The following is a 72,089-nucleotide window of genomic DNA, read 5'->3' on the forward strand; positions in this document are numbered from 1 at the left end:
AAGTCTCATTTGACATTTCAAATGCTCACATTGAAGGATTTGAGGTCATACCAAAAGTTTCCAAAAGGAAAAATGACCTATGGTTTCAAGTTTCCAGAAAATGGCAAGTTTTTGGAACGACTTCAACTCAACTTTCCATTGTCAAAAAATCTTCGAATGGAATTTTGTTCAACATGAAAGTTGTAGATCTTTCTCTCCCATTTTCAAAAAGTCCAAGATTGTGAGAATCGGATGAACGGTTGAGGAGATATGGTCAAATTACCACCGGGCGTGCATGGCAAAATTTTCCATGTATCGATGCATACGAATTTCGTATCGATGCGTGCAAGGCAAAAAAGGGCCATGTATCGATGCACACGAGTTATGTGTCGATGCACACTGTTAAAAAGTGCCTTGTATCGATGCAAACAAGTTATGTATCGATGCATACTGTTAAAAAGTGCCTTGTATTGATACAAACAAGTTATGTATCGATGCATACTGTAAAAAAGGGTGTTATGTATCGATGCACACGAGTTTGGCATCGATGCATACTGTTAAATATATGCTATGCATTGATGCAGAAGCTTTGGTATCAACACACAACTCTGTTTTGATCTTGCATTTGCCTCTAAACATCAAATGTGACTTGCTTGGGCTGTCATGAGCTGTCATATGGCAATAGTTGGCAAGGGCGTTTTGGAGCTTTCACAATTAAATCACATTATGCTAATTACATTTGGTTTGGTTAATTAAGGTGATTAAGTGTGGATTAAGCTGAAGTATATATTCCTAATCCTAACAAACTCATGGGAGAATTTTCATTTTCACAAAAAATCAGATCAAAAACCATCCAATTCTCCAAGAATCTTCAAGAACACCAAAGAACCAAAACTCATCAAACTTCACGAATCCTTGATCATTCTGCAGAATTATTGTTGCCTTGATCTTCAATTGGCATATACTCCATCTGTTTTCACCTTCCATCATCGGATTCGCACCAAAACGTGACTGTACATCCAAGTTTCTTTAAGGGTGAATCGCAAATTCGAGCAGGAGAAGCATCTTCCATCGAATCTAAGTTGCGCATCATACCTCCTCATGTTCGTGCTGTAGCTGTTTCACCAAATCGCACGCGAATTCGTCCTGTTTCACTACTGCATACCAGGTATCATCGAAATTCGACCTCTAGCTTTCATTCAATCATTGTGTGCGTGAGAAAGGCCTTGTTGCGTAGATTACGGTGCTGGTTTCAGAATTGTAAATGGTTGATTGTAGACTTAGAAATCGTAACTCGAAGTTTGGATATAAAACCTTAGATCGATCGATCCGCTCGATTCAGGAATTGTTAGGTTAATTGGAACTCATATTCGTACTCTACGTGTTCTTGCGGTTCTAACGGATATGAGATTGTCCATTTTGGTGCTGGTTTGTGGATTTCGCGTTCTTGAGCGTTTTTGAAAATTCTGGGGAAAGAGACGATGAGCTTTGCGCAAAACACTGCCAGATCCAAATTCTGATTTGAAAATTTGAAATCCATGTTTACCGCCCCCGCCTCTTTAAGTACCAAACTGCCATTATAATTTAATTAATTAATTCCAATTAATTCTTAAAAAATCATAAAAAAATACATGTGACCTTAGAAAAATCATAGAAAATTATGGAAAAATCACAAAAATATAAAAATAATTTTGTTGACTTGGTGTTTGGCTGTAGATGATTTTTGACCTATTGGTCAAAGTTGTGCATGGAATAGTTTTCATTTGACCTAGGGTTTCTTCCACATGTACATAATTTGATGCCTTTGAATGATTTGATCATGAAATTCTCATATTGTAAAATAAATGTCTGGAAATTTTTATGTTGAATCTTGACTGGATGAGGTTTTTTTCCATATAAATTTCATGAATTTATGATACCTGGCCTTTGAGTTACAATTTTTCAAACTTAGGTGTGACAATTGGTGTCACACCTCTTGATGCCAATTTGTTGGATTTTTTAGCATGACCTATCCTTGTTAGAATTGATTGAAATTTGGTATGGAGGCTCATTAACATGTTAGGATCCTTTGGTAATTTTTGTGGAATTGTTCATTGTATTTTCTAATTGATCATGATTTTTCATTTCTGGTGGTTGAATTGGCAAATCCATGTGACATAGGTTGGTAGAATCATTGTAAAATGCTCATAGTGTATTGGAAATTCATGAAATTTGATATGCTTGTAGTAGACACATGTTAGGACCTCCCTGTTTTGGTCTCATCCATTTCTTTTTTTGTTTTCATTGAGTTATGAATTTTTGAAGTGGATGTATACATTGATGTTGTGATTTGGAGCCTATTATTGTGTCTGTTTTTGTTGATTTTCATTAACATGGTTCCATTTGCCCAAATGAGCTCAAATTTGACATGGTAGACCTTGATTATCCCCTGTTTAGGTGTAAATTGTTTGAGAATTTTTGGGAGTGTGTTGATGTGGATTTGAATGCAATAATTCTGTTTGTAGGCTTAGTGCTTCCTTTGAACTAGTCTGCCTTATTTTGTGCATAGAATGAGCATGATGAATGATATGACCATGAAATTTGGTAGAATAGTACCTGACATGCGTAGCTTTCATTTAGCTTTGGTCCCATCCATTTCCCATTTAATCTCACTGTTTACCATTTAATTGAAGTTGGTACATATTTTTCGATCTCATTTGATTGTGTTTTTGCATGCTTTGTCATGTTGAATTAATTCCCGTAGTTCCATTAGTCCAAATTGCTTGAAAATTGACATGTAGCTTGTTGAATATCCCCTGTTTAGGATATAATTTTTGTGGAATTTACTGTGTTGTTTTGATATTTTTTTTGATGTGATCTTGCTGGTTGTTCATATGTGGTTTAACATTGCTCACTTTGCCTCACATGTTGCATATAATAAAATGTGTACATAGTTTGAATATGGGACCAATTGGGATCCCTTTGTATTTGAAATAGCTTGACTTTGATCATGAATTGGTTGCTGTTTTAGGATTTTTCCTTCTTTTGGACCCTAGGCTAGTCCTAGTGGTCATGTTACTTACATTTGAATGTGATTGTGGCTTTTCAGGTTAAGGAGTTAAGGCTTAAGGATATTGTTTCACATTTGGGATGTTTTGCTTGATACTTGTAAACTAATGTGTTTGTTTTGTAGGATGTTTGAGCCTTGAGCTTTGTGCTATGCACATCATTGGGATTGTTAATTGATCATTATATTGTTGTCTGATTATGAATGGGATGCTGATTCTGTTTGACTTTTGTACAGGTACACTTAGTTGCTCAGTTCTCTTAAGAACTTGCATTGCTTTGCTTATAAGCAATTGGCATTGAGGTATGACGTTTCTGACTTCATGTAGTCTGGAGACCCGGCTGTTACCGGGCCGGGCAAATTGTCTGAAGTCCTCCTTAAGAGGCAATGCTTGTGTATGTTTATATTTGTCCCAAGCAGGAAAAGTCCTCAGTTGAGGCAATTGGTGGAAGGTAGGGATAAGCAATCTATCCCCCACTATTCTGTGAGTCTTCTCCTTGCTCCCATTACATGGTTGTAGCATTGAGATCCAAGCCCAAGATCTTGTACATTGTACAGTCGAGTCTATGTCCTGAGCGTAGAAGGGTCCCCCCATTCTGGACCCACGCTCCCTTGTCTGATGCTCTCTCTGACTTGAGATAGAAGCAATGAGGCACACCCCTCATCACCTTTCATCTAGCTTCACCTTAGCCCCTCAATGGCAAGGTTAAGAGCTAACCTGACCCCGATACAGAGGCTTGTTTGTTGAGGTTGATATGACCCCTCGACTAAAGCCTAGCCCTGATGTTTGAGCCCCTTGTTGGTGTGTTTATTTCATGCTGTATATGTTTGTGTGGTGTGATTGTATCCCCTAGGTTTGCTAGACTCCGCGTAGTCTCGTTTGCATGACAATTAAGGTAGCACGGTTCCTTCGTATAGGACTTTCTTTCTTGCTTGAGCTTTCCTAAAACACAAACAAACATTATTCCCTCTTAAGGATACGTCAACTCCTTCTGCTACAGGTGAGTAAGTCTCCAAAGGTCGAGCATCAGGTAGATTGCGTAGTGACGTTGTCCACTTAAAAAACACAAACCAACAGGAATAGTTTAGCCGAACTACGGCAACTCTGATTCTCATGTTCAGATGAGATACGTAGGCACGAGACGCGATGTCTTGCCGAGTTTGACTAACAACTGACACTAATGCTTTTCTCTCGCCCTCGTTGCGATTGAGACCTTCCCTTTCTCTTGCCCTAGTTGCAATCGAGACCCTTCTTCTTGTTGCATGCTGTTGTATGTTTTGGGTTCGGATGCTGACATAATTCCATCAATTGGTTGTCGGGCTCCATGTTTGCCCTTTTGAGTGTGTTTTGAGTTCGGATGCTGACATAATTCCATCAATTGGTTGTCGGGCTCCATGTTTGCCCTTTTGAGTGTGTTTTGGGTTCGGATGCTGATGTAAGCCCGGTGATTGGCATTCAGGCTCCACGTTTGCCTTTGCCTGTGTTTGTTTGTGTGCGTGTTAGCCGAGCTACGAATGCTCTGATTCTCCTTCGTCCAAAGGAGATACGTATGCATAGGATGCGACATCCTAGCGAGCATGTGTCGTTTCCCCAGTCCGAACTACTTAGACTCTGATGTCTATGCTTGATAGACTAAGTAGGCCCAGGATGCGATATCCTGCCGAGTCAGTCTTGTCTGTTTTCTTGTGTCTCTTTCAGCCTGTGTAGATGTGTGTGTGAGCAGTGTTTTAGCAACCATTTTCCTTCCTATTGTGCGTGGATCCCGTCGAGTACGACGGATGCGTAGGGGTGCTAATACCTTCCCTTCGCATAACCGACTCCCGATCCCATTCTCTTTGGTCGCGAGACCACGTCTTTTCCAGGTTTACTTCGAGCGTTTCCTTTCCCTCTTTTGGGATAAATAACGCACGGTGGCGGCTCTGTTGTTCTTCTTTTCCCGCCGGTTTTTCGCGTAATGCGACAGCTGGCGACTCTGCTGGGGATAACCAGGAAAAGATACAAGAGAAGTTGACCTGTGCTGGTCCTTCTTCCCTAAGCGAGTCTCTCCTAGCGCTCTCTAGGTTAGGGCTTTGGTTGCTATTTGCTGTTATTTATTGCATTCATTTCATTTATTGTTTGCATTCAATGTGTGCATTAATGTTTGCATTCATTCATTTCATCTGCTGTGCTGGCTGTGTTTCTCTGCTTGGGGGTGGGAAGTACTTGAGGTAAAAGGCCCAATACCCAGGCTATGAGTGCAATCTAGGAAACCTAGGAATAGAGTGATTCATGGGAAGCGGGTGGTATGGCGCCACTTAGCGGAACATTGATATCACGAGCAGTTCAGACCCTGGTGGGGTATCATCGTTACATACTTCGGGTGTGTATATGATGGTATTCTGCGAAAGGTTATTTATGCTGCGTTTCTCTTGACCTTACCCTGGCCTAGATGACACCCGTGAGTGGGGAGGGAATGATCATTCTAACAGGTACAGATGGTGACTGTTGGTGACTGGTTGATGACTGTTGGTGACTCAGTGTATTCCGGTTGGTGACTCAGTTTCTCAGATTGGGTTCAGACAACAGTTGACCAGTTGGCTTTGGGTTCAGATGATTTGTGATCAGAATTCAGGCCGAAGTTTTGATCCTGTGTTCAGAGATGCACAGCTTGCCAGTCGTGTCTGCATCACGTGCATCATAGCATGTTTATTTCTCGAAAGAAATGCAAAAAAAATGAAAATGAAAAAAAATGAAAAAAAAGAAAAAGAGAAAAAACTAATCCTTGCATGCATATCATTTCTCAGGTACATTCCGGAGCTTGGTTCATTGATAGAGATGGCAACAGTTCCCGAGCCAAAGCGGAAGACTTGTTCCTATAGCTTTCACCGCGAGCCTTTGACATCTCTGATTGAGTTGAGTAGTCTTGTGACCAGTGATCATCTGAAAGGGTTCATTGACCAGTATGGGGATATTCTGGCTCTGTTGAAGATGGTAGTTGACCCAGTGCCGTTACAGACGCTTCTTCAGTTTTACGACCCAGAGCTTCGGTGTTTCACTTTCCAGGACTATCAGTTGGCGCCTACTCTCGAGGAGTACTCCATTCTGTTGGGTGTCCCTATTCACCATCAGGTTCCTTTCCTGGACGTCCCGAAGGAAGTTGACTTCAGGGTTGTTGCTAGGGCTTTACATCTGAGTATCCGAGAGATCAGTGATAGTTGGAAGACCAGTGGGGATGCTGTTGGATTGCCTTTGAAGTTTCTACTGAGAGTTGCTAAAGGAGAAGCAGAGAAGGGGAATTGGGGAGCTTTTCATGCCCAGCTTGCTGTTATGATCTATGGGATTGTCCTGTTTCCTAGTATGCCCAACTTTGTTGACTACGCTGCAGTCGGTATCTTCATCCGAAGGAATCCAGTCCCAACCCTCTTAGCAGATACTTACTATGCCATCCACAGTAGGCATGGTAAGGGTGGAGCCATTAGGTGTTGTCTACCTCTCCTGTTCAAATGGTACATGTCTCTTCTGCCAGCCAGTGGACCATTTGTGGATACCCAGAGCACTCTTAAGTGGACTCAGAGGGTCATGTCGCTTACTTCCTACGACATCAGGTGGCAGTCGTACCGGATGGATGTGAAGGACGTCATCATAAGTTGTGGTAAATTCCGGAGCGTGCCACTCATAGGGACCAGAGGTTGCATCAACTACAACCCAGTTCTTTCTCTTCGCCAGCTAGGGTTTGTTGTGAGTGAAAGACCGCTCGAAGCTGAGATAGCTGAGAGTTTTTGTTTTGAGAAGAAGGATGACCCTGTTAGGTTGGAGCAGATAGGGAGAGCCTGGAGAGACATTGGATTAAAGGATGGATCCGTTCTAGGGAAGAAGTTTGCCATTGCAATGCCCGATTATACCGATTGGGTGAAGAAGAGAGTGGAAACTTTATTGCTGCCCTATGACAGGATGAGTCCGTTGCAAGTGCAACCACCCTTGATTCTTGCTGACACTGTGCCTGCTGAGCAGTACAAGCAAGCTTTGATGGAGAGCCGTCGCCTGAAGGAGAAAGAGCAAGATGCCCAGATGGAGTTGTACCAAGCCAAAGCTGAAAAGCTGAACCTGTCTCATCAACTCAGAGACATCCAGAGTGCAGATGTTGGGGGAGTAAGGAGTAAGAAGAGATCTTATTCAGAGATGGAGACCTTGCTAGATGCAGAGCACAGAGAGTGTTTGAGATTGCAGAGAGCTGAAGCCAGTTCTCTGAAGAAGATCAGAGACTTGGAGAAGCAACTCAAAGCCAAAGATATCCAGATGAAGAAAGAAGTCGACCAGAGACTTGCATCAGAGACCCAGCTTGGGGCAGAAGTTGTCGAGCTTAGAAGACAGTTGAAGGAGAAAACCACTCCCTTGCCAGAATGTTCAGAGTGTGAACTGTTGATAGACCAGTGTCACTACTTGAAGACGCTCATTCCTGGAAGTAGCTTGTCTTAGCTTGTATTTTCCTGATGTTACGTTGTGAATCACCCCCAGGCTTGTTGGGTGGGATTCATTTGTTGTACTTTGTTGGATATTTGGATCTTTGTTGTATGATCCAGTTGCTCATTTATAGATGAGATTTTGGTTTCACTCTGTATTCATTACTCAGTTGTATGATGTCTCTATATCTCCCTGTTGCTTTTGCGTTGTTGCAGGTTGTCATTTCTTGAGATGAATCAGGTTCTTTGAATGCCTGAGAGATGATCATTTCATGTGCATCATATGCATTAGCATCATACACATAACATTTGCATAACAGGTGTTCTGGTTCGGACTTCTCACTCTGGTTCCTGTGTCAGGCAGGATAGCTGATCAGCGACCTCACCGGTATTCTACAAGACTCAATCAGCGAAGAAGCATGGATCAGGTTCAGGCTGAGATGGCTGAGATGAGGGCGAACATGGCCCAATTTTTGACGATGATGCAAGGGGTTGCTCAGGGTCAGGAGGAGCTCCGTGCTTTGGTTCAGAGACAGGAAACGGTTATTCAGGCGTCTAACCACGGTTCACCCGTTGCTCCACCCGGTTATGAGAATGTCAACGTTGCTGCTGCTCCTGTTTATGGTTACGCCACTGGAGAAGAACTCAGGGGTATAAGGGTTGATGGTCAGCCTCTTGCTGCAGAGGTTAATGCCAGAGCTACCAGGGCTCCGGCGCGTCATCCAGCTCCTTTTGTTGATAGACAAGAGGACATGTTCACAATGATGGGAGAAGACGATGGCGATGTTGCTAGAAATGAAGATAGAGATCGTAAGGTCGATGCCCTGGCTGAAAAGATTCGGGCGATGGAATGCCAGAACTCTCTTGGGTTCGATGTCACGAATATGGGGTTGGTCGAAGGTCTGAGGATTCCCCACAAATTCAAAGCGCCCACCTTTGACAAGTACAACGGTACTTCTTGCCCTCGCACTCACGTGCAGGCCTATTATCGGAAGATCTCGGCATATACAGATGACGAGAAAATGTGGATGTACTTCTTTTAAGATAGCCTATCTGGGGCATCTTTAGATTGGTACATGGAACTCAAACGAGACTCTATCCGATGCTGGAGGGATCTGGGAGAAGCTTTTCTCAGACAATACAAACACAACATGGACATGGCACCGAGCAGGACTCAGCTGCAGAGTCTGTGTCAGAAGAATAATGAAAGCTTCAAAGAATATGCCCAGAGGTGGCGTGAGCTTGCTGCCAGAGTTCAACCCCCTATGCTGGAGAGGGAGTTGACTGATATGTTCATTGGCACACTGCAGGGAGTGTTCATGGACCGAATGGAGAGTTGCCCATTCGGAAGCTTTTCTGATGTTGTTATTTGTGGTGAAAGGACCGAGAGCTTGATCAAAGCTGGAAAGATCAACGATGTGGGTTCCTCTTCATCAAAGAAACCTTTCTCTGGGGCACCTCGCCGTAGAGAAGGTGAAACCAGTGCTGTTCAGCATCGCCGGGGGCCGAACAGAAATCAGCATCAATATAGACAGGTTGCTGCAGTGACCATCCCTGCACCGCAACAACGTCCACCTCCTCAACAACCAAGACAACAACAACAACAGCAACAACGTCCTTATCAGCCGAGGCAGAGGCTGCAACCGGATAGAAGGTTTGACCCGCTACCTATGTCATATGCTGAGCTTCTACCTGAGTTGCTCAGATTGGGTTTCGTGGAGTTGAGAACTATGGCTCCACCGACTGTCTTGCCACCTGGGTATGACGCAAATGTCCGGTGCGATTTCCATTCTGGAGCACCCGGGCATAACATAGAGAAGTGTCGGGCTTTCCAGCACAAAGTCCAAGATTTGATCGATTCCAAGACGATCAATTTCTCCCCTGTGCCTAATGTTGTTAATAATCCTATGCCTGCGCATAGTGCTCATAGGGTAAACTGTGTTGAAGGGGTTGAATCTGAAGAGCTGGTTGCCAATGTTGAAGAGATTCAGACTCCTTTGCTGGTAGTTAAAGACCGTCTGCTGAATAGTGGAGTTCATCCGGGCTGTGATAGAGACTGTTTGGGCTGTGAAGAGTCAGAGGATGGGTGTGAATTACTGAGGGCTGGTATCCAGGGTCTGATGGATCAGGGCCGTGTTCAGTTTGGTAGGGCTGATAACAGAGATCAAGGGGCAGTGTCTACTGTCACTATCTTCTTCAAGCCAGCTGAAGGGCGTGCGCCTACAACCAGTGGTAATCCGGTTACCATATCCGCACCAGTTGCTGCCAACACTCCAACAGCAATCGTCGCTCCGGTTAGAAGGGCCGTAGACAATAATGTTGTGCCTTGGAGGTACGATAATGCCTACCGAAGCAACAGGAGGGCTGAGAACAGGGTCAAGCCTTCGAATCAAGCGCCCGTGACGATTTTTGCACCTACTAGTAAAGCTCCGGTCGTTGTGAGTCCTGCTGTGGACAATGTGGGTGGACCCGGAGGCTTTACCCGTAGTGGTCGGCTGTTTGCGCCTCAACAGTTGAGGGATGCCAATGCTGAGGCATCTGTTAAAGCTAAGGGCAAACAGGCCGTTGTTGATGAAGTTCCTGCTCAAACAAATGTGCCTGGTGGCTCGTTTGAGAAGGACGTGGAGGAATTCATGAGGATAATAAAGAAGAGCGACTACAAGATTGTAGATCAGCTCAATCAAACTCCCTCCAAAATCTCTATCCTTTCTCTGCTGTTGTGCTCTGAGGCACATAGAGACGCCTTGCTGAAGATGTTAAATATGGCGTATGTACCTCAGGAGATTTCGGTCAATCAGCTTGAAGGTGTAATTGCTAACGTGACTACCCGACACGGCGTGGGATTCACAGATCTTGATTTAACACCTGAGGGGCGGAATCACAACAAGGCCTTGCACATCACCATGGAGTGTAAGGGGGCTGTGCTGTCTCATGTCCTGGTGGACACCGGTTCTTCGTTGAACGTGCTGCCGAAGCAGATCTTGAAGAAGATACCGATTGAAGGGGTTGTGCTGACGCCGAGTGACCTAGTTGTTCGTGCATTTGATGGATCCAAGCGTTCTGTCTTTGGTGAAATCACTTTGCCTATAAGGATAGGTCCGGAGGAGTTTGACATTGTCTTCTATGTCATGGACATCCAGCCTGCTTACAGTTGCCTTCTGGGACGTCCATGGATCCATGCAGCAGGAGCAGTCTCATCGACTCTCCACCAGAAGCTCAAATACGTCTGGAACGGTCAGATTGTGACCGTGTGTGGCGAAGAGGACATTCTGGTGAGTCATCTGTCCTCATTCAAATATGTTGAGGTGGATGGCGAGATCCACGAAACTCTGTGCCAGGCGTTCGAGACGGTGGCTATTGAGAAGGTGGCCTACGCTGAGCAGAGGAAGCCGGGTGCTTCAATCACTTCTTACAAGCAAGCTAAGGAAGTGGTTAATTCTGGTAGAGCTGGGGGCTGGGGCAAGATGGTGGACTTGCATGTCAAAGAAGATAAATTTGGCATCGGTTTTGAGCCTCTCCGAGCAGAGCAGGGGGCAGCAGGTCCAAGTACCTTCACCAGCGCTGGGCTGATGAATCATGGTGATGTCTTTGCTACTGAGGGTGAAGATGTCGACAGCGACTGTGATCTCGACTGCTGGGTCCGCCCGAGTGCACCAGGGGAAGTGATCAACAACTGGACTGCAGAGGATATAGTCCAAGTTACTCTTCAGACAGAGTAATTTTCTTTTGTTTTTTTCATTCTGCACAAAACCCTACGTTCTGCCCAAGACGTAGTGGTTCATTGTAAGGCCACATGTTTTCATTGTTTATCATTAATAAAGGACGTTTTGCAAACAATTTTGTGATCCCTGTCTTTCTATTTCGTTTTTCATTTTTCAAAAAAAAAAAAAAAAAATGGCAATGTTTTTGTTTTTGTGACTTTCTTGAACTCTTTTTCTGAAATAAAGCATTAAACATGCAGAAATGATCTTATGGCATCCACTATGAACAAATCTGTTATGGCTCAGTATGATTTCGACAATCCCATCTATCAAGCTGAAGAGGAGAGTGATGAAGACCGTGAACTCCCGAAAGAATTGGCTAGATTGTTGAAGCAGGAGGAAAGGGTCATCCAACCTCATCAGGAGGAATTGGAGATTGTGAATCTTGGTACTGAGGATGCCAGAAGGGAGATCAAAATTGGGGCTGCTTTGAAACCTGAGGTCAAGAGCAGGTTGATTGAGATGCTGAGAGAGTATGTGGAGATATTCGCCTGGTCTTATCAAGATATGCCGGGGCTGAATACTGATATTGTGGTTCATAGACTACCTATCAAAGATGATTGTCCTTCGGTCAAACAGAAGCTTCGTAGAACGAGTCCTGATATGGCAGTGAAAATCAAGGAAGAGGTTCAGAAGCAGTTCGACGCTGGGTTCTTGTCGGTGACAACTTACCCTCCGTGGGTAGCCAACATCGTTCCGGTGCCGAAGAAGGATGGCAAAGTCAGGATGTGTGTCGATTACCGGGATTTGAATAGGGCGAGTCCGAAAGATGATTTCCCATTACCTCACATCGATGTATTGGTTGATAATACGGCTCAATCCGCGGTATTCTCTTTCATGGACGGTTTCTCGGGCTATAATCAGATTAAGATGGCGCCAGAGGACATGGAAAAGACGACATTCATTACACCTTGGGGCACGTTCTGCTATAAGGTGATGCCATTTGGGCTGAAGAATGCCGGTGCTACCTATCAGAGGGCCATGACGACTCTCTTTCATGACATGATGCACAAAGAGATTGAAGTGTACGTGGATGATATAATTGCGAAGTCGCAGACAGAAGAGGAGCACCTGGTAAATCTGCAGAAGTTGTTTGACAGGTTGGTCAAGTTCAAACTGAGGCTGAATCCAAACAAGTGTACGTTTGGTGTGAGATCAGGGAAGCTGTTAGGCTTCATTGTCAGTGAGAAAGGGATTGAGGTTGACCCAACAAAAGTCAAAGCTATTCAGGAGATGCCTGAACCGAGAACAGAAAAGCAGGTTCGTGGGTTTTTAGGGAGATTGAACTACATTGCAAGGTTCGTATCTCACCTAACTGCCACGTGTGAACCGATATTCAAATTGCTTAGAAAGAATCAGGCGATCAAGTGGAATGATGATTGCCAGAAAGCTTTTGACAAGATTAAAGAGTATCTACAGAAACCCCCAATCCTGATCCCTCCAGTTCCAGGGAGACCACTGATAATGTACCTGTCAGTTACCGAGAATTCAATGGGGTGTGTATTGGGACAGCATGACGAGTCTGGTCGAAAAGAGCATGCCATATACTACCTTAGCAAAAAGTTTACCGACTGTGAAACAAGATATTCACTGCTCGAGAAAACTTGCTGTGCTTTGGCCTGGGCTGCTCGCCGACTGAGGCAGTATATGTTGAACCATACTACCTTATTGATTTCTAAGATGGACCCAGTCAAATACATCTTTGAGAAGCCGGCTCTCACCGGACGTGTTGCCCGTTGGCAGATGATCTTAACTGAGTATGATATCCAGTACACATCTCAGAAGGCTATCAAAGGTAGTGTTTTGTCAGACTATCTCGCCGAACAACCGATCGACGACTATCAGCCTATGATGTTTGAATTCCCTGATGAAGACATCATGTATCTAAAGATGAAAGATTGTGAAGAGCCTCTTGTCGAGGAAGGACCGGATCCTGATGACAAGTGGACACTGATGTTTGATGGGGCTGTGAATGTGAATGGTAATGGTGTTGGTGCAGTATTGATCAATCCTAAAGGTGCTCATATACCTTTTTCTGCCAGATTGACGTTTGATGTCACCAACAACGAAGCTGAGTATGAGGCTTGTATCATGGGAATAGAGGAAGCCATTGATCTGAGGATCAAAACACTTGACATATTTGGAGATTCAGCTCTAGTGATCAATCAGGTCAATGGAGATTGGAATACGAACCAGCCGCATCTGATTCCGTATAGAGATTATACCAGAAGAATACTGACGTTCTTCAAGAAGGTGAAATTGTACCATGTCCCCCGGGACGAGAATCAGATGGCGGATGCTTTGGCTACTTTATCGTCCATGATAAAAGTTCATTGGTGGAATCATGTGCCACATATTGAGGTGAGTCGACTCGAGAGGCCTGCGTATGTGTTTGCAGCCGAGTCTGTGAATGCTATTGATGATAAGCCGTGGTATTATGACATCAAGAACTTCCTCAAGACTCAGGAGTATCCTGAAGGTGCATCAAAGAATGACAAGAAAACCCTGAGAAGGCTAGCTGGAAGCTTTTATTTGAATCAGGATGATGTGCTGTACAAGCGGAACTTTGACATGGTCTTGCTCAGATGCGTGGATAGACACGAAGCAGACATGTTGATACAAGAAGTGCACGAGGGTTCGTTTGGTACCCACGCTGGTGGTCATGCAATGTCCAAGAAATTGCTGAGAGCCGGATATTACTGGATGACTATGGAATCCGATTGCTTCAAATATGCTCGGAAATGCCATAAGTGTCAAATATATGCTGATAAGGTGCATGTACCACCAAGCCCGTTGAATGTCATGAACTCGCCTTGGCCGTTTGCCATGTGGGGCATTGACATGATTGGGAAGATTGAACCAACTGCTTCAAATGGACATCGCTTCATTTTGGTTGCGATTGATTACTTCACCAAATGGGTGGAAGCAGCTTCCTATGCTAATGTTACCAAACAAGTGGTTGCCCGGTTCATCAAGAAGGAAATCATCTGTCGTTATGGGGTTCCCGAGAGAATCATTACTGACAATGGTTCGAATCTCAATAACAAGATGATGAAAGAGCTTTGCAGAGATTTCAAGATCGAACATCACAATTCTTCTCCTTACAGACCAAAGATGAACGGTGCTGTAGAGGCAGCTAACAAGAATATCAAGAAGATTGTGCAGAAGATGGTCGTCACGTACAAGGATTGGCACGAGATGCTGCCTTTCGCTTTGCATGGGTACCGTACCTCAGTGCGTACGTCGACCGGGGCAACCCCGTACTCCCTTGTGTATGGTATGGAAGCAGTCCTACCAGTTGAAATGGAGATCCCTTCTCTGAGGGTGTTATTGGACGTCAAGCTGGACGAAGCCGAGTGGATTCGTACAAGGTTTAATGAGTTAAGCCTTATCGAAGAAAGACGGCTAGCAGCTGTGTGCCATGGGCAGTTATATCAGAGAAGGATGAAGCGAGCCTTTGATCAGAAAGTGCGTCCTCGGACATTTCAAACTGGTGATCTGGTTTTGAAGAGGATCCTTCCTCCCGGTACAGATAACAGGGGCAAGTGGACTCCTAATTATGAAGGTCCATATGTTGTGAAAAAGGTCTTCTCCGGTGGAGCCTTGATGCTTGCAACGATGGATGGTGAAGATTTTCCGTCCCCTGTTAACTCAGATGTAGTCAAAAAATACTTCGCGTAAATTGACCCGCTGGACAAAAAGAACAAAAGAGTCCAGGCAAAAAAGGGCGTCCCGGCGAACCAAAAACAGAAAGAAAAGGTTCGGGCAAAAATTAGGGATATAAATGAAAAGAATTTGTACACCCGGTAAGTCGAAAACCCGCAAGGGCGGCTTATGCAAAAATGGGTATCCCGGTGGATTGAAAACCCGAAAGGGCGATCCAACCCAAAAGAGGGACTAAAGCGAAGACTACAGTCTGAGTTACTTGTACTTCATTGCGCTTCGTCAGCTGCCATCTCAAAAGATGTGATCGGTCCAGTCATTCTTCTCAGAAAGCAAGGAGTTGGGAGGAAAACTGATAATCTATGGGTTATAACAGAATTGGGGAAGTGGATGCCGTATTCACATTGCCATTAGGATAGTTTGTTTTCCTTTTGTGCGCAATTACCTCTTTCTAGGAATTGCTTCCCAATGTATTTGCCTTTTCAGGCACATTTTTAATCAATAAAAGTCGTTATTCAGATAAATAGCTCTCTTGTTTTTATTTTACTGTTTTGTTTGCGAAAACGTCCGAATTTTTGATAAACATTGCATATAATAAAACATGAAGGCTTAACAATAACTTGCAGAAGGATAAAACATTTGAAAATCATTTTGAATGTTGAGGACACTTGAGCATATCTTGCCCATGTACCCCTGGGGCATTGTGTTGAATGGTCTTGCAGGTCGTCATCTGTGAGCATTTTCCCAGCAGGTATTTCTTCCCCAAGCAAGTTGAGAGCTGTCAGAGCTTTATTCCCATGCAGAGGTGTCTGTGGATGGTATCTTCTTTCCCCAGCAGATCTAAGGATTGCCTACCTCCAGCAGGCTTGTGTTGGCAGGTTCCCCAGCTAAGATCCCCGCTGAGCGCCTGGCGGACTTTTCCCCAGGAGTTCCTCCAGCGGAGTTTGTCACGAGAATGTTGTCCCCCAGCAGTTGGGTTTGTGATATTGTTATCCCCAGCACGGCCGTGAGTGCTTCTCCCCAGCAGGGTTGTGGAGGTCTATCCCCAGTATGATATGATGTGTTATCATCCCCACCAGAGTTGTTCTCCTCAGCAGAGTGGTGTGGGTTTTCCTCAGCAAGTTCCCCGAGTGGAGCGGGTTTCATGAAATATTTCTCCAGCAGAGTTCATCCTACTTGTGGATTGGACGGGTTCCCGTGGCAGATCAGTATTGGCATCCCCAACTGAGTTTAGTCTACCTGTGGCTTGGTGTTATCTTTCCCAGTGGAGTAGAAGTTATTCCCCGAAGCAGAGTTGTCCTACCTGAGGTTTGGTTAAGTCTTCCCCAGTGAAGTGCTATATCATTCTCCAGTAAGGTGATCTTGTTACTCCAGGGAGTACTTATCCCCGAAGAGTTGTTTGGTGTTGTCTTCCCCAGCGGAGTATTGTTTGCTTCCCAAGCGGAGTCCCCTAGTGGATTGAGTCCTGTGAAGGACGTCCCCAGCAAAGTTTATCCTGTTCCCGGCAGCAGTTTTGTTTCTCCAACGTGAGTGAGAAGTCGGTGCTTTCTCCGCAAAGCATTCCTAGATGAAGGCTCTCCCCGCAGAGTATTCCTCAGTCAAAGTCTCCCCGCAGAGTTGAAGTACCTGATCCTTTGGCTCCGTAGCCAGGGTTCATTTGCATTTTGCATGTAGTAATCATTGCATCCTCAAAAGCGTAGCATTTCCATTCAAGGTGGAGCATTACGCCATAGAAAAATTCAAACATATGCATTCATGTGTTCCAAAACCTGTCAGACCGTATCCCCGGCAGAGGCGGATGTTCGTTTAACTTGTACAGCACGTTTGCTACAGTTGCTCCTGACAGCATTCAGGATTAATAATCCCCACAGAGGTTTATTTCCTCATCCGTTGGTGAAAAGAAAGCATGTTTCTCCCCAGTGAGACCCCCTGCCAGTATGTGGCCTTGCCCTGCCATCTTGTAGATGCCAGTATCCTGTCAGCACCCGCGTGTGTTGTCTCTTTGGTGTCAGTAAACACCATCTTTCGGTGATTTCCAGTCATACGTAGTGTCTGGTCTTCTTTGGTGTCGGTAAACACCATCTTTCGGTGCTTTCCCAGTCATGCGTAGTGTCTGGTATTCTTTGGTGTCTGTAAACATCATCTTTCGATGTTCATAACGTCGTCCCTTCCCTAGTGAAGTTTCTCCTCTCCGTTGGTGTCGATAAACGTCGAGTTTTTCCCTATCATCCGTTGATGATTTGGTTGTGTCCTCCTCTTCCCTAGTGAAGTTTCCTCCTCTCCGTTGGTGTCGATAAACGTCGAGTTTTTCCTAGTCGTCCTATGACGTCTAGTTGTACCTATCCCCAAGTGGATTTACCTCCCCGTTGGTTTCGATAAACGTTGTGTTTTTCTCATTCGTCCATGAACGTCTGATTGTATACCCCATTCCCAGTCATTCCTTAATGTATGGTTGATTCCCAGCCAGAATTCCCAGTAGACGTCCTATTCGGTTTCAGGTTGTGGTGCCTTTCCCTCGTGAAGTGGCTTTCTCCTTCTCCCTTTCGTCCTGTGACGTCTGGTCGAGTCTCCCTTTCGTCCGATGACGTCTGGTTGAGTTTCCTCCTTCTCCGTTGGTGTCGATAAACGTTGAGTCTCCCTTTCGTCCTATGACGTCTGGCTGAGTTTCCTCCTTCTCCGTTGGTGTCGATAAACGTTGAGTCTCCCTTTCGTCCTATGACGTCTGGCTGAGTTTTCTCCTTCTCCGTTGGTGTCGATAAACGTTGAGTTCCCCATTACGTCCGCTGACGTATGGTTGTATCTCTCTTCCCATTCATCCTATGATGTTTGGCTACCTCTCCGTTGGTCTTGGTAAACGTTGAGTTTTTCCCATTTCGTCCGCTGACGTATGGTTGTATCACTATCCTTCCAGTCATTCATTAATGATTGGTTACCTCTCCGTTGGTCTTGGTAAACGCTGAGTTTTTCCCTATTCGTCCTATGACGTCTAGTTGTACCTATCCCCACGTGGATTTACCTCTCCGTTGGTTTTGGTAAACGTTGAGTGTTTCCTAGTTGTCCGTTGGCATCTAGTTGAGATGATTTCTGTTCCCATTCATCGTGTGTCGATGTCTGGATGTGCTTTACCCTGAAAAGAAAAAAAACAACAAAAACAAGAAAGACATTTCCCAGCAGTGTGCAAATTTCTACGGTTCTTGGTATTCAATCCCTGTTTACCCTGAAAGTCTGACAGTCGTTGCTCTCATCCATTCGGGTTCCCAGTTGATTGAATAGGGGCAGCTGTAGCACCTCAAATTTGCACCCTACCTTTGTACATTCATTTCATATTAGGTCGTTAACATAACTCACTGCATAACATTGCATTGTCCATATGCCCAAGTGCAAGTTCCCCAGACAAATTGGGTCAAACTGATCAGGAGAATCAGTCAATCAAGCAAGCAAGTGCCATTTTCATTGAGACAAAGCACTAGGGTGGATTTATCAAGCTCATATGGTCTAATGATCATTTTGAAGTAATTTGGCCAAAGATTGGATGCTCAGAAGTCATCAGTCAAGCTGAATTTCAACTGAAGCCCTAGCCAGTCAACTGCAAAGTCAATTGTGGATTTGGAGGGTGGGAGTGATTAGAAATACTCCATTCATGTTCAAACAAGTCTCATTTGACATTTCAAATGCTCACATTGAAGGATTTGAGGTCATACCAAAAGTTTCCAAAAGGAAAAATGACCTATGGTTTCAAGTTTCCAGAAAATGGCAAGTTTTTGGAACGACTTCAACTCAACTTTCCATTGTCAAAAAATCTTCGAATGGAATTTTGTTCAACATGAAAGTTGTAGATCTTTCTCTCCCATTTTCAAAAAGTCCAAGATTGTGAGAATCGGATGAACGGTTGAGGAGATATGGTCAAATTACCACCGGGCGTGCATGGCAAAATTTTCCATGTATCGATGCATACGAATTTCGTATCGATGCGTGCAAGGCAAAAAAGGGCCATGTATCGATGCACACGAGTTATGTGTCGATGCACACTGTTAAAAAGTGCCTTGTATCGATGCAAACAAGTTATGTATCGATGCATACTGTTAAAAAGTGCCTTGTATTGATACAAACAAGTTATGTATCGATGCATACTGTAAAAAAGGGTGTTATGTATCGATGCACACGAGTTTGGCATCGATGCATACTGTTAAATATATGCTATGCATTGATGCAGAAGCTTTGGTATCAACACACAACTCTGTTTTGATCTTGCATTTGCCTCTAAACATCAAATGTGACTTGCTTGGGCTGTCATGAGCTGTCATATGGCAATAGTTGGCAAGGGCGTTTTGGAGCTTTCACAATTAAATCACATTATGCTAATTACATTTGGTTTGGTTAATTAAGGTGATTAAGTGTGGATTAAGCTGAAGTATATATTCCTAATCCTAACAAACTCATGGGAGAATTTTCATTTTCACAAAAAATCAGATCAAAAACCATCCAATTCTCCAAGAATCTTCAAGAACACCAAAGAACCAAAACTCATCAAACTTCACGAATCCTTGATCATTCTGCAGAATTATTGTTGCCTTGATCTTCAATTGGCATATACTCCATCTGTTTTCACCTTCCATCATCGGATTCGCACCAAAACGTGACTGTACATCCAAGTTTCTTTAAGGGTGAATCGCAAATTCGAGCAGGAGAAGCATCTTCCATCGAATCTAAGTTGCGCATCATACCTCCTCATGTTCGTGCTGTAGCTGTTTCACCAAATCGCACGCGAATTCGTCCTGTTTCACTACTGCATACCAGGTATCATCGAAATTCGACCTCTAGCTTTCATTCAATCATTGTGTGCGTGAGAAAGGCCTTGTTGCGTAGATTACGGTGCTGGTTTCAGAATTGTAAATGGTTGATTGTAGACTTAGAAATCGTAACTCGAAGTTTGGATATAAAACCTTAGATCGATCGATCCGCTCGATTCAGGAATTGTTAGGTTAATTGGAACTCATATTCGTACTCTACGTGTTCTTGCGGTTCTAACGGATATGAGATTGTCCATTTTGGTGCTGGTTTGTGGATTTCGCGTTCTTGAGCGTTTTTGAAAATTCTGGGGAAAGAGACGATGAGCTTTGCGCAAAACACTGCCAGATCCAAATTCTGATTTGAAAATTTGAAATCCATGTTTACCGCCCCCGCCTCTTTAAGTACCAAACTGCCATTATAATTTAATTAATTAATTCCAATTAATTCTTAAAAAATCATAAAAAAATACATGTGACCTTAGAAAAATCATAGAAAATTATGGAAAAATCACAAAAATATAAAAATAATTTTGTTGACTTGGTGTTTGGCTGTAGATGATTTTTGACCTATTGGTCAAAGTTGTGCATGGAATAGTTTTCATTTGACCTAGGGTTTCTTCCACATGTACATAATTTGATGCCTTTGAATGATTTGATCATGAAATTCTCATATTGTAAAATAAATGTCTGGAAATTTTTATGTTGAATCTTGACTGGATGAGGTTTTTTTCCATATAAATTTCATGAATTTATGATACCTGGCCTTTGAGTTACAATTTTTCAAACTTAGGTGTGACAATTGGTGTCACACCTCTTGATGCCAATTTGTTGGATTTTTTAGCATGACCTATCCTTGTTAGAATTGATTGAAATTTGGTATGGAGGCTCATTAACATGTTAGGATCCTTTGGTAATTTTTGTGGAATTGTTCATTGTATTTTCTAATTGATCATGATTTTTCATTTCTGGTGGTTGAATTGGCAAATCCATGTGACATAGGTTGGTAGAATCATTGTAAAATGCTCATAGTGTATTGGAAATTCATGAAATTTGATATGCTTGTAGTAGACACATGTTAGGACCTCCCTGTTTTGGTCTCATCCATTTCTTTTTTTGTTTTCATTGAGTTATGAATTTTTGAAGTGGATGTATACATTGATGTTGTGATTTGGAGCCTATTATTGTGTCTGTTTTTGTTGATTTTCATTAACATGGTTCCATTTGCCCAAATGAGCTCAAATTTGACATGGTAGACCTTGATTATCCCCTGTTTAGGTGTAAATTGTTTGAGAATTTTTGGGAGTGTGTTGATGTGGATTTGAATGCAATAATTCTGTTTGTAGGCTTAGTGCTTCCTTTGAACTAGTCTGCCTTATTTTGTGCATAGAATGAGCATGATGAATGATATGACCATGAAATTTGGTAGAATAGTACCTGACATGCGTAGCTTTCATTTAGCTTTGGTCCCATCCATTTCCCATTTAATCTCACTGTTTACCATTTAATTGAAGTTGGTACATATTTTTCGATCTCATTTGATTGTGTTTTTGCATGCTTTGTCATGTTGAATTAATTCCCGTAGTTCCATTAGTCCAAATTGCTTGAAAATTGACATGTAGCTTGTTGAATATCCCCTGTTTAGGATATAATTTTTGTGGAATTTACTGTGTTGTTTTGATATTTTTTTTGATGTGATCTTGCTGGTTGTTCATATGTGGTTTAACATTGCTCACTTTGCCTCACATGTTGCATATAATAAAATGTGTACATAGTTTGAATATGGGACCAATTGGGATCCCTTTGTATTTGAAATAGCTTGACTTTGATCATGAATTGGTTGCTGTTTTAGGATTTTTCCTTCTTTTGGACCCTAGGCTAGTCCTAGTGGTCATGTTACTTACATTTGAATGTGATTGTGGCTTTTCAGGTTAAGGAGTTAAGGCTTAAGGATATTGTTTCACATTTGGGATGTTTTGCTTGATACTTGTAAACTAATGTGTTTGTTTTGTAGGATGTTTGAGCCTTGAGCTTTGTGCTATGCACATCATTGGGATTGTTAATTGATCATTATATTGTTGTCTGATAATGAATGGGATGCTGATTCTGTTTGACTTTTGTACAGGTACACTTAGTTGCTCAGTTCTCTTAAGAACTTGCATTGCTTTGCTTATAAGCAATTGGCATTGAGGTATGACGTTTCTGACTTCATGTAGTCTGGAGACCCGGCTGTTACCGGGCCGGGCAAATTGTCTGAAGTCCTCCTTAAGAGGCAATGCTTGTGTATGTTTATATTTGTCCCAAGCAGGAAAAGTCCTCAGTTGAGGCAATTGGTGGAAGGTAGGGATAAGCAATCTATCCCCCACTATTCTGTGAGTCTTCTCCTTGCTCCCATTACATGGTTGTAGCATTGAGATCCAAGCCCAAGATCTTGTACATTGTACAGTCGAGTCTATGTCCTGAGCGTAGAAGGGTCCCCCCATTCTGGACCCACGCTCCCTTGTCTGATGCTCTCTCTGACTTGAGATAGAAGCAATGAGGCACACCCCTCATCACCTTTCATCTAGCTTCACCTTAGCCCCTCAATGGCAAGGTTAAGAGCTAACCTGACCCCGATACAGAGGCTTGTTTGTTGAGGTTGATATGACCCCTCGACTAAAGCCTAGCCCTGATGTTTGAGCCCCTTGTTGGTGTGTTTATTTCATGCTGTATATGTTTGTGTGGTGTGATTGTATCCCCTAGGTTTGCTAGACTCCGCGTAGTCTCGTTTGCATGACAATTAAGGTAGCACGGTTCCTTCGTATAGGACTTTCTTTCTTGCTTGAGCTTTCCTAAAACACAAACAAACATTATTCCCTCTTAAGGATACGTCAACTCCTTCTGCTACAGGTGAGTAAGTCTCCAAAGGTCGAGCATCAGGTAGATTGCGTAGTGACGTTGTCCACTTAAAAAACACAAACCAACAGGAATAGTTTAGCCGAACTACGGCAACTCTGATTCTCATGTTCAGATGAGATACGTAGGCACGAGACGCGATGTCTTGCCGAGTTTGACTAACAACTGACACTAATGCTTTTCTCTCGCCCTCGTTGCGATTGAGACCTTCCCTTTCTCTTGCCCTAGTTGCAATCGAGACCCTTCTTCTTGTTGCATGCTGTTGTATGTTTTGGGTTCGGATGCTGACATAATTCCATCAATTGGTTGTCGGGCTCCATGTTTGCCCTTTTGAGTGTGTTTTGAGTTCGGATGCTGACATAATTCCATCAATTGGTTGTCGGGCTCCATGTTTGCCCTTTTGAGTGTGTTTTGGGTTCGGATGCTGATGTAAGCCCGGTGATTGGCATTCAGGCTCCACGTTTGCCTTTGCCTGTGTTTGTTTGTGTGCGTGTTAGCCGAGCTACGAATGCTCTGATTCTCCTTCGTCCAAAGGAGATACGTATGCATAGGATGCGACATCCTAGCGAGCATGTGTCGTTTCCCCAGTCCGAACTACTTAGACTCTGATGTCTATGCTTGATAGACTAAGTAGGCCCAGGATGCGATATCCTGCCGAGTCAGTCTTGTCTGTTTTCTTGTGTCTCTTTCAGCCTGTGTAGATGTGTGTGTGAGCAGTGTTTTAGCAACCATTTTCCTTCCTATTGTGCGTGGATCCCGTCGAGTACGACGGATGCGTAGGGGTGCTAATACCTTCCCTTCGCATAACCGACTCCCGATCCCATTCTCTTTGGTCGCGAGACCACGTCTTTTCCAGGTTTACTTCGAGCGTTTCCTTTCCCTCTTTTGGGATAAATAACGCACGGTGGCGGCTCTGTTGTTCTTCTTTTCCCGCCGGTTTTTCGCGTAATGCGACAACGGGTATCCTCCTTGACAATCCCAGGCAAGTCTATCCTTGATATGTTCATCTTAACTAATGACGGATTTTCTTCCTTGTTGAGTTTATCCTTGATATGTTCATCCTAACCGATGACCGATACTCTCACCTTTGGTCTTCTATCCAGTAACTGGTAGTTGTAAATCCTATTTTTTTGCAGTTTTCTCCAACAAGGCTATTCTTACCCAGCAACCGGTAATGAATATTCCTTTTTGTGGGTTCCCAGTGAGTCATCCTTGATATGTTCATCCTAACCGATGACGGATGTTCTCTCTGTCAGATCTTTATTATCTCCTCACCCAGTAACAGGTAGTAGATAATAGATTTATGCTCCTCCTATGTTGAAGTTTATTTCTCCCCAGTTGAGTTGAGTGAGCATTTCCTTAGTGAAATCACTTTTTCCATGCATGATTCAAGTACTTCAGTTTTATCCTGACTTACTCGTATCCCCTGCAGATGTTGTTAGTTCCCCAGCTGAGTCTTTTCCATGTTTGTATGGAATTCCTCGAGTCCCCCAGTAGTTTTGAGTCGTAGCCTGGCCTACGCATAACTCCTTTTTCCCCCAGAGTCTCTGTTTCCCCAGTGAGTTTTCCTTACGGAATGCATTATACTCCTGCGGACTTTCGGTCACTCTGATTTCTTTTCCTTTGTGGCAATATTTCCCCATAAAGAATTCACTTTTACATTCATGTCATATGCATCATGAGGTCTCTTAGGGACCAAAATTTGTTTTTGTATCTTTTTATTTAACCCCATTCTACTGAGTCGACATGAATATTTTAACCTTCGCCTCCTCAGTTAGAATGTCCTTAAATAGGGGCAGCTGTAAGACCCCAATTTTGACCCTAAGATCCCTCATGCAATTTCATCATAAGCATTAACATTGGGATCATACCTTGGCATCCTCCCTACCCCTCCTTCATTGGGTTTGTTTTGGGAGAGATCACCAAGCACTTTGTGATTGTATCATGCTTGTATTTTATCATTTTTACAAACTAAAATACCAAAAATATGTCTTTGCATTTGCCTAACTCTTTTGTAGGTAGGGCATGATCTCCATTTATCTATCAAGTTCATATCTAGGGTTTAAGACCCTCATGAAAAAGAGCACAACCTGGATTGATTCAAGAATGGTTACGAGCATCATATATGGGTTCCATTGGTTTCTACATGTTATATTGATCAAGTTTTCTTCAATATTTTGAGGGTGATTTGCCTTGGAAACCCTAATTTGATTGGGTATCTTGAGTAACTTCTTCAACAAGCTATCTCACCAATTGATCAAATTTATTAAGGGGAACTTCAAAATTCATCATCTTATGCATATATGATCTACCATGAGCCTAGAAAGTCAAGAGAATTGAAGATTAACAAGTTGGTTGATGGTGGTTGGCCAGATAAATTCATCTGATCAAAACTGGGTCTCCCTAGACCCTATCTCCTACAATTTTCACCAAATGAAAATGATTCCAAGAGAAAACTTACTCTAAATGAAATTCCAAACAACTTTCATGTTGATACCTAGATCTAGTTTTACTTGTAAAATCATTTTCTATGTTGAAACATTATAGGTCATTTTGTCTAAACCCTAATTTGAAAGTCAACTTCCCAAGGCCATAACTTGCTCAATTTTTATGAGATGACATATTTCCAAGTTGCAAAATCCAATTTAAGATGTCTACTTCAACTTTGATGTTGGGAGTGTGAGCTAATTCAACTTTTATAAGCATGTGATATGAGGCTACATTATAGGTCACTTTTGACCTATACCATTGAACAAGTGATTTTTCCAAACTTCAAAAATGCATAACTATATCATTTAAAATCCAAATGACATGAAATTGGTGATAATTTTGAAGGTCTTTGAAAGAGATATAACTTTTATGAAGACACTTTTCTCATTTGAAGCTCACATAAAAAGTTAAGCAAGGTGGAATATTGAGATATGTGGCTTGACACTTAGAAAAAATTTCAACATGTTGAAATTTCCAAACTTCCACCTCAAAATTCATCATGATACAAGCTCCAAATGGAAAAGTGTTGAACATTGAAGTTATTCCTCTTGATCTAGCCTTTCTAAAAAGTCCAAGTTCATCCATTTTGGACAAGAATTGCTAGGGTTGCGCATGGCATAAACATGGTATCGTCATTTGGCAAAGATCAAACTTCAAATATTCACACACACTTGCCTTGCAATCCAAGTTGATTTCAGACCCTCTCACATTCATTTGTGGACCTTTAGCATTGATCTCATGGGCCTGTACACGCCCATGCACCCATGCATCATCAATTGCCAATTTTGGAAAGTGAATTAGAAGGTGCAATTATCACTTGATTCAGCTATAAGTAGAGCCCCTTATGCTAGGAATTCGACACACATTCGCGCCAGCTTTGATCCCAAACCTCTAACCCTTCCATTTGAAAGGATAATCCTGAGAATTTCATTTGAAATTGAGTTTGAATTCTCACTGTTTTGAGATTCAAAACTCCATGGATCCAAGACCTGTTATGCATTCCATTCAACTCCTACAAGCATTCGGAGTGAGATCAAGCATAAGTCAAAGCAAGAACAATTAAATCCAGACCTACATTGAAGGTATTTTCCAGAAATTTTCATCTCTTCGATTCTCTCTCAATCTTGCTCAATTCTCTTGATTCTTTGGTTGTCTGAAGTCCTACCAATGTAGGCAAGAAGATTGAGTTGCTTAGAGGTCAAATCGAAGCAACTCAGTTGACACACCTCAAAATTCAACTACTCATATCTTTCAATATATATGGAGTTAGTTAAAATTGAGGTCAGATTCGTGCTCTACGCCATTTTTTCTTTCAGATTATGTCCTCCTTTTTTATTTTAGTGATGGTTAAGGGTGGATCAGTCCGGTGAGGTCCACCGGAGAAGAAGACCGGAGTTGTAGCTTCGGTCATGCGCTGGCATGTCTCCCAGCCACATGATCTTGTTATTTTGTTCTAATCTCACGTGTCCATTGTGATTACCAAGTGTGTGGCGCGCTGACTCGCGTGTATCATGGAACACGTGTTCTAGGCCACTTGATCTGCCACCTCAATTAATGAGGGAGATCAAGTGGCTCACATTTTTTGGTAATTTTCTGATTTTCTTTTATTCCTTTTATTTTCATTAATTCATATTAATTTTAATATTGATCCAAAAAATATGAGAGTTTCACCAAAAAAATTTAAATATTTTCCTCTTTCATATTCTAAATTAAAATTATTTTTGGATCATTATTAATATTTTCATGATTTAATTGATTTTTCATTTGTTTTTAATTGTTTAAAAATACTTTGAAGTCTTTTAAATATCTGAAAAAATTTCTCCAAGGTCCTTTGACCTTGTTTGACCTATGATAAATCTCATGGCCATTTATTTGGTGTTTTGATGAGGTTTTAGGAATTTGACAAACCATATTTAATTTAAATGAATTATTTTAGTATTTTTAATTGGAATAAATTCCAAATAATTTTGTTGACCAATTGTGATGACTTGTTGATGTTTGACTGTTGTTGTTGGGCCTTGATCAAGATTGATTTGACTTTTTAAAATTAATATCATTGGATTTAGGGGATTGATGGAATGTACATTCCATCTCCCAAAATGAATGAATGATATTAATTTGGTAAAAGTCCTCCTTTGATCAATTTGAGTTTTCATCTATTCCCCTCCCTCTTCATCTTATTACCCCTTCTTTATGCATTCATCTCATTTGGCCTATGATATCTCAAAGTCCTAAATCTAGTTGATTGAAAAATTAACATGAGTATGGATGAGATTAGGCCACACCTTTTGCATATTCTTTTTGTGTGTGGTATGTTTCATGAGCATAGTTCATATTACTATGTCTCTAACATGCATTAACACCAAAATTCTATTGCCCGACCTCAAATAGTTGTGACTTCTACATAAGTCCAATTACAATTCACTACAACAAACAAGACCTTAGACAGCGCTTTTTTTAGCCTTAGACAGCGCTTTAAAGCGCTGTCTAAACCTCCGCTGCTAAAGGTTTAGACAGCGCTTTTTTAAATCTTAAAAGCGTTGTCTAAGCCCCCCCCCCCCCCCCCTTAGACAGCGCTTTGGCCAAAAGCGCTTTATAAGACCCTCTTATTTTAAATTTTTTAGGTATACCTTAGACAGCGCTTTTGAAAAGCGCTGTCTAAGCCCCACCCCCTTAGACAGCGCTTTGGCCAAAAGCGCTTTCTAAGACCCTCCTATTTTAATTTTTTTAGGTATACCTTAGACAGCGCTTTTCAAAAAGCGCTGTCTAAGCCCCCCCCCCCCCCCCCCCCCCCCCCCCCTTAGACAGCCCTTTGCCTAAAGCGCTTTCTAATCCCCCCCTTAGACAGCGCTTTTTACAAAAGCGCTGTCTAAGGTATACGAAAATTTTTGAAGCTTTTGTTTTAAACCACATTTTTTCCAGGTTTATAAACCAGAATTTCTACCTGTTTTCAACCAGATTTTGACAGACAATTATCACATTTTATATATGCCATTTTGGCCTTTTTTCTACCAATTTTTGGCTAACAAATATATATATAACCAATTCAAACCAATTTTGCCTTAAATGTATCAAAATATATACAAATTTATGTACACATTTACAAGTCATAACATATACTACAAATGTACACATTAATTACACAAATTTATGAACAAACATTGAGCTTTATCATGAATTGACACCACTCCTCTTTGATTTCGTCCACTTGATCCTTTGTATAAAATGCATAATTTAAGACAATTAGTTCAATTTAAGACAATTATATGTAATTACCTCTGGAATGTTCGGCTGAAAGGTACAGTTGATACTGTCTTTGTCCGAAGCATCTCTGTATACTGTTGAGGCGCTAGCCTCTCTTTCTCTCCTCAATGCATCAAGCTCAGCTTGCATGGCTTCCAATCTTGCATGAAGCTCCCGATTACTAGGAGCCTTTCCTTTTTTAATACTCAGGGAGGTCGGAGCCTTTCCTTTCATAACATACTTGATAACTACCGTTAATATATCAAACTTTTTTTGGTGTTAGAAAAAAAGGTTAGATTAAGTACCATCTGAAGACCACTTGGGCTCAATTGGAGACTCTATAACGGAAGGATCATACCCAGCTACACAGACACTCTTGTGGATCTCTCTGCATCGAAACAAGAGATGATTAAGCTTCAAGTTGAAACATGACATTTACATATAATAAGAAACTATAACATAAATTATTATATGGAACTTGAGGCAAAGAGTTCAGCTCACCCATTTTCAGAAATATAACCGACCCAAAGTTCGGATTTATCCCATGGCATGTTGGGGTGACTCCATTGTATCCATGCTATCCTCTCACTTTTAGGATCTAGACGCGGGAAAGCATAGAAATCACTCCCACCGACTAGTACTTCTGGTTCTGAAAGTTGCACAACACAATTACACTTAATATTGATTGCAATACCTTATAATGAAAACAAGCATTAAGATTAAGACAGTCAAAATATAATAACTTATGAAAACTTATAACAAACAACAAATAAACACACACGCATAGTATTCATTAAGCTCCTCATAAAGCTAAACTCACTAGTAAGATGGAAATTTTTACCCTGAACATTGTTGTTGCCAAGTGCTATGGATACAATAGTTGTAGGTGGATTTAGACTGCTTTCCCTACGATCTAGCAACATGATTGAACATTAGTGAGCAAATAATTGAATGATTTAAGTAAACTCGCAATGGAAGCGTTCTAACATACGCCTTAAAGAAGAACTCATTCTTAATTGCTTACCTTCCCTTACAGCAATAAAACGGTTAAAGCGTGTATCCAATACTCCATCTGCATAGCTTACAGTCGGTCCACCATAATCCGGAGTGAGAGGTATAGGAGACACATCTGGTGTGATCAAACACACAAAAAAAAACAGCACAAGTTAACAAAATTGCTTACTTCACACACATTGAAAATCACACAACACCAAATCAACATTCTCATGTTGATACAAATCAATATGCAAGTATTGAGCAAAAAAAAAATCAATATGCAAGTATTGAGCAAAAAAAAAATCAATATGCAAGTAAACTACAGTTGACTATAAAGAAAACTTAATTTGATGGCAGAATAAAACTACCATGCATTTTTGGAAAGACGGTAAGTTTGATAAAATCATGGTGGCGCTGTGATTTTGTTGGTAGTTTTTGCTAAAATCGTCTGTGTGCCAGTGCCACCGTAATTCAGCTTAACTCGCCGTGAATCCAAACATGCACATATCAAAGGTGCGCAAAAATAAGGGTATTGGGGAGTGAAAACTGATGCTTGCTTACCAAGAGAAGAGATGGATTGTTTGTATAATCTTTGATCCTTGTAATTTGCAAAAAAGACAACATCTCCTGAAACAGTGAAAGCACCACCACCATATTCCTGAGCCAGGGTTCTTGTAACACCCCGAATATTGTTAGATTAATTTAAATATTATTTTAATATGATTATTTGAAGGTGAAATGAATTATTAAATAATATTGGGAATTATTATTATTATTATAGATGTTATTTATTTTAATAATAATTAAATAAATAAAATAAATGGAATATGAAGAGTGGAAGGGTAAAAGTGGAATTGGATAAAAGAGGCCAAAGGGAGAACTCAGAGCTTTCACGTGTTGTTGCCTCAGAGTCAGAGAAAGGGGAGAAACGCTGAAGAGAAAGAGAAGGAAGAGGAAAAGGCAAAAGTCTGCTCAGAACTTCCTTCAATCCAAAGAGGTAAGGGGTCTGAACCTTATTAAACAATAATATGCTGAAAATGGTGAAATATTGGATGAACGAAATTGGGATTTTAATCGAAGGAATTCGTAGAAATTATATGCAATGATGTTAAGATTTGTGAAATCGAATAGGGGACTATTTGTATTAGATGATATGAGGGATTTTGTGTGAAATTTGGACTGTGGAAGGATGAATTTGGATAGATCTCGTAGCAGAGAAAGCCATTGCAGATCTGGAAATCTGGTTTCTGGTCATACGCGTATGGCACTAGGCAATACGCGTATGAGATTGCTGGTACGCGTATGGCACTAGGCAATACGCGTATGGATGAGGAAGATGATGTTTTGAACGTGTTTTGGTCTCTGTTGGTACGCGTATGGGAATGTGATACGCGTAGCATACGCGTATGGACATGGCAATACGCGTATGGATTTGGTCAGGCGTGGGCAATACGCGTATGGGCATAGGCAATACGCGTATGGGCAGACTTGTGGTCTTTCCTGGGCTGTTGTTGTGCAGTTTTTGGTTGGTTAGGCTGAGCGAGGTAACTTAGCTGATGCATGGTATACGAGGGATCATTTCCCGTTGCTTTGAGTGGTATAGATATTAGTAGAGTGTGATAATACTGTGTTTGATTATGTGGCATGATGTGATATGCTTTTGTGATAGAATGTGTTAATGATGATGATAACATGAATATATGATGCTGTTGTTGCTATGTTGATTATGATGCATGCTTGGTGTGCATGCATTCATGAAAGGCCGATGCCTAGTGATGAACGGACTGAGTTCCAATGATGTTGTTGACTCCGGGCTTGTTGAGAGGCTTGGTTCCTTGCGGGGAACTCGGATTCTATGGTGATGAATCTGGGAGTGGTGATCCTGTAGTTGGTCACAAAATGGGTATACCGAGTCGTGTTGAGTCATGCATGGGTGTGTGCATTGCATTTGATATGTTGTTTTGTTGATGTTCATGAATATGTTGATTATGATGATTATGATGAGCTGTGTTGGCATATGTGAAATATATTTATGTTTATATTTCTGTCGTTATATTATTATTTAATAATGTAATTCTCACCCCTTCTGCATGTGGTTATGTTCATTTATGATGAGCAATGTGCAGATAAAGAGGAGTAGCTATTGTTGAGGTTTGAAGAATAAGTGTAGAGTTATTCTACAGAGTCGAGTCAAATGCTCTGGTCATGTGACACCGGGGTTATGGGATTCGATAGATAATTGATTATTATTTACGTTGTTTATGATGACTAACATGTTGAGATGTTTTGTTGAGATAATGTTGAACCATTATTATGAATTGTTATATGATGAATGATAATATTAATGTTGTTGTCCGCTGCGAAGTTTTAATAAAATAAATAATATGTTTTATGTTGTGATGCGATAATTGTTATGTTGTAAGAAATGTAAACTCTTCTACATGTTGTACTCTGATAATCTATTTAAATATGTCGTTTGGGTAGAAGGGTGTTACATTAGTGGTATCAGAGCATGGTCAGTCCAGTCGAGTCATAATGTGATGTTTTCCCTATTGGTCGATTAGTGTAAATGACACTGTCGATATTTAACGGTTGTAGTTGTGTCGTGCAGAGTATGGCTGGAGAAAATGACCGTGCGATTGCTGAGGCTTTGGCTGCTATGGCGCAGGCTATGCAGGCGCAGCAGAATCCGCCGGTCGACGAGTTTAGGAATTTGGGAAGGTTTCTGAAGAATAACCCTCCTACATTCAAGGGGCGCTATGATCCAGATGGTGCTCAGATTTGGCTGAAGGAAATTGAGAAGATTTTCCGGGTGATGACGTGTACTGAAGCACAGAAGGTGCAGTTTGGTACGCATAGGTTATCTGAAGAGGCTGAAAACTGGTGGGATAACACTCGCCAGAGGATTGAAGTACCAGGTGCTGAGATGACTTGGGAAAGGTTCAAGACGGTCTTTCTAGAGAAATATTTTCCTGCTGATGTGCGATGTAAGAAGGAGATGGAATTTCTGGGACTGAAGCAGGGTAACATGTCTGTTGCTGATTACGCTTCGAAGTTTGAGGAGTTGGTGCAGTATTGTCCTCATTATAATAATGCTGATGCTGAGGAATCCAAGTGTTTCTCCTTGGGGTGCACCAGTGTTGTTAGTGAAGAAGAAAGAAGGTACAATGAGGTTGTGTGTCGATTATCGGCAGTTGAATAAGGTGACTATCAAGAATCGGTATCCATTGCCGAGGATTGATGATTTGATGGACCAGTTGGTCGGAGCTCATGTTTTCAGTAAGATTGATTTGCGGTCGGGTTATCATCAGATCCGAGTGAAGTCAGACGATATTGCGAAGACTGCTTTCCGTACGAGGTATGGTCATTATGAATACACTGTGATGCCGTTCGGTGTATCTAATGCTCCAGGTGTGTTTATGGAATATATGAATCGTATATTTCATCCGTACCTTGATAATTTTGTTGTGGTGTTCATAGATGATATATTGATATATTCTAAGACGGAAGAAGAGCATGCAGGACATCTGAGAATTGTTTTGCAGGTGTTAAGAGAAAAGAAATTATATGCAAAGTTATCTAAATGTGAGTTCTGGTTGAAGGAAGTGAGTTTCCTTGGCCATGTGATTTCGAGTGGTGGGATTTCTGTTGATCCTGCTAAAGTTGATGCTGTATTACAGTGGGAGACTCCGAAGTCTGCTACTGAGATACGCAGTTTTCTGGGGTTAGCTGGTTATTATCGCAGATTTATTGAAGGCTTCTCTAAGTTGGCATTGCCGTTGACGCAGTTGACTAAGAAGGGTCAAGTATATGTGTGGGATGCAGCTTGTGAAGCGAGTTTTGTGGAGTTGAAGAGGCGGTTGACCAGTGCTCCAGTGTTGATCTTGCCCAATCCTGGTGAGTCCTTCGTTGTCTATTGTGATGCTTCTTTGATGGGTCTTGGTGGTGTTTTGATGCAGAATGGTAAAGTTGTAGCTTATGCTTCTAGACAGTTGAAAGTTCATGAGAGGAATTATCCTACGCATGATCTAGAACTTGCAGCTGTTGTATTTGTGTTGAAAATGTGGAGGCATTATCTGTATGGTTCCAGATTCGAAGTGTTCAGTGATCACAAGAGTCTGAAGTATCTGTTTGATCAGAAAGAGTTAAATATGAGGCAGAGAAGGTGGTTAGAATTACTGAGAGATTTTGACTTTGAATTGAGTTATCATCCCGGTAAGGCTAATGTAGTTGCAGATGCGTTGAGTAGAAAGTCTCTACATATGTCTATGATGATGGTTCGGGAGCTTGAGTTAATTGAACAGTTCCGTGATATGAGTTTGGGTTGTGAAGTTTCCGCTGATAGTGTAAAGTTGGGTATGCTGAAGTTGACTAGTGGAATTCTGGAAGATATTCGGAATGGTCAGCAAGTTGATGTCGCTCTAGTTGATCATATTACTATGGTTAACCAGGGTAATGGTGGTAATTTTGAGATTGATGAGAATGGCATCCTGCGATTTAAAGGTAGAGTTTGTGTTCCTGAGGTGTCTGAATTGAAAAAGAGTATTCTTGAAGAGGGCCATAGGAGTGGATTGAGTATCCATCCAGGTGCAACTAAAATGTATCAAGATTTGAAGAAGTTGTTTTGGTGGGCTGGTATGAAAAGAGATGTTGCTAAGTTTGTGTATGCCTGTTTGACCTGTCAGAAGTCAAAGATTGAACATCAGAAACCGGCAGGTATGATGCAACCTTTGAAGATTCCTGAATGGAAGTGGGATAGCATTTCCATGGATTTTGTGACGGGATTGCCGAGGACGACGAAAGGTAATGATTCTATTTGGGTGATTGTGGATCGATTGACTAAGTCGGCGCATTTCTTGCCGATGAAGATTAATCACTCTTTAGAGAAGTTGGCAGAGTTGTATATTGAGGAGATAGTGAGGCTGCATGGTATTCCATCCAGTATTGTGTCTGATAGAGATCCAAGATTTACTTCTAGATTTTGGGAAAGTTTGCAGAAAGCGTTGGGAACTAAGTTGAGGTTGAGTTCAGCTTATCATCCTCAAACTGATGGTCAGACCGAAAGAACTATCCAATCCTTGGAGGATTTGTTGAGAGCTTGTGTGTTGGAGCAGAGTGGTTCTTGGGATAGTTATTTGCCGTTGGTGGAGTTTACTTATAATAATAGTTTTCATGCTAGTATCGGTATGGCTCCATATGAAGCATTGTATGGTAGGAGGTGTAGAACTCCATTGTGTTGGTATGAATCAGGTGAGAGTGTTGTACTCGGACCTGAGATTGTGCAGCAGACGACTGAAAGGGTTAAGATGATTCAGGAGAAAATGAAGATTTCTCAGAGTCGTCAGAAGAGTTATCAGGATAAGAGGAGAAAGGCACTTGAGTTCCAAGAGGGAGATCATGTGTTCTTGAGAGTTACTCCGACGACAGGTGTGGGTAGAGCTTTAAAGTCTAAAAAGCTTACTCCGAGGTTTGTGGGTCCGTATCAGATTTTGAAGAGGGTTGGAGAAGTGGCGTATCGGATAGCTTTACCGCCGTCGCTTTCTAATCTGCATGATGTGTTTCATGTATCTCAGTTGAGAAAATATATTGCGGATCCTTCGCATGTTGTTCAGTTGGATGATATCCAGGTGAGGGATAATTTGACCGTTGAGGTGTTGCCAATTCGGATAGATGACCGAGAAGAGAAGACCCTGAGAAGTAAGAAGATTGCTCTAGTGAAAGTTGTTTGGGGAGGTCCAGCTGGGGAGAGCTTGACTTGGGAGCGTGAAGATCAGATGAAGGAGTCGTATCCGGCTCTATTTGCTTGAGGTATGTTTTCGAGGACGAAAACTTCTAAAGTGGGGGAGAGCTGTAACACCCCGAATATTGTTAGATTAATTTAAATATTATTTTAATATGATTATTTGAAGGTGAAATGAATTATTAAATAATATTGGGAATTATTATTATTATTATAGATGTTATTTATTTTAATAATAATTAAATAAATAAAATAAATGGAATATGAAGAGTGGAAGGGTAAAAGTGGAATTGGATAAAAGAGGCCAAAGGGAGAACTCAGAGCTTTCACGTGTTGTTGCCTCAGAGTCAGAGAAAGGGGAGAAACGCTGAAGAGAAAGAGAAGGAAGAGGAAAAGGCAAAATTCTGCTCAGAACTTCCTTCAATCCAAAGAGGTAAGGGGTCTGAACCTTATTAAACAATAATATGCTGAAAATGGTGAAATATTGGATGAACGAAATTGGGATTTTAATCGAAGGAATTCGTAGAAATTATATGCAATGATGTTAAGATTTGTGAAATCGAATAGGGGACTATTTGTATTAGATGATATGAGGGATTTTGTGTGAAATTTGGACTGTGGAAGGATGAATTTGGATAGATCTCGTAGCAGAGAAAGCCATTGCAGATCTGGAAATCTGGTTTCTGGTCATACGCGTATGGCACTAGGCAATACGCGTATGAGATTGCTGGTACGCGTATGGCACTAGGCAATACGCGTATGGATGAGGAAGATGATGTTTTGAACGTGTTTTGGTCTCTGTTGGTACGCGTATGGGAATGTGATACGCGTAGCATACGCGTATGGACATGGCAATACGCGTATGGATTTGGTCAGGCGTGGGCAATACGCGTATGGGCATAGGCAATACGCGTATGGGCAGACTTGTGGTCTTTCCTGGGCTGTTGTTGTGCAGTTTTGGTTGGTTAGGCTGAGCGAGGTAACTTAGCTGATGCATGGTATACGAGGGATCATTTCCCGTTGCTTTGAGTGGTATAGATATTAGTAGAGTGTGATAATACTGTGTTTGATTATGTGGCATGATGTGATATGCTTTTGTGATAGAATGTGTTAATGATGATGATAACATGAATATATGATGCTGTTGTTGCTATGTTGATTATGATGCATGCTTGGTGTGCATGCATTCATGAAAGGCCGATGCCTAGTGATGAACGGACTGAGTTCCAATGATGTTGTTGACTCCGGGCTTGTTGAGAGGCTTGGTTCCTTGCGGGGAACTCGGATTCTATGGTGATGAATCTGGGAGTGGTGATCCTGTAGTTGGTCACAAAATGGGTATACCGAGTCGTGTTGAGTCATGCATGGGTGTGTGCATTGCATTTGATATGTTGTTTTGTTGATGTTCATGAATATGTTGATTATGATGATTGTGATGAGCTGTGTTGGCATATGTGAAATATATTTATGTTTATATTTCTGTCGTTATATTATTATTTAATAATGTAATTCTCACCCCTTCTGCATGTGGTTATGTTCATCTATGATGAGCAATGTGCAGATAAAGAGGAGTAGCTATTGTTGAGGTTTGAAGAATAAGTGTAGAGTTATTCTACAGAGTCGAGTCAAATGCTCTGGTCATGTGACACCGGGGTTATGGGATTCGATAGATAATTGATTATTATTTACGTTGTTTATGATGACTAACATGTTGAGATGTTTTGTTGAGATAATGTTGAACCATTATTATGAATTGTTATATGATGAATGATAATATTAATGTTGTTGTCCGCTGCGAAGTTTTAATAAAATAAATAATATGTTTTATGTTGTGATGCGATAATTGTTATGTTGTAAGAAATGTAAACTCTTCTACATGTTGTACTCTGATAATCTATTTAAATATGTCGTTTGGGTAGAAGGGTGTTACAGTTCTCACTCCAAATTCCTTCGGAGTAATATCTACAGCCTCGCCCCCTGGATTTTGCGGCTCAAGTTTGGAGTAATACACTTTCTGGTATTGCAAAGTTTGTTAATAACATGCACTCAGTAACATAAAAGATAATGAAATTGCAAAGTTTTCACTCCTCATATACATAACACATCAACATAAATTAAGGTAAAAAATGGTCGGTTAATAATTTTAATCTCAATCTAAAGTTTCGTATATATCATCACCGAATAAAAAATTTATCTAAGAAATCAAATAACTATGCCAACCAAAATCATAAACACACTTCACATTATGATAATAACCATGACAAATCATATGACGCGTTGGGAATCAATTGTAACAACCAGTATAAATAAGTAACAACAGTCACAAGTTTGAGATGAATTTAATGTCAGATACCATTCAAAAAACTTTTAATTATTTAAAAAAAAATTATAGTACTAGATTGTGTCGGTGAGAGAGATGCAAATATGACGATAATGCCAGAAGATAATTACAAGTGAAGCAAAAATTGAGAAATGAAAGTACCTGAATTTCGGTATTGTGAGTAGATACGAGAACTTCCTTCTTGATGTCACATTTGAGATCGGGAACCAAGAGAGGGGGAGGCGTCCGACTTCATATATATTTGATTGAATCTTCATTGGTTAGGTGCACCCATCTTGCTGAATGATTACAATGTATTCTCGTTCGCTGTTAGGGTTCGCTGGAGGGGTTTAATCGCAGAAGGGAAAACAAAAAGAACTGAGAACGAAAATAGAAGTCTGAAATTTAATTTTAATTAGACCTTAGACAGCGCTTTTGTGGAAAGCGCTTTCTAAGATATGCCTTAGACAGCGCTTTCCAAAAGCGCTTTCTAAACCCCCACCTTAGACAGCGCTTTTGGTTTTAATTTTTTTTTAATTGAAAGACTTTAAACAGCGCTTTCTCAAAAGCGCTGACTAAGGTCTATATTTAAAAGCGCTTTCTAAAAGCGCTGTCTAAGGGGGGGTCTTAGACAGCGCTTTCTAAAAGCGCTGTCTAAGACCCCCCCTTAGACAGCGCTTTCATTATTTTTTTAGAACATTTTCCGTGTTTTATTTTTATTTTAACCTTAGACAGCGCTTTCTTTTAAAAGCGCTGTCTAAGATGCGCTGTTAAAAAACCTTTTTGGCGTAGTGATTGCTTAACATAACGCTAAATTTATGACATAAAAGGCATAATATTCAAGTTAGTGAGATTATAAGTCTCCCCTATTTCATGGTACTGTGTGGGAACTTGTCCTTTTTTCCTTCCTTTGGAAGATGTCTTGGTTCAAGGATCCATGCTTGTGGTAAGTGGGTTGAGTGTTCTCTAAAGAATGTCTAAGAAAAGCAAAAACAAAACAATACTAACTTCTAACCTATTAACTACTAACTTTTAATTTCAAGTCATTTACTTTAATGTCAGTTAATTCTAGCTTTATTTCATTTTCCATTATTCATATCATTATAATTGTTTATGTTAATGCAATTTTCCCTTTGTCCATTTGGACCATATTGTGTGATATACTTTGTTTTGTGTATACTTTGTTTGTTTGTGTGGTCTTTGACCATTAATGTACATAATAACAAAAAAAAAACCTAAAAAACTTTTGTATGGACTGTTGGCTTGATCTTGGACAAATGGACTTAGAATTTAGGCAACATCCCTATGCTAAAGGACTTGGCAAATGCCAACTTATTAAGAAACCAAGTGCTTGTAATTTGAAACTTCATCTGATACATCATTCAAGATCTCTCTAAGTTTATTTGCAACATGATCATTATGGAGTTGTTATTTTGAACCGGTGACTTGTGGAATTCATATGTTACATGGGCTATTTTGAAGAAGATCATGGAATAGATAAGCTTGGATGTGGCCATCTTTATTTGATGCCTTGCTCTTCAAGATAATATAATTGTATATTTGTGTGTTGCTTGATTCTAAAAGTCCAAGGGAATTCTTGATTTCTATTGACATTCTTGTCTATTGGATTGCTACCCATTTGGTCAGATCTTTTCAACTCTAAACTTTTAATTTTTGTACATAGGATAAGTCTCTTCATCTTCTCCCCATTTCTTTAATTTCAAAATCTCTCCCTCTCTTTTCAAAATCTTCTTTGATTGAACTGATTTTGTTCTAAACTTTGACCACTTTGTAAAAAAGATAGAAACTTTGGCCTTATGCCATTGCATTTTTAAACTTCTTTTCTTAAATCAAACTTGTAAATAAACTTAAATATACTTGACTTAAACTTTCAAAAAGCCAAAAAATAACTAACTCATTCAAACCATTTTTAGGCCTTTGTGCCTTTCAAACTTAATTTTGTTAAAAACAATGCATCCACTTTGAAATTTGTATCACGAACTACGAGGTTTTGATCCCTCATTTTTATGTTGGCACAAGACCGAAGGTCTTGCCAAACACAAAAATATAATTAATGAATTATTTTCTCATCCCCCCATTCTATTTGTTTGTAAACGTCACTTTGTACAAAATACATATGCACACAAAAAGGGATCCCTAGGAGTACCTAGGACACTTTGGGTGCTAACACCTTACCTCTGTGTAACCAACCCCCTTACCTGTAATCTCTGACATTTTATTAGTTTTAATTTGAAAACTTCTTACTTTTGGGTTTTGTTAGTACTTTTTCCCTTTTCCCTTGGAAACAATAAAAGCGCGGTGGCGACTCTTATTATTTGATCTCTAGCTTATCCATAACTTGATGATCATGAATTTACCGCTACACTAAGCTCTACAAAAAGGCCTCACTATCATCATACCAAGACACGAAGAAACTACACAAGAATTCTACAATACACTTGAACCATATTCTAAATACTTGCTATTGTAAAATTCAGTAATCACAAAAGAGTTGTTGCTCAAAGTGTGATCATTGATCATCTTCTATTAATTGTGTTCATACTGCTTGTCTAGAAGCACTAAACACACACTTGTAATTCTTAATAGTTGTTGTGATTCCTTAAGTGACTTGTGAAGTCTGTAGACTTTAGAGGGCTAAGAGATTGCTGAACTCTTAGACGATTATTGTAATCTTTTAAGATTATTGGATTAAGTCCTTATTGAAGCCAAAATCACCTTGGTTGGATGGACTGGAGTAACTTTGATTTTCAAGCGAATCAGGATAAACTTATGTGTAGTTTGCTCTTACTTTCGTGTGTGTGGTGTTGCAAAAGTTTTTATTTACTGAGAAAACATTTCAAACCCCATTTCTTGTGTTTCTCCACCTTCATCCATATGAAACAACATGGAAACATAAAGGGGTGGGAAATAAATTCCATATATAAGTGGTGCATAAAACACCAAGGATAGTTTAATCAGTATAACTAATCAATCACAATCACAACTAGAATGATAACAACAATCTATAGTTTGATTAGTATAACTAAGCAATCACAATCACAACTCGAATAATAACAACAATCAATTAACATGTGCAATTATGTATGTAATGTCCATCTCTTTTACTCCAATTCATGTAATACCAATCTCTAGGATATTCAGAGATATGTTTTTGAGGTATCCAAACTCGTTACTTGGACTGAAGTCGTACTCATCACTAGACCATAATCCTACTGATCACTGAATCAGAGTCCTACTCGTCACTAGGTCAAAGTCCTATATATCTCCAATATACATGATGTATGAATGCTACAAGAAATATGCAATTCTCATACATACCTCAAACTTTTATACTCATCACTGGACCGAAGTCATACTCGTCATTAGTCCATTTCGGACCTACAATATATCACCAATAATTATTGTCGTTTTATGGCCATGTCATTGGTTCCATCAAACATAATTATCTAACATCAACAATTCCTTCACATGAGGTACTCATACATTATCTCAACATAATAACTCAATAACACTTTCTCATCAATCAACATCAAACAACAAGGAACAAATCAGAAAACTTGAAACTACTCATAAATTTGAGTCAAACATCTCAATATGGTTAATCAATCAGGGATGATGGTCAGACCGTCTCATCCATGACGGTCTTTTCCCTCTGGGTGTGATGCATGTCATCACTGATAGTTTGGGGATCATGCTCTCATTCGAGGGCGTTGACGGTTGGAACGTCACTCGGCTGACGCCCGCCATTGCTGACGATTTTGAGTCTTCTTCCCCGACATGGTGATGGTTGGTCCGTTACTTCTGTGCAGAACACGATTTCTGCATTTTCTCCATTAAATCGTTCCAGATCTCAATTTCCTTAACCGGTCTCATACCATTCAAACACCCAACATTCAATTTACACATTATAACAACAAAACATCAATTTAAAATTTATCACATCAATTAATCCGAAAATCATCATCATATTCCTCAAAACACTCATATATACTTATGAACATCAATAATCTAGATTAAGTATATATAATCATAGAATTTGCAACATTAATAGAGCATAATTCAAATTTAGACAAATAATAATATAGAGAGGTTTTGCACAAACCATCTTAAGATTCAACTTCCACGTCAATGGAAGAAAAGGGAAAAGAGAGTGGGTTAGGGAATCCCCATTATTGCTCATGCTTAAACACTAATATATTAAACAATTCCCTCTTACCTCGATTATTCATAAAATTTGAAGCTTTATTGACTTTAGATATGAAGGCTCTCCTTTTTCACTCTCTATACTAGAGTTTGCTCTTTCCTCCTCTTAGACTCTTTTCCACCAAATCCTACATAGTATTATTCTTCCCTTCTATTTAAATAAAAATCTAATTTATTTTATTTTAATAATTTTTACTAATTCCCTCAATTCTCACTAACTTTACTCACCTGCTTATATATAATTAAATTTTAGTTTGTTGCCCCAAACCCATAATTTTCCACATCCTTCAATAATTTGAATATTAACCTATAACTAAATTCTCCAAATCCACATTAAATTAAATAATAAAAATAATAATAATTAATTAAATAAAATACATTTCCAAAAGTTCAAATAAAATATAATAAAAATATTAGAATAAAAAACCTGAGTGTTGCACTATTAGTATATTACTAGTTTATATTCTTTTGTTTACAGTTTTGGATATTACATGTTGTAAGCCCATTTTCTCATTCTTGTAAAAAGGAGAATTTAACGTGTCACTCCCACATATTTTCATAATTTTCAAATTGTCCATGGACAAATTTGAGTCAAAAGTGCGAACGAAATTTTCTGATAACAAACCAAATTCCTGATAGTTCATTTTTAAATTACTGGTATGCATTTTTTATCGTTTTTTAAAAAAAAAATTAACATACTGGATTTTTTGATAAATTCAATATTGTAGTTTATCGAAAATTTCAAAAAGTGTGGTAGTTTATCGGAAATTTTAAAATTTTCGATAGTGTAAAAAAATTTCTAAACTTTTTTAATTTTTTTCTTTAGAAAATTCCAGTATTTCTACAAAAAAATCAGAAATCATTTATTTTTTTACCGGAAATTTAGCAAATTTTCGATAATCGCAATAGAAAATTCCAAAAAAAATTAATAAGGGCATAAAAGGCAATAGCAGTCACTATGTGGGGGTGTCAGGTTTAATTGAAGGGGGTGGCAGGTTAAATCCTCTGTAAATTCCGACCCTATATAATGGATCATATATCATTTTTCTGATAAATGAGAAACATTTTGGGAAATTTCTTAATGCACCATATATGTTTCTTAGGCACCACATGAAAATACTAAAATGTCCCCCAGTTTCCACAGATGCATCTCCTGACGCACCCAATACACACTCAACATATGTCATTCTGAGTGACGCCCTATAAGTTGGATTTTTTTAATACCGGAGATGCATCTCCGAAAATTTCCCGAAATAAATTCATATTAATCAGCCCAATGGAAATTCCAGAGATGCATCTTCGGAAGTTTAGGGCGGGATTTCGAAAATTATTGTCACCTTTGCATGTTAGTTTTTTCCGAAGATGCATATCCGGAATCATTTGATAAAGATAGAGTTGCATGATCCCACAACCATACTTTTTTTCATTACAAACCCTCACCAAAAACTCTTCCATTCTCAATCTCTATTTTCACTCCAAAACTCCAATCTTGTGGTTCATTACATCAAAGGGAACAAAAGAAGTTGGAATTCTAGGTAAAGATCATTTATTTTAAGCCTCATTGCATACATTAATCTTGTTTCTATCTGAAAAACTAGAGTTTTTTTCCCATAAATGTATCTTCGAAACGAGTATGAACTTTTTTGGAAATATATTTCCGGTATCAGTCTGTGTTCATTTTTCAGCTCTGTTTATAATAATAACACTTATTTACTGTTTTGTGGTAACTGTTTTCATTAGATATAGTGCACCCTGATGTTTTCCCCCAACAATTTGTGTCTCATAATGTCCAATGTGTTGTTGTGAAAGCGGTAGATGTTGGCAATCAATTTAAAAATGAGCAAGAGTTTGAATATCGTGATCAAATGCTTCAGTGGATTCATATGAATGCCTCTAAACTGGGATTTTGTATGGTTATTAGAAGGTCCAATAATGGTTCGGCTAGAAGATGTGCTTTTGTGACAATGACGTGCAAAAGAAACGGAAAATATAGAACTCCTCTCCGGAAATTTTAAACGAGACGACACTGGTTCAAGAAAATTAAGTGTCCCTTTACGGTGCGTGGTTATATGTTGGCAAACAATAATTGGAGATTTAATGTCATATATGGTTTGCATAACCATGATTTGTGTAAAAAGTTAGTCGGTCATCCAATTGTGTGTCGACTCATGCTAGAAGAGAAGGAATGTGTTGCTGACATGACTTTGAATTTGCTTCAACTGAAAAATATACTTGCAACTTTGAAATGTAAAGAACCCGAAAAATATCACAAATATCAAGCAAGTGTATAATATTCAGTACCAAACTAACAAGTCGCTTAATGGGGATAGGACTGAAATGCAACAACTCTTGAAAATGTTGGATGATAACAGTTATGTGTTTAGGTACCGAACGTGCAAGGATGGAGTTACCGTTAGAGATGTATTTTAATTCATCATGATTCTACAAAGTTGTTCAACATATTTCCTACTGCACTCATACTTGATTCAACGTACAAGACCAACAAGTATAGACTTCCATTATTGGAGATGGTTGGTGTTACCTCAACTGAGAAGACCTATTCTGTCGGGTTTACATTTCTAGAGAGCAAGAAAGAGGAGAATGTTACTTGGGCCTTAGAGGTGTGTCGAGTAATTTTGAAGGACCAAGATAAGATATCTAAAGTGATTATTATCGACCACAATATCACCTTGATGGATTCGGTTGCAAGGGTATTTCCTACTTCTTATACATTACTTTGCAGATATCATATAACAAAGAATGTGAGAAGTCGGGTTAAACCCGCAGTTGGGACGAAATAGATAGAGTCTGAATATGGACAAATGGTGAAGGCGGGTGTGGTTGTGGAAAAAATAAGGGAAGAATGAAATCATATAGTAAATTTTTCCACAAAAGAATTATATGTTGATTTTGCTATGCATTTCAAGAAAGTTTGTGAAAAGTATCCTGATTTATTGAGATATGTTGAGAGCACAATTCTTGACTAGGTGAAGGAGAATATTGTTTGTGCTTGGGTCAATCAGGTTAGACACCTTGGAAATACAACAACTAACTGAGTTGAGTCTGCCCATGCTACATTGAAGAATTGGCTGGGAAGTAGTAAGGACAATTTGTGTAGAGATTGGGACCCTGTGAACCAAATGATTCCGAATAAGCATAATTAGATACATACATCATTTGGTCGGAGCATCACAATTTTGGAACACAGATTTAAAGACAACAATCTTTATTCTCAATTGTTTGACAACATATCTCGAGCTGGTTTGAATTATATTTTTCACGAGGCTAAATGAATTGATAATGTAGGCTCCAATAACACAAAGTGTGAGTGCATAAATGTAAAAATATATGGTCTCCCATGTGCTTGAGTTATTGCAAAAAAGGTGAAACTTGGTTGCCCAATAAGAATGGATGAGGTTTGTACTCATTGGAAGAGGCTTAGGTTTGATGTTGATGGTGTCATGAAAGACGATAAATCAATATCTTTATTTTGACCGAATGAGAATTGATACAAGAGATATTTTTTAAAGTTTGTGACAACATGAAACTCCACATTAAAGAACAATTGAGGAATATTGTTTATCCAGAAACCACCGACTTGAAACCACCCTCTCAACCATTAAAAATAAAATATTCTCTAAAGAAGCTCAAGCCTACATCGAGTGACAATTTAACGGTGCGGTCTCCTTCGTATTTTTAACATTTTGGTAAAGTTTTTCCAGACTCACTAACTCTAAAATCTCAAAAAAGTGTTTTCAAAGGAACTTGCATTAGCAAACCACCTCTTACGCCACATCCACCAAAGATTTCATTCATTGACGAGATTCTGGTGTTTATGCACAAACACATCAAGTGGATCGTTAATGTTGAGAGGGACGGTAATTGCAATCATCAAGTTGTTTCGACTTTAATCGGTAAATGAGAAAATAATCATACACTTGTTCGCCATCAACTTATCTAAGAGTTGATGACTCATAAAGAATCATACACACAATTGTATGAAAAGAAAGAAAACTTCGATACAGTTTATGAGTCTCATGTACCTTGCCTTAGTGGATCGGCACTGGAGGAAAAATGGACGTGGTTCCCTGAAATGAGTCACCTCACAACATATGTGTATGATATATTGTGTGTTGATCTGCAATGATTTAATTTTTTGGAAACCTTTTTCCCACTACGTACCGCCCCATCCCAAAATCCAAATGATTATATTATGTGTATTTAGTGGTTTTCAAAATCACGACATTTTGTTCAAATTTACTTAAAACTGGAATGCCCTATACCACTTACATCACCGAAGTTGACATCTCATTCAACAACTTGGTCGAACCATTTTATGGAAATGATGCAAAAGTTTGAGAAATTGAGCAACATTGAAAGAGAATCAAATGCACAAAATTCAAAGGGGGTATCACCTGTAGATTTAGCTGGTGAAAAATGTTTCGATTCGTTTTAATTTCCTATTTAGCCAGACAAATAAGTATATGTAATTGTGTCTCAATATTAATGAAGGGTAATATATTCAATTTCTTAATATTTTAATATATTTTTTATCTTTCCAATAACATTTGTTCATTTGTTAAAAAATGTCTTCAATTAAGTTTTGTTTTCAAATGTTCTATTTTCTGCAAGTTTTAGGAGAGGTTCCGAAGATGCATCTCTAGAACAAGATAATAGGGCGCGAAACCAGAGATATATCTATGGAATCAACTTGTTAGGTTTTGAATGGTCCACATTTGTCTACAATTCTATAAATTAAGACGCTCTTGTTTATTTATCACACAAACTGAAAAATGTCTCAAATGTCAAAAATAAAAATCAACTGATATGTCACAAATGTCCCCTTCTCCAACGTAACTCCCAAGCGAAAGTTTAAGCTCAACGAGTACACATCTCATGCAGATATTAAATATGAAATCTATAATCTCTTATCTTGCGGGGACAATCGAAGAATTATGAAGCTAGAATACCGTTCACCGTCAATTGACAACGGATGGAAGATTGAGTTCACCAACTTTAAGCTCAAGTTGGATGCATATGTAAGGGCTACGTGGAATACATTTTTCTGTTTCGAAACAAAAGTTATGCTCGAGTTGGAAGCGACGATTTCAAAATCAAACGAAGATGTTGAAGCGTCCCCCTGGATATTAAAGTGTAATGCTTATTTTATGTTATGAATGTTTATTTTATTTTGTCAAATTACATGTTTATGGTGGCTACTTCTAATACTGGTGTGCAAACGCTCCAAAAATGTATCTACAGAAATATACCGAAGATACATCTCTGATATTAAAAAAACCCAACTTATAAGGTGTCATTCAGAATGACATACGTTGAGTGTGTATTAGGTGCGTCCGGAGATATATGTCAAGGAATTAGGAGACATTTTAGTATTTATGTATGGTACCTAAAAAAACATATAGGGTATATTAAGAAATTTTCAACATTTTTTTTTACATTCCATTTCTCCTTTGTTTGGGTCCAATGGACCAAATTGACTTAAGCCTAAACACTGCAATACTGACAACAAAATCAAGGTGTTATGTAGGTATGTCATGGACAACAATGACGATAGCAAAACCCATTCCTTCATTTCTTCTTAATCCAAAATCAACGGTGAGACATATGAGTGTGATGTATATGAGTTTTGCTTTCGAAACACCAATACTATCTGATTTACGATCAAGAGAAGTTCAAATTTCTTGCATTTGAAAAAACGAATAGAATATTACCTAGGATCTGGTCTTGTGTCACAAATCACATACCAAAATCCAATTTATTTCGAAAATAATCAAAGTAAATTTTACCTGCTAAAGGTACGGGGCGATGAAGATGTTGAATATATGTTTGTTAGTCACGAACATTCTGGTTGCAACTCTATTGAGTTATATATTAATCTCCAACAAAGTATATCATCTCAACAATCTCAGATAACTAATGAAGCTCTGATGAATTTGATTCAGAAGACTAAGATGAAGTCGACCTAGAAGCAGAAGTAGAAGTCAACGTCGTTGATGAAGAAGAAGAAGAAGAAACTGAGACACATGTCGATCATATGTTGAATAATAATATTGAAGATGACGATCATCCAATGCCCTTACCTCCAAGTCATGTATATAATCCACCGTAACATATGACAAACATGGACTTGCATGATGGTGAAACATCCAACAGTGTTTTTTATAACCCATATCCACGATCAGACGGTGAGTTAAAAGTGGGAGACATGTTCCGCACTAAAGAAGAATGTGTGCGAGCTATCAAAAAATTTCACATGAATAACTCTACTGATTTCACTGTGAAACACACTGATTCGAGAAGGTATGTCATCGAATGTTGTAACATCCTTTGCAAGTTTCGGTTGGTTGCATCTCACAAGAAGAGAAGCGATTATTGGGAGATAGCTTCTATAGACACACCTTACAGTTGCATTGCCACTAATGTTGTACAAGATCACCGTAAATTAAGTGTTGAATTGATATGTCAAGACATTTTGCCGCTTGTTAACAAAGACCCATTATTGAAGGTGAGTATAATAATATCTCATATCATCACAAGATATAATAATACTCCCTCTTACAAGAAAGCATGGATTGCAAGGACAAAGGCGGTTGAACAGGTATACGACAACTGGGAGGATTCATACAAAGAATTGCTACGGTTTTTATAGGCACTTAAAACATACGCACCAATAACTGTTGCAATTATGGAAACATTGTCAGCATTTACGCTAGACAGAACTTGTGTTGCTGGAAATAGAATTTTTCACCGGCTCTTTTGGGATTTTCAACCAGGCATCAAAGGTTTTGCATTCTGCAAACCTATTATTCAAATTGATGGAACATGGTTATACGGAAAATACAAGGGTGCTTTGCTTATGGCTGTTGCCCAAGACAACAACAATAATGTCTTTTCCATTGCCTTTGCTCTAGTTGAAGGTGAAACTGCTGGTGGTTGGGGTTTCTTCCTTCGTCATCTCAGAACACATGTCGCTCCACAAGCCAATCTCTGTTTGATTTTAGATAAACATACTGCCATTGAGAGTGCTCACAATAACCATGATAACATATGGCATAATCCTTCTTCTACCCATGTCTATTGCATTAGACATATTGCACAAAACTTCATGTGTCCAATCAAAGACAATAACCTTCACACAAAAATGGTGAATGCAGGGTATGCTCTAACTCAGCCATCATTTCAATATTACCGTGACGAAATTAGATTGTCTAATGCAGAAGCATGGAGGTGGATGAATAACATACCATTAGAGCAGTGGACACGGGCATTTGACAGAGGTTGTCGATGAGACCACATGACAACAAATCTTGTGAAATGCATGAACGGCGTATTCAAAGGCATTAGAAATCTACCAATAACCGCATTGGTTAGAACAACCTATTTTAGGTTGGCATCTACCTTCACAACCAGAGGGGAAAGATGGAGTGCGGTGTTAATGTTAGGTCAATTATTTGGTGAATGTCGTATAAAAGTGATGAAAGAGGAAACTATTAAAGCTACCTCCCACGCGATTACAATCTTTGACCGTCATAGATAAAATTTCAGTGTACAGGAACCAATAGACCACATTGAGGGAAGACCAAATTTATCCTATGCCGTCAAACTAAGCAGAAGTTGGTGCGATTGTGGAAAGTTCAAGGCCTTCCATATTCCTTGCTCCCATGTCATTGCGACATACGCACATACTCGCCAGGACGCTTACAACCATATATCCAATGTTTACAAGGTCATTACCGTCATGAATGTGTATAACGAAAGCTTCTTAGTGCTAGCAATGTAGGAATACTAGCCTTCATATGAAGGGGACATAGTTTGGCACAACGATGAGATGCGAAGAAAGAAAAAAGGACGACTAAATAGTACGCGTATTAGAACAGAAATGGATACGACTAATAAAATGATAAGATTATGTAGTATATGTCGTCAACATGGATCCAATAAGAAAAAAATGTCTCAATCTAGGGGCAACCTCTGCATCATAATTTAGTACCTCCTTTCAATTTTTGTAACCTTGGATTTTTATATATTAATAACTTTTTGTTACAACAAGGTTAACAACAAACATCACTCTAACATAAGCACACTTAAAACCGAACAAGTCTAAATAAACAACAACAATCAAATTGATGTCATTTGGTCCAAACATCATTTTCCTAACATCCTTATCCATTTTTACTCACACCCAACCAAATACACCATTGAGTCTCTCAATACTTCTAATTTTTTCTCTTCTGATATTTTTCCATCTAACCAACGAACCAGCTCCCTCTTTAGTTGATCGAAACAGCAGATGTTCCAAAAGAGCATCTTCATCGGAAGTTTGTCTCTCGAATAAATCAATTTTCCATAGCGACGACGAATACGAAACATGTTTGCAATATGATAAAAAGAGATGTGAAAAAATGAATTACACAACACCTCTATTTATATAAAAAAAATTGCACATTACACTGAGACGTCAGACCAATTTACATTTCCTCTCATTTAATATACATGAACGCTAATTGGATTGACAACACCATATACTGTAGTCAATTCAATTGGCCCCTCTTAAAAATTAAGGGTAGTCGCCAATTAGTCTAATACCTACGTCTTAACATTTTTTTAAAACTAGAATAATTTAGAAAATTGTTTGAAAACTGTGTTATTTTGCATTTTTTTTTTAAATATGGGTAGTTGAGTAAAAAAATTACATATATAAATATAAATCCTTATATATTTATAGTATGTGATAGAATGTGAAAATACGTACAAACATTCATGTCCACCCCCTTATAATTTCAAGTACGAAGATGTTTTTTTCTTCAAATCACAAATATAAGAACAAATAATAATAATAATAGTCTAATAATACTCTGGACAAATCCAACTCATTACGATCCCTAACTCCACACAAAATATAGTAACACTCGTGCTCAAGTGTTGAATGTTGAACCAAAATTTACAAACTATTTTTAAATCAAAGAAAGATAATAATGTAATTTATCCACTCTGTAAATATTTTAAAGACGGTGTATGAAAAAAATATTATTTGATCAACTTGATGATATGATAACTCGGTTTCAAAAGCTACCCAATAAATAACATTACAAAACATCCACCACGTCAGCAAGCACCGAACCAATCCACGGTCAGAAAAAAACTAGCACGTATCATAAAAAAACACCCGCGAAGCATCTTATCCCTACCTCTCTTTATCCACGACAAGATAAATGGATAGTGTTGCATTGTTTCTCTTTCTCCTTTTCTCTCCCTAGACCAAACCAAAACATAATAAACACAAAACAAAAACCTATTCGGTAATTCATTCCCAACCTTAAAACCTCCAATTTCATGTCTCGGATCCTGTAATTCGGATCTTCAAAACCCGACAAACCTCGTTCTCCTTCGATCCGGTTCAGAAAACCATGACGCGACGTTGTTCCCATTGCAGCCACAATGGGCACAACTCAAGAACGTGTCCCAACCGTGGCGTTAAGCTTTTCGGAGTTCGATTAACCGATGGGATCCGAAAGAGTGCTAGTATGGGTAATCTTAGTCATTATACTGGTTCCGGGTCTGGATCCCTTCATACCGGGTTAAATAATCTCGATTCACCCGGTGAAACACCTGATCACGCCGCCGTTGCTGACGGCTACGCCTCTGAGGATTTTGTTCCTGGCTCTTCTTCTACTTCCCGTGAAAGAAAAAAGGGTTTGTTTCTTTAAACTTTTTTTCTCTCCCCAATTTTGCTTGCATGCGTATTCTTTTTCCTTCAATTTTGTGATCTTAGCTTGGATTCGTGTGTTTTAGAATTATGACAATATTTGTATTTTTAAATTTTTGGTTGGTGTCAATAATTGTATTGGTTGGTGTCACTGTGGGAATAGCTTAGACAAGAAGGGTACTGGTACGAGTTAACTTTATTAGTGATTGTCTTTTATGTATGAATGATTGGAATGTTTGTTGGATTACATATGCTTGTTGCATAAATTTTGAATGTCTAATGTATTGAAGGTTGGTCTGAGAAATTTATAGATATTTATGTATTTTATAAGTCTTAAGTCATGTGCTTAAAAAATAATGTTTCTCATGTGCTTCAAAATCATACTGTTCAGTTTTTGTTTAATTTTGAGGCATACCCTAATTATGGGGGTATGCTCTATATTTATGCATGTATTGAACTGTTTCAGCTATCTAAACTAGGCTTTATATTTTACAAAGAAAAAATATTTTTTGCTTAAAGCCTTTGGTAGATTAAATGTTAGGCTGTGGCAGGTGTTTCACTAAATCTTGCCGAACTTGATTTCACCACTAATGATCTGTTAGTATTAGTAGAATATGTTATTTTAAAGTCTCTTGAGTACAATTAGTAGAGACATTTGATATGTTGGAATGTGGGTTCAAATCCGCAATTCCCCATTTCTCTACACTTACTGTGTGTGAGTTTTGATGCTAAGGCTCTTTGAAAATAAAGAAGAAAAATTGTGTTTTTTCACACTGCACACAACTCTAAACAGGCTCGTTGTTCTTGAATGATGATTTTCTAGCTTCTGGAAAATGAGCGTTTAAATTTTAATCTTTTTTTACAGGTACTCCCTGGACTGAGGAGGAGCATAGAATGTTCTTACTTGGATTGCAGAAGCTGGGCAAAGGTGACTGGCGTGGAATTGCTAGGAACTATGTTATATCAAGGACACCTACTCAAGTGGCCAGTCATGCTCAGAAATATTTCATCAGGCAAAGCAACGTGTCTAGGAGGAAAAGACGGTCCAGCTTATTCGATATTGTTCAAGATGATGTTTGTCCCCTTTTTTGCAAATACTTTATGCATCAATTATGTGTTTCCTTTACATTGTGTTGCATATATTCATGGAATCCATGCCACATAACCTGCTCATTATCATTTGATATGATTATTGAAATGCGCTTTTTTCTTTTAGGCATTATGTAACTTCTTCTCTTTCCCTTTTCCTTTGGAACCTTCTAATTTTTCTGGCTTTCTTGTATTTTCATATTGATTTTGTAGGCTGCTGACACTTCAATGGTACCACAAGACTTCATGTCAGCTAATCCGCTACAGACTGAAACAGAAGGCAATAACCCTTTGCCTGCTCCTCCCCCACTCGATGAAGAATGCGAATCCATGGATTCCACAAACTCAAATGACGGAGAGTCTGCCTCTATCCCATTATTAAAGCCTGATAGCAATGCACAAACAGCGTCATATCCGGTAGTATATCCGGCCTATTATTCTCCATTCTTTCCATTTCCTCTTCCCTATTGGTCTGGATACAGTCCGGAGCCCGCTCCTAAGAACGAGACACATGAAGTGGTGAAGCCAACCGCAGTACATTCCAAGGCCCCGATCAATGTCGATGAACTGGTTGGCATGTCAAAACTGAGTTTAGGAGAGACTATTGGTGATGCCGGCCCCTCGACTCTGTCTCGTAAACTACTCGAAGAAGGACCTTCTAGACAGTCGGCTTTTCATGCAACACCAGCTTGTGGAACTGTTCTGTGAGCATTATTATCATGTGGCCTTGTGTAATTCATCCAATACATGTGGTTGTGAAATAACCTTAATAATTTTTATTTGCCCTTTCAGAATGGTTAACCTAGTTTGTTTGTTTGCTTGTAGACAGTAGCATCTAGGAATTACTTGGGTTTAAATTAAAAACTTGATGTTTGTTTAGTAGTTTTCATTTCTCAGGGTTATGTAAAATTGTGCAGTTTGACAATCTACCAAGGTTTGCTCCATGCTAAAATTTTGTCCTGTGGAACAAGAATTTTAAAAATCCCAGGAAGTTGAAATTATTTATTTAGATTATGTGAATTGCTGTTAGTTATGACCTGCTGAAATGAACAAAGTATTGGCGCATATTTGGATTCAGAAGTGAGTTTGACAAAATCAAGATGAGTTACTGTGATTTAAGCAAAACCTTTGTGAAACCAAACATGCACAACTTCTTTTCTAACGTAAAAGCTTCTGATGCACACCTGGAATCGATGTGTCACTAGAGTTAGAGTTTTAAATGAGTCGGGTAAACCCATAAAATCCGGTCAAATTTGCGCAAACCAACAAAATAGTGGGTTTGAACGGAGGTGGGAAATTGACAAAATAGTGGGTTTGAGCGGAGGTGGGGTGGGTCAATATGGTTTTTAAAAATGAAAAATCATTTAAAATATATGGGTTTTGGATAAACCAAGATCCAACTCACAAAACTCACTGAGTTCAAAATATAATTTGATGAATGGTGATTTTGATGTATTCATACTTGATTTTTTTAATTTTAGATTTATTTTAAATCATAATTTTGAATTATTTATGATATTGTACTTTGATTATTTTAATACAAATATGAATAAGTTCCGAGTAATTTTTATGTATTATCATGATACAATTTTGATTTTTACAAATATTTTTATTATAAATTTTATGAAAACGTTAATATGTTTAAAAAAAAATTCAAGAAAAAAAATAGTTAGGATTTTTATGAAAAATAATATGGTACATCGTTTAAAATTATATAATTATATAAGAAAAAGAAATTGGATGATCCATTGTCCAATCCAATACAAAAATTTATGATTTATCTCAAATCGTTCCAATGATGTTGTAGTGGTTATTTTACATCACTCAAACCGATATACTCTATGTGGATTGAGTGGTTTATTTTACATCACTCAAACCGATATATTCTATGTGGATTGAATTTTTTTTTTTTTTATAAACTCAACCCAAATCGATCCATGTCCATTCCTATGTGTCAGTTAATATTGATGTGAGGGCAGGGCCATAATTATTTTATGGAGAGCTAAGCTGCTGTTTTTTTTTTTTGGAAAATTGGTATTTTAATATTTTATTGTTGTCGATAAGCTGAAGTTTTTAACTTAGCACTCTTTGACATATACCCCACATTCATTGTCGCTTTTTAAAATTTTCTGTAAAATTTAAAAAATTTATGGATCAACGGTATATTTACAAGTAAGTCGTGCATTTTTTTTTCTTAATGCACCATATGTGTTACGTATGCATCACGTGAAAATATTTGAATATCTTTAAATTTTGGAGATGTATCTCCGGACGCATTCAATTCTAAGTAAACGTTAAAATTGTTCGGAGATGCATCTTCTAATTTATTTCAAAAATGCATCTCCGGAAGATATTGGAGCTTAAATCGCGCCAGAATCATTCTTCTTTCTCATTTCTAAAAAAATTCAAAACTCTCTTCAAAATCTCTCAATTTTTTTATCACCAAAGTCCAAAATCAAACAACCAAGCTCAATGATCTTCAATCAACATTAGAAACATCATCCAACACTAAAGTAAAGTGAAAAATTGTAAGTTTTTGATGTATTGATAAGTTTTTTGAGTTTTTATGTAAATGAGTAAAAAATGATGATTTGAGTATCAAATGAGTAGGAAAGACAAGAATGTTAGTTTATACATGTTGTAAAACACGTTTGTTTGTTGAAAATCATGATCAAGCCATTTATTTTGAAGTCTGCATTTCTGTATTGCCTCCATTGATGAACTGAAGAGTTGCAGAAAATTTCGGAGATACATCTCTGGAATTTTTCAACTTTTGGTTTCATATTACCCATAGATGCATCTCCGTAAAATAACAGTATGTTTTTTTTTGCTTTCTTGTTTGTAGTGTTGCTTGCTTGCACTAATTGTCTAGTTTTCTTAAACTTTTTGGCATTATGGATGATATACACGATAAACTAAGGCACGGGAGGATTGCACAACATGCATCAGTGCGGCGGGATAAGAGTCAGGTTTCAGAGGCTCCTGTTCCTTTGGCCATGCAGAGGCATATACTTCTAGGGCTCATGCTTCTTCATCTTCTTCTTCCTATAGGAGACAAGTTTCACCTACCGACGCATCACCCTCTCTATCCTCCGCAGGCGCCAGGCTTTACCTATTCAGACGCCAGAGGTACCCGAGTTATCAGTGGTACCTCCTATATCTGATGTTGCTGAGTCAGTGCGACCTCCAGATGGTGCTTATGAGCCAGTGCCACCTCTTGCTTCTAATGATGTTGAGCCAGTGCCACCTCTGGATGGTGAAGTTGTTGAGGATGTTAAGGCATAGCCATTTGGAAGAGGCCCTGTAGAGTTCTCACTACTGCCTATGTACCTAGACCATACTGCCAGACATATCTGGGACGAAGATGTGACATTAGTTGGTTTCATTCTTTTTAATTTATGTTTATTGTAATTTACGTTTATTAATATATTATAAGTTTCTGACATTGATTTTTATTTTCTGCAGGACCGTGATCCGCTGAAGTTTATTAACCACGGACGAAAGATTATTGTCTTGCCTCAGTCGAATGAGGAGTGGTTTCAAGCAGCTTTGTCCCTATCTGAGATAAAGGACTTGTGCATGACTAGTTATATTATGGTTAACCACAGGATGCTTGATGCATTCGTGGAGAGATGGCACACCGAGACCTCGTCATTTCATCTTCCGCTGGGTGAGATGTCTATCACACTCGACGATGTGTTGTATTTGTTGTATCTTCCGATCAAGGGGAAACTTCTAGATCATGGGAGGATTAGCAAAGACGAGGCACTCGAGATGATGGTAGACTATCTAGGAGTTGACCTAGAGGCTTCTTCGTCGGAGATGGCCAGAACCAAAGGGGCTCATGCTAGGTTTGAATTCTTGAAAAGGGTAATATACATATGAGCTCCAGAGAGCTAAGGATGTTATAGGTGATGACGAGCAAGTGGGTCTGCATATAGTGTATGTTATGAGAGCATACTTGTTATATTTGGTTGGCACTACGATTTATGTGGACAAGAGTGCCACTTATACAAGTGTCGTCTACCTATGGTACTTCGAGGACTTTGAGCGAATCCATGAGTATAATTGAGGGGTTGCTTGTTTGGTCTACTTGTACTCAGAGTTATTAGAATGTTGTATGTGGAAGACAAAGCATGTCATATGCAACATCACACTACTGATAACAATATTTATTGGTCTTTTAATATTTTTATGTCCTTTTCATTTAATCTTTACAATGCTGTTACTGATGATTTGTATGTTCTAAACTTTTCAGGCTTGGATCCTCTAGCACTTCCCGCGCATCCCCGGTTGGGAGAGCGTATCGACTTACACTAAGGATATGTCACGTGCTACTGCATTTTCCTCGCTTAGAGGGAACCAATCGATATAATCGTCCAAAGTGTATCTTGATCGCTTGGTTGCCGAGGACATGCACTTCAACAGCTATGTCGATCACCGTGAGACATAGACATTTGACAAGATAATGTTATAATCTGGATGGTTAGCTTGCAGATCACGTCTCACTGCTCCTCATCTGCCCATGCGCATACACTCAGACCATTCCCAGACAACCTGTTGTCTCTGCTCCTCCTATTTTGACATGTAAATAGATGGATGCCATGTTTTATGATTATGAGAGTCATCTGGTACCAAATGAGGCATATAGTACCATAATTGAGAGCGATTAGAGCTACGTCGACGAGTACATCAGGTGGTTCTTCAGGGTGTCACATCCATATATGGTGCGGGCTTCTTTAGAAGATCCACCAAAGCCAGCTCATTAGCAGATACTAGAGGAGGAGAAAGCACATTCAAATCATGTTGAGGGTGTCTTGCCTAGATGTCGTTGCATAATGGAGATTGCACAAACATGCATTGACAAAGGTATCTTCCCTAATGGGTCTAATGTGAGGTAGGTCCTAGATGCCATCACGACAGAGGCACAAGGGGAATTGATGTAATAGAGACATCGTCGAAGGACGGGGGATTGATGGTAGAGGAGGCAGAGGAGCCATAGGAGATGTAGTCCGACATACGCAGTAGTGCAGTAGTATATAATAGTTGTACTTTGGATTCATTAGGGATTGTGTTTTATTTTCACCTCATGCTACTTTATTGTTTATTTCAACTTTATTTATATATGACATTTTTGGACCATCTGGATGTATATACGTTACTTTTTGCATATCGATTGTATGGTATAAATCTCGTCACTTATTGGGTTAAATAAAGTTTATAAATCTTCATCTTAATAAACATAAACAAAACATAACATGCAATGTTCTGGTATGTTACGGAAATGTATCTCCGTAAAATAACCGGTGATGCATCTTTGGTACAATATGCATGTCAAGCCTTTCAGAGTTAATGCATGGTGCATGCCTTTGAAAATATTACGGAGATGCATCTCCAGATCATTTAACGTTTCAAGGTGCGTCCAAAGACACATCTTTGAAATCTGGAGGAATATTTATGTATTTTCATGTGGTGTCCTAGTAAGATATATGGTGCATTAAGAAACTCTGTTTTTTTTGTTGCAATTTTAGGATATTTTAAAATTTCATACAAATCTAGTAAAAATGCATATAAAAATAAGTATGATATATGTAACACCCTTCTAAATACCCCAAATATTTAATTAAAACAACAACAATTAAATCATACATATCAGAGTAAATATTGTCACTCAAGGGTGTCACATAACAACTTCTTCACATAATTCAACATAAAAGCAGTCATACTCAATTTTATTCGACATAAAAACTTCTTTAACAATACGCAGCGGATAAAATATTTCAACATCTGTAATTCATCAAAATTAACATTTATTCGACAATTCAAACATCCCGTCCCGATGTTACATCTATCAGAGCATGACCCTCTAACCACACTAGACTTCAAGCACTAGCTCCTACTCAACTCACTGCTCGTTACCTGAAAAATATTGTAAGGGTGAGTTTCTCAACCGATATAACAAATATTATAAATCATCATGTTATGTTAAGTAATTCTACACGTTAATCACCCAAATCATATCATGCATGCGGTAACGGCACATTCAACTCAATTATCATACGCAAATACAACGTAAATACAACTCAATAACAACATAAAATGCAACTCAATGAGACTCGACTCTTTATGCATGTGGTACCATTTGGAGTAAAACTCCCAACTTAAAATCATTGCCAGTTTAGTGGGCATCAAGGCATAAGCCTTCAACTTTCAACTTAAAATTTTGCCAATCAGGCCAACGTGGTGTGAGCAAAAGCCCCATAATTTTTGCCAATCCAGGCCAACGTGGTGTGAGCAAAAGCCCCATAATTTTTGCCAATCCAGGCCAACGTGGTGTGAGCAAAAGCCCCGACTTAATGCATATGAATGTCTATGGCATGTACGACTTGAACTCAACAACATAAGAATAACAGCAACATAACAGCTTTTCTTTCAACAAAACAACTTATAATCAACTTTGGCTCATCAGCCTACAACTCAGTAATTTTCAACAAAGCAACTTAAAATCAACTTTGGCTCATCAGCCTACAACTTAATATTTTCAACAAAACAACTTATAATCAACTTTTCAACATATTTGCATCGGCATTTCACAACATAAACTCAACAATTTTATTCATCACAATTAACTGCAATAGGTCAACTACCAATTGCATTTTACAACATAAAAATCAACTATTTTTCCACACTGCAACAGTGTTAACCGGTTAACGCTATAGGTTAATCGGTTAACGCAGGCAAAACTCCATATTTTCTCAATTTATAACAGTGTTAACCGGTTAACACCCTGGGTTAACCGGTTAACGCAGGCGAAACAGCAGTTCCTGCGCTAACACAAGGCAGAATGCAGAGTTTCCGCATTTTCCGCCGTTGGAGGACTTCCGGACCTCCGATTCCAAATCCGTAAAAAGCGATACGTTCAGAATCTCACAACTCACACAACTACCGATCTAATTTCAGCTTAAATTCAACTTATTCATCATAATATTTCAGCATCCATAATCTCAATTCGGTCAAATTAACAGCTTATCACTACCCATTACATGTTAATCGATAATACCCGTTAAACGACGATAAACCCCCCTTACCTTAACAATCCGGCAAATCTCTAAGCTTTAGCTTCTCCGTTCCTCAACCGTGCTTTTCGGCTCTTTGCCCTTCTTCCTCTTCTCTGCAGCTTCTCCGTTTCTCACGTGAAACCTTTTCCAAAAATGAAACCCTTTCCTTATTCCAACTTATATATTTTTCCAATAATTATTATTAATAATAATAATAATCCAATAATTCAATTTTATTTAATTAAATTAATAAATATATTATCAACTTAATTAAATAATTCTTTTTCTTTATTTGGGGTGTTACAACTCTCCCCCACTAAAAGAGTTTTCGTCCTCGAAAACATACCTCAAACAAATAACTCTGGATAAGACTCCTTCATCTGACTCTCCAGTTCCCAAGTCACATTGCCACCTGCTGGTCCTCCCCAAGCTACCTTCACCAAGGCAATCTCTTTACCCCGCAACTGCTTCAACTCTCGATCCTCAATCCTCATAGGTGATGTTTCAACAGTCAGGTTATCTCTCACCTGTACATCATCTACTTGGACAACATGCGACGGATCATGAACGTACCTCCTCAACTGAGACACATGAAAAACTTCATGCAAATTCGCAAGTGACGGCGGTAAAGCGATACGATAGGCTACTTCTCCTATCCTCTCCGAAATCTGATAAGGACCAATAAATCGCGGTGTCAACTTCTTCGACTTCAAGGCTCGACCAACACCAGTTATCGGAGTAACACGAAGAAACACGTGATCTCCCTCTTGAAACTCAAGTGATTTCCTCCTCTTATCATGATAACTCTTCTGACGACTCTGAGCAATTCTCATCTTCTCCTGAATCATCTTAATCCTTTCTGTAGTTTGTTGAACAATCTCCGGTCCAACCACAGCACTCTCACCGGACTCATACCAACATAACGGTGTCCGACATCTCCTACCATACAAAGCTTCAAACGGCGCCATACCAATGCTCGAATGAAAACTATTGTTGTAGGTAAACTCAATCAAAGGTAAATAACAATCCCAACCACCTCCTTTTTCCAAAACACAAGCTCTCAAAAGATCTTCTAATGACTGAATCGTCCTCTCAGTCTGACCATCAGTCTGCGGATGATATGCAGAACTCAATCTCAGCTTAGTTCCCAAAGCCTTCTGCAAACCTTCCCAGAACTTCGATGTAAATCTAGGATCTCTGTCCGAAACAATACTCGACGGAATACCATGCAGACTTACAATCTTCTCAATATACAACTCAGCCAATTTCTCTAACGGATAATCCATTCTGATCGGAATAAAATGAGCCGATTTCGTCAATCTATCAACAATCACCCAAATGGCTTCAAAATTCTTACTTGTCCTCGGTAACCCAGAAACAAAATCCATACTGATACTATCCCATTTCCACTCTGGAATTGCCAACGGTTGCATTAGCCCAGACGGTTTCTGATGCTCAATCTTTGACTTCTGACAAGTCAAACAAGAATAGACAAAACTCGCAATTTCTCTTTTCATTCCCGGCCACCAAAATAACTTCTTTAAATCATGATACATCTTCGTAGCTCCAGGATGAATACTCAACCCACTACGATGTCCTTCTTCAAGAATACTCTTCTTAAGTTCAGTAACATCCGGAACACACACCCGACTACCAAATTTCAAAATACCATTCTCATCAATTCTGAATTCGCCACCTTGACCTTGATTCACTAGAGTCAACTTATCAACCAAAAGCATATCAGATTTCTGACTCTCTCTGATCTCCTCCAGAATACCACTTGTTAACTTCAACATTCCCAATTTAACACTGTTGTGAGTACTCTCACACACCAAGCTCAAGTCTCTAAACTGCTCAATTAAATCCAATTCCTTAACCATTAGCATAGACATATGTAATGATTTCCGACTCAATGCATCAGCCACTACGTTTGCTTTACCCGGATGGTAATTCAAACCAAAGTCATAATCCTTCAGAAACTCCAACCATCTCCTCTGTCTCATATTCAGCTCTTTCTGATCAAACAAATACTTTAAACTTTTATGGTCACTGAAAACCTCAAATCTTGACCCGTACAAATAATGCCTCCACAACTTCAGAACAAACACTACAGCCGCCAACTCTAAATCGTGCGTCGGATAGTTCCTCTCATGAACCCTCAGCTGTCTTGAAGCATAAGCTATAACCTGCTTATTCTGCATCAACACGCCACCCAAACCCAACAATGAAGCATCACAGTAAACTTCAAATGGTTCCGATGAACTCGGTAATATCAGAATAGGAGCAGTAGTCAACCTTCTCTTTAGCTCTTGGAAACCTTCTTCACATTTTGAGTCCCAAACAAACGCTTGCCCCTTTCTAGTCAACATCGTCAACGGTAACGCCAACTTAGAAAATCCCTCAATGAACTTCCTATAATAACCAGCCAAACCAAGAAAACTTCGAATCTCAGCAACAGACTTCGGAGCTTCCCACTTAGATACCGCTTCTATCTTAGAAGGATCAACAGCAACGCCACCTCTTGAAATCACATGACCAAGAAAACTCACCTCTTCTAACCAAAATTCACATTTAGACAGTTTAGCAAATAACTTCTTTTCTCGTAGAATTTCTAAAACCACTTTCAATTGCTCAGCATGCTCTTCTTCCGATTTCGAATACACCAAAATGTCATCAATAAACACCACAACAAACTTGTCTAGGTACGGATGGAAAATCCTATTCATATACTCCATAAATACTCCAGGTGCATTAGTCACACCAAAAGGCATTACAGAATACTCATAATGTCCATACCTTGTCCTGAAAGCAGTCTTCTGAATATCCTCAGTTTTCACACGTATCTGATGATACCCAGATCTCAAATCTATTTTACTGAACACACTTGCACCAACCAACTGATCCATCAAATCATCAATCCTCGGCAAAGGATACCGATTCTTGATCGTCACTTTATTCAGTTGCCTGTAGTCCACACACAACCTCATAGTACCTTCTTTCTTCTTAACCAATAGCACTGGTGCACCCCACGGTGACACACTCGGACGAATAAATTTCTTATCCAACAGATCTTCCAACTGACTCTTCAATTCAGTTAACTCAACAGCAGACATACGGTACGGAGCCATCGATATCGGTCTAGTGCCAGGTACCAAGTCAATAGAGAACTCCACTTCGCGTTCTGGTGGTAATTCGTTCACCTCTTCAGGAAACACATCAGGAAAATCACACACCACGGCTAGATCACAAATCACCATCTTATCCTTGGCCTCCAAAGTTGCTAACAGCATGAACAACTCTGCTCCCTCAGCTACTGCCTCATCCACTTGCCTTGCTGATAGGAACAAACTCTTTCCTTCTTCAATCTCAGGAAAGATCACCGTCTTATCAAAACAATTGATAGAAACTCGGTTGAACACCAACCAGTTCATACCCAGAATAACATCAATCTGCACTAGTGGAAGACACACTAGGTCCATCCCAAAGTCTCTACCAAAAATACTCAAAGGACAATTTAAACAAACCGAAGTAGTAGTCACTGAACCCTTCGCAGGAGTATCAATTACCATACTACCAAACATCTCAGATATCCCTAACTTAAGTTTCACAGCACAATCCAAAGATATAAAGGAATGAGTCGCACCTGTGTCAATAATAGCTACAAGAGGAAAGCCATTAATATAACACGTACCTCGGATCAAACGATCATCAGCAGAAGTCTCAGAACCCGATAAAGCAAAGACCTTGCCTCCAGACTGATTCCCTTTCTTCGGCTTCTGACACTGACTTCCAATATGCCCTTCTTCTCCGCAATTAAAACAAATCACTTCCTTGTGCTTGCAATCAGCTATTGCATGGCCAATCTTACCACAGCGAAAACACCTCTTTACTTCAGCAGTGCATACATTACTCTTATGACCAGCCTGACCACACTTGAAGCAAACTATACCAGTAGGAGCACCTCCCCCACTAGCTCTCTGAGCCGGAGCAGCTCTTTGCTTCCCCTTTCCAGCTGGAACATCATACGGCTTGCCACGGTTTTGATGTTGCTTGCCTCTGCGATCACTGACAATCTTGTAATGAGCATTATTGTCCTCTTCAAATATCCTGCAGCTATCAACCAATTCAGTGAAAATGCGTATCTTCTGATACCCAACAACCTTCTTAATTTCAGAGCGCAATCCATTTTCAAACTTGATGCACTTTGAAAATTCAGCACCAGCACCAGTGTAATGAGGATAAAATTTGGACAACTCCACAAATTTCGCAGCGTAATCAGTGACAGACATGTTTCCTTGCTTCAGCTCAAGGAATTCAATTTCCTTCTTACCACGGACATCTTCCGGATAATACTTTCTCAGGAATTCCCTACGGAATACATCCCAAGTAACGTCTTCACTCGCCACGGTCAACCTCTCGTGAGTCTCTAGCCACCAGTCATCAGCTTCGACTGCTAGCATGTGAGTACCATACCGAACCTTCTGAGCTGGAGTGCAATCCATAACACGGAAGATTCTCTCAATCTCTTTCAACCATCCCAAAGCTGCATCTGGATCATGCTTCCCTTTAAACACCGGCGGATTCTCTCTCTGAAAAGTCGCCAAGCTACGTGATCCAGCATCTCCACCAGCATTTGGCAAGTTCTGCACAGCTTGTGCCATTGCTTGCATTGCGGCAGCCATTGCAGCGTCATTCCTTCCAGCCATTTCAACTTATCACTACAACACAACTTAAAAGTTAGACTAGTAACAATTACACAATTGTTAGACGGTAACGACACGACAACTGGCCGGACAGACCGACCTGCTCTGATACCACTAATGTAACACCCTTCTAAATACCCCAAATATTTAATTAAAACAACAACAATTAAATCATACATATCAGAGTAAATATTGTCACTCAAGGGTGTCACATAACAACTTCTTCACATAATTCAACATAAAAGCAGTCATACTCAATTTTATTCGACATAAAAACTTCTTTAACAATACGCAGCGGATAAAATATTTCAACATCTGTAATTCATCAAAATTAACATTTATTCGACAATTCAAACATCCCGTCCCGATGTTACATCTATCAGAGCATGACCCTCTAACCACACTAGACTTCAAGCACTAGCTCCTACTCAACTCACTGCTCGTTACCTGAAAAATATTGTAAGGGTGAGTTTCTCAACCGATATAACAAATATTATAAATCATCATGTTATGTTAAGTAATTCTACACGTTAATCACCCAAATCATATCATGCATGCGGTAACGGCACATTCAACTCAATTATCATACGCAAATACAACGTAAATACAACTCAATAACAACATAAAATGCAACTCAATGAGACTCGACTCTTTATGCATGTGGTACCATTTGGAGTAAAACTCCCAACTTAAAATCATTGCCAGTTTAGTGGGCATCAAGGCATAAGCCTTCAACTTTCAACTTAAAATTTTGCCAATCAGGCCAACGTGGTGTGAGCAAAAGCCCCATAATTTTTGCCAATCCAGGCCAACGTGGTGTGAGCAAAAGCCCCATAATTTTTGCCAATCCAGGCCAACGTGGTGTGAGCAAAAGCCCCGACTTAATGCATATGAATGTCTATGGCATGTACGACTTGAACTCAACAACATAAGAATAACAGCAACATAACAGCTTTTCTTTCAACAAAACAACTTATAATCAACTTTGGCTCATCAGCCTACAACTCAGTAATTTTCAACAAAGCAACTTAAAATCAACTTTGGCTCATCAGCCTACAACTTAATATTTTCAACAAAACAACTTATAATCAACTTTTCAACATATTTGCATCGGCATTTCACAACATAAACTCAACAATTTTATTCATCACAATTAACTGCAATAGGCCAACTACCAATTGCATTTTACAACATAAAAATCAACTATTTTTCCACACTGCAACAGTGTTAACCGGTTAACGCTATAGGTTAATCGGTTAACGCAGGCAAAACTCCATATTTTCTCAATTTATAACAGTGTTAACCGGTTAACACCCTGGGTTAACCGGTTAACGCAGGCGAAACAGCAGTTCCTGCGCTAACACAAGGCAGAATGCAGAGTTTCCGCATTTTCCGCCGTTGGAGGACTTCCGGACCTCCGATTCCAAATCCGTAAAAAGCGATACGTTCAGAATCTCACAACTCACACAACTACCGATCTAATTTCAGCTTAAATTCAACTTATTCATCATAATATTTCAGCATCCATAATCTCAATTCGGTCAAATTAACAGCTTATCACTACCCATTACATGTTAATCGATAATACCCGTTAAACGACGATAAACCCCCCTTACCTTAACAATCCGGCAAATCTCTAAGCTTTAGCTTCTCCGTTCCTCAACCGTGCTTTTCGGCTCTTTGCCCTTCTTCCTCTTCTCTGCAGCTTCTCCGTTTCTCACGTGAAACCTTTTCCAAAAATGAAACCCTTTCCTTATTCCAACTTATATATTTTTCCAATAATTATTATTAATAATAATAATAATCCAATAATTCAATTTTATTTAATTAAATTAATAAATATATTATCAACTTAATTAAATAATTCTTTTTCTTTATTTGGGGTGTTACAATATATATAGAATTCCACTAAATTTTGGCATATTTTTACTATTCGAATGGGGTGGCGATGAATATTGGGATAAATCCAGTTTGTGAATGGGTGGAACCGAATTTTATGCTAAAATCATGGTAAGCCGCCTATGACTGAGACTCCTTTTTACAATGATAGTTCTGCTATGACTACTTCATCTATTCCTCCTCAAACTTATCCACCATCATATATTCATTTTGGAACCATAACCACTCCTTCTTCCAGATCCTCAAGTGTTTCTGAAACTATCACCATATCCAAACCATCCATTTATGTAACTCATTCCATACCAATCTAAAACTTGCCGAATCAACCACGATCAACAACTCATTCTGAAAACTATCAATCCATACTTCTCACTCACTCTGACGTCCCTATTGCAGAATCGAACATTGATTCTGATACTGAGTCAGATGTTGAGATCCTATCCCTCCCAAATAGAAACCCTCAACCATACTCTGACCAAACACCTTCTCAAACCAACATTCACCCTACACCTAAGGATGAATTATTTTCTCATATTGAAGGCGACGTTGTTTCCAGACTAAACACTCTTACTAAGATTTGCACTTCTAATGAAAATATTTCTAAAGTACGTGCTCTGACCAACAACTTCAAAAGTTGGATAGAAGTTAACTCTGAAGAGTTGGAGTTTATGTTCCTAAAGGAAACTAAAAGGAACTTCCATGCTAGACTCTCTAGTATGGTTGAACCCCTGCTTCATAAGGTCCAATGTTTCTTATTCCTGCTCCAGAAGTAATTCCACCTTCTTCTCCTGCTCAGACTACTTTGGTTGCTTCTGAGACAAATCTTGAAGTTAGAAGTGTATCTAAGGTTAAGAAGACTATGATTTCTGATGAAGTCATTTATGAAGACTTTGGAGCACCTGACGACTCAGAATTCGGAAGTTAAAGAGAGACTCAAGCAATAGGATGAGAAGACATCAAAGATTGAATGAGTGATTGAATTTATCTTATCAAGACTACCACCCCCTCCTTAAACCCTAGTTTTTAAAAACTTTGTGGTGTCTTTGTTTTTTTCTTTTTGTACTTGAATTATCTTTTTTAATGAAATGAAATTTCATTTTGTTTTACTTTGTCTTTACTTTTTTTAACGATGACAAAGGGGGATACAGAATGACTGATTTGATATATCTAATTCCAATTCTGAAACCTAAACATGTCTTTATTGATTATTCTAACATTGATAACCTCTCTGAGAACTTTGAAAAAGTTCATCATACTAACCAAATGTTTTAGGGTCTAAGGCATTAACCAAGCCTAATTAAGTTCATACGAACCAGGCTTATGTTCTGAATAGTTAACCGAGCTTATGTTCTGATAGTTAACTAAGAAGTTTGCAATTAATCAAACATACTCATGTTCTGAACTAAGTTCAAGACAACCAGGTGTTTTTGAACCAAACGTATACAAGATCTGAACCAGGTTTATACAAGTTCTGATAACAACCAGACATGCATAATACAACAAGGCATATTGAAAGCTCTGACAAATCATGCTCTTATGAGGCTAATAACCAGACTTTCTGACACTCAAGCAAGTCAACTTTGAATGAAATACTTATGAACCCAAGTTGTTGCATAATGGAAAGTTACTACATCTATCATTACCAGGATTCAGTAACCAAACTTCTGCCTTATGGGAAGTTATTTCTTTTATGTTGATTGAGATTATCATGTGTGTTAAGATTATTTTAAGTCTTATATTTAGGGGGAGCTTACAAACCTAAATCTTATATTCTAAGTTGAAAAATAATTTTTAACACTATAAAATTCAGGGGGAGCTTACAAACCCCACTCTGCTGTTTTTATGTGATTAAAACTAGTAAAAATTGTTCATCAAAATACATGGTTTTGTCATCATCAAAAATGGGGAGATTGTAAGAACAAGATTTGGTTCTGCACCTGATCTTTAGTTTTGATGATAATAGTGCATTATTTCTTAGAGAACAATTTTGTACACTGATGGTTTTTTATCTAGTGTGTAGATTTTTCTAACAGGTTTTGACTTTGAAGCATTAATGTGTGACGTTAGCAGATTCTGGAATCAACACACTCTGACTCTAAAGAGATACAAGTGCTTTACAAGATGCTGCCAAGTTCTATAAAGCTCTTAAACAATGGTTCTGATGAGTGTTTATGCTAAAGCTTATAACTGTGACTTTGACTGAAGAGACTTTGAAGGATTTCCAACCTTCAAGATTCTGCGTTTAAGTTCTGAAGATTCTGAAGAACATTATCTGAAGACTTTGAAGACCAGGTTCTGAGGAACTGTGTCAAGACTCTGAAGAATGAGGTTGTGAAGATTCTCTTAACTAGTCTCTTGATACTTTTAAAAATTATTTCATTAGAAGCCTATGAAGATTAGAAGATATGATCAAAAGGTTTTGCATCAAAAAAATAATCCATAGTACAAGATCACCCTTCCCCCCACTATGCTGATTTTGTGGACTAAGGGCAGTACTATTGTACCATTTTGTCTCCTATATGTGTAGCACCTCAAATTTGCACCTATCATTGTACATACATTCTCATATTAGGTCATAGCATATCATGGTCCACTGCATAGCATTGCATTGTTCCATTTGCCTCAAGTGCAAGCCAATCAAGAAATTAGGTCAAACTGATCAAGAGATCAGTCAGTCAAGCAAGCAAGTACAAATTCCATTGAGCCAAGGCCCTAGGGTTGGCCCAACATGTTCACATGACTTGGGGATCCATTTGAAGTGTTTAGGTCAAGGATTGGATGTTCAGAAGTCATCAGTCAATGCACAGTCAGTCAGAAACCCTAAAAGTCAACTGTTGGTCAATTGTCCATTTAATCAGTGATTTGATGATGGAAATTGGTTTGAGAGGTCTCATTCATGTCCATATAGTCTTCATATATCATGGAAAACAACATCATGGAAGAATTTGAAGCCAGATCAGAAATTTCCAAAAATGGAAACTGGACCTGTAACTGAAACTTACCAAAAATGGAAAGTCTTGATCCTCAAACTTACATCATGATACAAGCTTCAAATGAATTTTTGCCCAACATGAAAGTTGAAGATCTTGTTCTCCCATTTCCAAAAAGTCCAAGAACACTCAATTCCCATGTATGGTTGGCAAGTTATGATCGAATCATTTTCAGAAATTCTTGAACTTCAAAAGGCCATATCTCTCAAACCATTTGGCCAATTTGGGTGGGGTTTTTTTCCTACAAGTCACATTTGATCCCCTCTTTCCAAAAATGTAACTTTCATGTACCAAAACTTCACCAATCAAAATGGCATTTTTGGACTTGCCTTAATTAATTTCAAGTGAGTTGAAGTTTGACTTTTCAAAATAATCATTTTTAAACTATTTGGCCAATTGAAATAGTTCAGAAATGTGGTTTTGGTCATGTTACAAAGTCAAATTCGTGCAAGTACATACAGCCATGCCAAGTTGCTTGAAAATTGAAAGAAAGTACACTTTTTCAACAACCACATCCCACATTTTCATGAACTTGGATTTGTACTCTAAAACAGCAGAGATAAACATCATTTTCTGTCAATTACAAAACACTACTAGCAGCCTCCAAAAAAAAACACAAAAAAAATTCACTCATTCTCAAAAAACTTCATTCTTTGCATTTTCCAAAATCTGTCAACATTGGCCAAAGAACTGAACCTGGCCTTGCTTAATACAACATCCATTCATCATTTTGAACCTATTTTCACCACCATTCCCCAGCTGGAAGGCCCACACACGACTGTTGCATTCAAGAGCCTCATCAATGGCAGGCTTTGATTTGTTCTGTTTCAAGCATCATTGAGCTAAAAGTATCCAACCATACATCTCCTGGGAGCTTTGTGTGTACCTGTTTCGAGCTTGCATCATCAAACAACAACTGATTCTCCACTTTCTTCAAAAACTTGGTAAGAATTCGAACTCAACCTTTGATGAAATTACATGATGCATCTTGTAGGTCTTTTCACTATGAGTGTCATGAGCTTTAAACCAATTGAAACCGTGCCAAAATGAGAGAGAACGAGGGTTTTAAAGTTTTATGTTTATGACAAGATTTGGTCGATTCTTGATGTTGTTGTTGTTTTTTAGACAAATGGCATGTTGATTCGTGTTAGGGGCTGTTAGATCTTCATGAAAATATGTTTAAATGGTATTTCTGGGACCTTTTGGATTTTCTGGAAAAATTAAGTTGAAGGTGATGAAGAACACCATGCTGTTCTTGGTTGCTGCACATTACCTGCGGATTTACCCGCAACCTTCATAGCCAGCTGCGAGTTTTCCTGCGGATTGCATGTGTTAGGGTTTCGCCTGGACCGCGCCTCTTCTCCATTTGAAACCAGCCAATCAGCTTATTTCATTTTCTGGACCAAAACACGGTCGTTTTGTTTAGTGGCATGGCTATTTACAAGTTTGCCATCAGCGTGGCACATGACCCATTAAATGATGTTGTTTTTTCACAATTATTTCACTTTGATCCATCCAACTTGCAAAATTCATAACATCATCATTTTAAATCCAAATTTCATGGGAATTTTTGCATTGTTTTCATCTGAATCTCTACTTTTTTATCATGATTTTTATTGATTTTTTGGATGGCTGGATTTTAAATGGCCTTAGGGTTTGTATCATGTGACCAAAAATTGTACCTTTTGCCAAAACCTTTGTGAAATGGTGATACTTTATCCAATGGCTCCCAAATTTTTTGTGCTTAAACTAGACACACTCATGGTGATTTTGGTGTAGAGTTTGTGAATTTATCATTGCTGGTTTGTGAGTTATGATTTTTTGAAGTAGGGTGTGACAATTTGTGTCACACCTTTGATGTCCAACTTCATGATTTTTGATACCATGCTTCTTGACCTCCAATTGATCTGATTTTTTGCATGAACCTACTCTTGTATGTATAGTTTACATGTGAATTTTCTTGGAATTATTTGTGGCATTTCCTAATTGTTTGAGATTTTCTCCCCTGCTTGGTCATATGTTGACTTTTTGTGACACTTGTTCCCATTTCATTTGTGAAATTCTCATACTTTATTAGATGGACATGAAATTTTACATGAGATAACTAGACATCCTCATATTTGCCATGGTTTTAGTCCCATTCATTTATCATACACCATCTCTGATTTATGAATTTCTCAAGTTGATGCATGTTTGGTTGACTTCTTTGAGCATGTTCAAAATTTCTTTGACTTTATGATTTTCATTGACTGCCTTCCACTTGTCCAAATGCAATGAAATTTGACATGCTTACCATGATATGTGTTAAGAGTGATCATGATTTATTTGGTAATTTTTGGAAATGTTTGAGTTAACTTTTGATGCAAGTCATTCTGTTGACTTCTATGAGCTCTCGCTTGCCATGCTTTGACTTCTTTTGCTTGTGAATTGATGATGATGATTGATATGAATGTGAACCCAATTGGTTGTGTTTCTTAATTGTTTGAACATGATTTTGGATGTTTGCCCTTTGCTGTTTTGACTTTTTCATTCTCTTTTGACCCTAGGCTTTCCCTAGTGGTCCTGTTACTCACTTCTGAGCTTATGTTTTCAGGTTGACCAACAAATGACCAATGAGACCATTTCTTTTTGATTGAGCTTGCTTAAATATCATTGTATAACTTGTTTGTTTTGTAGGTGGCTTGGCTCACATGCCTTAAGCCTTGTGCCTTGCATATCCATTTGCCTCCAATTAACTGTTGATGTCTGTTTCTTTTTGCTTTGTTTGAAGTTGTATACTAATGTCTGCTTGACTATTTCAGGTGCTTTTAGTTGCTCAGTTCCTTGTGAACTTTTGCTTTGCTTTGCTTATATAAGCAATTTGCATCGAGGTATATTTCTAATCTTCATGTAGTCTGGAAGACCTGGCCTGTTACTTGGTCAGGCAACTGTCTGAAGTCCTCCTTAAGAGGCAATGTTTGTGGATGTTTAATTTTGTCCTTGCATAGAGTCAAAGACCTCCTAAGTGAAGAGGCAATTGGCAGAACCAAGGGATAAACA

The 72,089-nt window shown here is 39.0% G+C and overlaps 2 protein-coding genes across 2 annotated transcripts; one reads left to right on the top strand and one right to left on the bottom strand.

The window, feature by feature from the left end:
- Window positions 1–28,552: 28,552 nt before the first annotated feature.
- Window positions 28,553–48,677, bottom strand: LOC127136452 (uncharacterized). The gene is made up of 7 exons (XM_051063006.1): window positions 48,617–48,677; window positions 48,165–48,279; window positions 29,862–29,971; window positions 29,329–29,433; window positions 29,146–29,217; window positions 28,806–28,953; window positions 28,553–28,692 (listed from the first exon to the last, which is right to left on the bottom strand). Exons 1-7 carry the CDS (start codon window positions 48,675–48,677, stop codon window positions 28,602–28,604), a joined length of 702 nt encoding a protein of 233 aa, XP_050918963.1. The 3' UTR covers window positions 28,553–28,601.
- A 2,065-nt stretch (window positions 48,678–50,742) lies between these two features.
- On the top strand, window positions 50,743–53,344 carry LOC127074201 (transcription factor KUA1). Its single transcript, XM_051015505.1, has 3 exons — window positions 50,743–51,298; window positions 52,177–52,385; window positions 52,614–53,344. Exons 1-3 carry the CDS (start codon window positions 51,013–51,015, stop codon window positions 53,106–53,108), a joined length of 990 nt encoding a protein of 329 aa, XP_050871462.1. The 5' UTR covers window positions 50,743–51,012; the 3' UTR covers window positions 53,109–53,344.
- The last annotated feature ends 18,745 nt before the right edge of the window (window positions 53,345–72,089 follow it).

This window comes from Lathyrus oleraceus, chromosome 4, assembly GCF_024323335.1.
Source record: "Lathyrus oleraceus cultivar Zhongwan6 chromosome 4, CAAS_Psat_ZW6_1.0, whole genome shotgun sequence".
NCBI lineage: Eukaryota > Viridiplantae > Streptophyta > Magnoliopsida > Fabales > Fabaceae > Lathyrus > Lathyrus oleraceus.

Excerpts from the sequence above, each read along its gene's own strand:
- LOC127136452 (XM_051063006.1), bottom strand. The coding sequence starts at position 48,677 with ATGGGTAGAAGAAGGATTATGCCATATGTTATCATGGTTATTGTGAGC. Across the intron at positions 29,972-48,164 it reads CTTGCAATCCATGCTTTCTT|AACCCTGGCTCAGGAATATG; the intron begins GTAAGAGGGAGT and ends GGGTGTTACAAG. Across the intron at positions 29,434-29,861 it reads ACAATCCATCTCTTCTCTTG|ATGTGTCTCCTATACCTCTC; the intron begins GTAAGCAAGCAT and ends TGATCACACCAG.
- LOC127074201 (XM_051015505.1), top strand. The coding sequence starts at position 51,013 with ATGACGCGACGTTGTTCCCATTGCAGCCACAATGGGCACAACTCAAGA. Across the intron at positions 51,299-52,176 it reads TTCCCGTGAAAGAAAAAAGG|GTACTCCCTGGACTGAGGAG; the intron begins GTTTGTTTCTTT and ends CTTTTTTTACAG. Across the intron at positions 52,386-52,613 it reads TCGATATTGTTCAAGATGAT|GCTGCTGACACTTCAATGGT; the intron begins GTTTGTCCCCTT and ends TTGATTTTGTAG.